Source organism: Lynx rufus, unplaced genomic scaffold (assembly GCF_022079265.1).
Source record: "Lynx rufus isolate CCGP_SWC_20201006 ecotype Redwood Valley unplaced genomic scaffold, mLynRuf1.p SCAF_14, whole genome shotgun sequence".
NCBI lineage: Eukaryota > Metazoa > Chordata > Mammalia > Carnivora > Felidae > Lynx > Lynx rufus.
Window position 1 is genome coordinate 13,830,897 of NW_025814828.1, and position 60,948 is coordinate 13,891,844.

The following is a 60,948-nucleotide window of genomic DNA, read 5'->3' on the forward strand; positions in this document are numbered from 1 at the left end:
AGCCACTGTCCATGGAGAGTGAGTCTCCCTGAGCATCACCGCAGACTCAGCTAGACTAAAGCTAATTGAGTCACAAGAGAACACATCTTTTCTGACTCCAGATTTGATATACCATGCATTAAGTGTTCCCCACTCAGAAATCATGCCTCGTGTTTTTTAAAATTTATTTTGAGGGACAGAGAGCGAGCGAGCATGCACACGTGCGAGCGCAAGTGGGGTAGGGACAGAGAGAGAATCCCAAGCAGGCTCCATGATTAGCAAGGAGCCCAGCATGGGGCTTGATGCCATAACCATGAGATCATGACCTGAGTCGGACGCTTAACCAATTGAGCCACTTTAGGCACCCCATGCCTTGTCTTTTATAGAGAGCACAGAACTCATTATAAATGTCTAGGCTTTTGGAGTGAAAAGGTCCTTGGAAAAGAATTCCTTTTGGCTGGCAGGCTGATGTATTCATAGCTTCTTTGTTGGCCCCTTAAAGGGCATTACTTCTCCTCTACCTACGAAGATACTAATTAGCAAATAATAATTCTAAGTAAGTGCAGTGGAGGTGGTATATGGGGTCTTTTGCAAGTATTTTTAAATTTTTCATTGTCACTGATGATCTCTAAGTAAATTTTAAGAGCCTAATCTCTACCTAGGAGAGGAGATTTATTAGCATATATAATTGGATGTCATGTGCTAATTACCTTATTGCTTCACAATTTAACCAAGCCAAGGGCATCCGTCCAAGAAAACAAGAGGCTCCATGTACCATACTGGAAACAGAACCCTTTCCTCTTACATCCAGTGGCTGTGTGCAATGTCTTCTGAAATAGGTGATTTTCACAGGCTTTCACTGACCTGTTTCTCCCATTCCAGCTCCACTTTCTTCTCTGGAATGTCACCGGTGCCCATGTGCATGACATCACATCTGTAGTTTGAGCAGAAATGAAGGGACTTTACAACACCATATTCATCTTAGTGGCCAGAGTGCCTTCTTTCCTCTCCATTTTCCTGCTTGAATTTAAAGGAAAGAAGAGGGGCACCTGGGTGGCTCAGTGGGTTAAGTGTCTGACTTCAGCTCAGGTCATGATCTCGCGGTTCGTGAGTTTGAGCCCCACGTCAGGCTCTGTGCTGACAGCTCAGTGCCTGGAGCCTGCTTTGGATTCTGTGTCTTCCTCTCTCTCTGCCCCTCCCCCACTCATGCTCTGTTCCTCTCTGTCTCTCAAAAAATGAATAAACATTTAAGAAAAAATTTTTAAAGGAAAGAAGAACACCAACCTCACCTGGTTGTTTGCAAATTGTGAAAACAGATTTGTGACATTCACCCTTTTCTAAATCTTGGAAGTATTTCTTTTTCTAATGTTTATTTTTTTATTTTGTGTGTGAGAGAGAGAGAGCACACATGCGAGAGTCAGAGAGAGCAGGGGATAAGAGGATCTGAAGCAGGCTCTGTTGCAATAGCACAGAGCCCAACGCGGGGCTGGAACTCACGAACCACGAGATCACGGTCTCAGCTCAAGTCGGACGCCTAACCTACCGAGCCACCCAGGCACCCCTTGGAAGTATTTCTTAACTACCCATTTGGTTCTCCTGAGAGATCAAATTCCTTATTTCTGATCATTGTTCTCCTTTCTCCACGGAACCTGTTTGCAAACCTATAAAACCGCCTGTGTCTCTTTAAGGGATGTGAGGCTGGTGAAGCAAGTGTTGAGCCGAGCCCCCATCCGTCCCTCTCTAGTTGAAGCTCCTGTACGCATGTCTTGAATACTGGAACAAATGTGTCACTTCTTGGTGATGGTCTGGTCATTTGCAGCAAGGTTGTTGGAAAGGAAGCACTCTACCACTAAGAACATGCTGTCCTCTCTGGCAAAGCTAACCTTGGGGTTGGCCTAATTACTACATTGAGCTATTTAGTTTTTTTGAGCAAAACAGTGGAATGTCACTAACTTAATATTTTTCACCCTAATGCCTACTTGTTGCCTTGGCCTCTCCTTCTTTAAACTCGTGCTACTTGAATGTGGTCTGCTTCCTGGCAGCACCAGCATCCCAGAGGAACCTGTTCTTGGCTCAGCTGGCTGAAGCGCTTCTGGAACCCTAAAATCCAGAGGACTGATTTCTTAGAGAACAGAGGAGAGGTTCTGGGTTTTTGTTTTGTTTTGGAAGTAGAACCTGATGGATGTGTCGAGTGGCAGATAGTGACTAAGCAAGCCGAAAGGCGCCACAGCCAGGCTCGACACTGGCATGGGAGGAAGATGTCGCCAAGGGAAGTGCATGGGTCAGGAGACCTGAGCTTGGGTTTTGCCTCTGCCAAAACTCAGTTCTGCGATCCCAGGCCAGATCTTTGAATGTTGATTTCCTCATCAGTACATGAGAGGGGTGGCCCAAACAGCAGCTTTCGGTGTGTTGACTGCTACCCGTTGCAAGAAACACATTTTTACCAGCATGCGCACCCGCGACAGAAACAATCGCTTCACCAAACAATACTTACTACGTGCGGTGCATTTTGGTATTTTCTATCCTATTCTCTTCTATTTCATTGTTTTAAAAATGCTAGTCTTGACCTGCTGAACGGATTTCACAATCCACTAATGTGTCATGCCCTATGGTTTGAAAAAACACAGAACTCTTTAATTTCCGAGGGCCCCTGTTAGATGCCTAAAGGAATTTTCTTAAAACAATAGCTGATCTGCGACAGATGGCTACATGCTTACATTCTGGAGGAAGTGCATGGTGTAGAACATGGCAGCAGAATGACCTGAAGATAAACAAGCAAATTATAAACCGCTTCCGAGAATGCATAGTGCTGCAGCTCTGACAGTGACTCAGAGAATTAGGATCTCCAAGTCCTTACAGTGAATGCTGCCCCAGTAAACCCACAGCAGAGACTGGGAACGTGCGACCTGTCAGAGAGGCCACGGGCTCCCTGACTGTGGGCAGCCTTCTTTCTAGTTTCCAGATTGTAAGACCCTCCTCCCCCAAAGAGTGATCTCTAGTGGCCTCATCTTTGTTTACACTTCATTCACCAAGAAGACAGGCAAATAAAAAAGAAACTTTGAGAGCTCCAGACTTTCCTCTTTTGAACTGTGACCCCAATCCTGGCTTCTTGGTCTTCTTTTGTTCCCAGTTCAGGAAGGGGAACAATATTTAGTGAGCAGGGATGAGGCAAGGACTTTGTCGTTTCATTGGCTCCTCTGAACGACGCCGGGAAGGCTCTAGGATTCCCCACTTTGCAGAGGAGGGTACAGAGGCCTAAAGAGTTGAGTAACTTGTGTTGGATCCACTGCTGCTGTGAAGAGTCCCCATCCTTCCATCCCAGAACTCAGGGTCTTTCCCCCAGCATGAACACAGTCCTTCTTGGGCATACTGCAGCCCCACTTATCTTGGTGACCAGCAGCAGAAAACGGGCATAAGCAGCACAGGACAGGACTCAGCGAGGAAAGAGTCCGAACCGCCATTTGTAAAGATGGGGAAGTGGACTCCTGGGAAGGTTCAGTGACTTGTATAAGGGCACAGAACTGCCAGTAGGACCCAGGCCTCTAGTGGTCTTTCCACAGGATGTCAGACACGAAGACAGCAACAACGGTGACAGCAATAACTAAACAGTACTCCTAGTATGCAGCCTCATTTTATTTTAGAGGTTGGGGAAATATTTTTAGGGGAAAAATCGTTCTAGATCCTTTTAGTGTATAAATAAATACACAAGACGTGTTCTTTTCTGTGAGTGCTGGAATGTTTCAGGACACTGGAACTTGTTAGGAAGCCTAGATTTTTCTGATGCTGAGGGGTCCATTGGATGCTTTGTCCACAGCGGGAAACAATTCTGAATTACTGTGGTTCTCCAGAAAAGTCCAGCAGGGACAGACTGGGAACCCGGCTCTGGTGTCAGGCTGCTCTAGAAGTGGCAGGAGCTCAATGCTCCCTATCTGGCTCCTTCCTCCACACCCCCAAGCAGAGTAGGCAAGGGGCTGGTTGCCAAGGAAGGAAGGGCAGGCAGGAATGAATGGTTGCACTTGGTGAGACCCTCCCTCCCTAGCTCCCCAACAGATCTGAGGACTCAGGCAGCAGTAATAGAGACCCGGAGTACATTTCTGTTTTGCTTACCAGGCTGACTATGGCTGAGGATTGGCTTCAGCATAGCAGGGACCTGGGGAGCAAATGGGTGACAGTGACGTATCTGTGACACTGACCCTCTCAGATGCTCCTTAATATATTCGTGTGCTAACACATTCCCTGCTGCTTTCTGTCACAGGGCATCAGAGTGGATGGGATTGTGGAGAAATGTGTTCCCGGCAAGAAATCCTTGTGATGGGTGGGAGGGAAGGAAGGTTAGTTAGGTGGACGTGGGTAGTTAGACCTGTAGGCACTCTAAGAATATTTAAAAATCCAAAAGTCAATTCCGTTTCTGGATCCCTTTGGACATCTCTCTGAAATTTTCACCACACACAGCATTCAGACTTTGATTTCGGCTGCCACCTTCCCCTTTTCAATTCTGGAGAGCTTGAGAGAAGGAAGGAGCAGCACGGGGAAAGAGTCAGCGGCAGGGGTGCAGAGGGGCTTGGAAGACAGGCCAGGGGTAAGCATTTTGCACTCCTCCTAGGGCTGATCAACCTGTAAGGGAATGAGGAGTTAGTGAGGCCAGAAAAAGCAGCAGTGAATGAGTACCAGCCCTTGCAGGACAGGAGAGGCCAAGGGCAAGATTCTATTTCCGCCTTATCTTTACCCCTTCGCAACCGTTCCTAAACGCGAGCCCCTTCCTGTCCTTAGAAATGGCCCTTCCAAGAGAGTGGCAGCCACTAGTTTTCCTCCACTTCCAAGTCACTTCATTTCAGATGAACCCAGTGACCAGATCCTGTGCTTTCAATACATCGCTATGCATCAGGTCTAGACAATTACATTATATTCAGAGTTTGACAGGGAAATGAACTAAGTTCAGTCTATAAAGACTTTTCACTGCCCTGTGGACATTTCCTACAATGGTATTCTCTTTCAGCAGTTTGGTTTTACGGTGTCTGTATTTCTGGAATATGACAGATCTTCTGGGCACTTTCTGGAAGATTCACTCAGCCCTTGGTTACACCTAATCCTATGCATGATATAGACAGTGGCAATTCAGAATCTTTGATTTTTATTTTGAGAAGCACTAGATACTTTTTATGTGGCAGACAGCCTACTCTACACCCGTCCCCAATCAGCCTTAGTTTAGGCAAACATTTCAGTACTTGTTTGGGAAAGAGCAGCAGCTTGGAAGCCAAACAGACAGAGTTTCTAGTCCCAGATCATCCACTGGCCAGGTGTGTGAGACTTTGGAAATTTACATACTCTCTCTGATTTCTTTTTCCTTATCTGTAAAATGGGAGTAGTACTTTAATCTTTAGGTTGTGTGAAAATCCCATGAGTGTAATACACCTGATGACCAGCTTGGCATGTAGCGGAGCTCCCAGTGAGAGCCTATAGTTTTGGACAGGAGAAATGAAACAGCCCAGAACCTTTTTTCTGCTGTAGGGGATAAAAATGAGACACATAGCCCTATTTCCCATTGTAATCCATGCCCTTATCTACCCCTTTTTTGGAGAGCAATAACAAAGGAAGGAGAGGACAAGTACCAGGCAAGGCAAGCAACTGGCTCTAGGAAAATAGATGCAATAGTGGGAGGGTGGATTAGTTTTCTATTGCGTAACAACATATTACAAATGTAGCAGCTTAAAACACTATCCATTTATTATCTTGAAGTTTCCATGGGTCTGGAGTCTGGGCACAGGTCCACTGGGGTCCTCTGCTCAGGGTCCCAGTTGTCTGCAGTCAAGGTTTTCGTTGGGGCTGAGTTCTCATCTGAGGCCTGGGGGCTTCCCCCAAGCGCAGTGGTTGTTGGCAAAACGCATTTCCTTGAACTTGTAGAACGTAGGCCGTCCGCTATTACTGTCTGCCATTATTTGCCACTCAGCCTTCTCTACAGTGTGGTGGTTTGTTTCTTCAAGGGCGACAAGAAAATTTCTCTGCTGCTGCTTGTCTTTTTTTTTTTTTTTTAAGGGCTCACCTGATTAGGCTAGATACACTCAAGAAAATTATCTTTTTGATTAACTCACAGTCACGGGAATAGGGATCTCAAAATCTCCATTGCCATATAATGTAACATAATTCCCAGGTTCCACCTACACTCAAGGGGGGTGGGGGACAACACAGGGTACACACACAAGAGGACAGGAATCTTGAAGGCTCTCCTAGAATTCCGCCTACCACAGACAGGCCCCTGATGTATCCAAATAAGCAGAGGAGAAACTCTTCTCTTTGTAGCATTTTTATGAGGAAGAACATTACTGGGAGTACTAATAAGCCCACTAGCTCTCATGGCTGAGCCATGGTGTAACTGTTAAACAGGGAAGAGAAGGGTGCAGAGTGCATGTGAAGATGTCTGACAACTTTGAAATGGCAGTGGTGCAATGAGCTTATGAATGAGTGTATTAAACTTTCATTGAACTGTTACTTACAGAAAGGAATACATTTTTTTTTAAGAAGGAAAATGGGAGTTTTCCCTTGAAGAGCTCCATTAGTGCCTGTATGTCTGCCTCCAGTGGACACATAATACTAGTTAATGCTCTGTAACCAAAGGACAAAACTGAAAGCAAAGGGATTAAAGAGTTTTCCTTCCCTTCCCCGTCTAAGAGATAAACACAATTGTAGCAACTGATGAGTAAAATGTTTACCTGCTAATGCGTGGCAGAAATCCATTATAGCTTCTCCACAGATAAAGAAACAGACTGGATGGGGAGAGGTAAGGATTCCCAGCCCTGAATGCTGTCATTGAGAGAGCTGGGTCTTCCTAGGAACTGTGACTTGGCTGACTGTGCTGGAACTTGTGTTAGTCTTTGCATCTATGAATCCACAACCCTGAGCAGCAGGCAGAGCGTTGCAGCCCAGAAACTCGGCGCTGCCTTGCCCAGTAGGCACAGCAAGAATGTGTTTATGGCATCAGCAAGTCAGGGGTACCTGAAAAATGCTTTTTTCCCCAAATAACTTTGTATTTAATATTTAATAACGAAGAAAGAGAATTTTACAGAACTTCTTTACATTTGTTTTGTGATTGCTAATTTATGCTTTAATTTGGGATTAACCTGTGCAGAAAGGTGGAGTTGGAGGAGTGGAGACTATGACCTTTTTGGTGTTAGGGCCTTTAGAAGTCTAGAGGTCTTAGACTATCCCTCGGGAATGGTAGAATAGTAGAACACAGGAGTCAGCCAGAGGTCTCTTCTCCCAACCTCCTGCCTCCAGGCAGGATTACATCTAAACCATTTTCCCACAAAACCAGAGAACAGATGCTCCAGGAGGGCAAGGATTCTTGTGGGTTTTGTTCTGTGCTGTATCCCAGCACCCAGCACTGTGCCTAGGACATAAGAGCTATTTGGAAAACATCCCAGGTGTGGATAGAGGTTTTCATTTGCAGCGGTCTCTTCCCTCCTACCTTGTTGCCCATCTCCTTTCACTCATAAGATCCCAAGGCATCATCACTTAACGTTCTGTGCTTCTCACATATGCCTCATGATAAAAACTAATCTGAGGCACTTTTCAAGTACAGAGATTACTAGGCCTCTGTTGGAAATTCTGGTTCAGGAAGTCTAGGCCGGAGCCCAGGAATCTGTGTTTCTGACAAGCACTTCTGGTTGAGTCTTTTCTTCAGATGAACGCTGAAATAAATAGCAGGAGCCCAGCTCTTCCCCACACTGAGGTTAAGGAGCCATGATCACTTGACCATGGTTTCTGAGGGGCTATCAAAAGTTAACATCCTGAGCTGCTCGTCAGTGGTGCTATGGGAATGAGGGGCTATATAGCCTTCTGATCTATCCCCAAGTCACCTGGACCCAGCCCTGAATCCTGGCTCCTACCTTCCTGAAAGGATGGGCCTGGGAGAGGAGGTGCTCAGGAGTCCCTCTATTCCTAGAACTGCCCACTGAGCTTCTTGGCCTCCTCTTTTCCCCAGACAAGCTCTCCGTTCAGTCCCTTCTTCCAGCTGTCATGAGCACATGAATTCCCACCTGCCTCTGTTAAGTCTGCTAATGACCTCTGCATGCAGGCAGGGGCTGACTTTTTAGTCAATCTTGGTCACTGAACCAGAGCATTTCTCCAAGGGTGGCTAAATAAAGCCTCTGTCTCAGCACTTCCCCTACTTTACATGGGAGAGGAGGGAGGCTCTGATCCAGATGTGGCCTGCCCTTTCTACCCACCTCATGTGAGGCCTGAAGAGGCTGGTCTCTCCCTCAGGGATTCCTCCCAGGGTTTCTTATCCCCAGGACTCAGTGACCCCTGATTGGTTCACCAAGCACTTACAGTTTACAAGGAAAGGGTTGAAGTTATAGAGTAACTCAAGAAAGAAAAGTTGCTGCCTTTATGCTTGGCCCCACAGAACTTTACCCTAAGAATACTCTCCCCTACCCAGGAAGATCATCCTGGGATCTCTAACCCTTGGGCCTGAATTTCTTCTTGGAGATTAAACACCAAGGAAGAAAACAATCTAGGTCAAAGGGAGTAATCTGCTCTGTAGTTGAAGGTGAGAGAATAGAACAGAGTATTTGTTTATGGTTGTCCAGTAGAATAGCTACCTATAGCTGTTTAAACTTAAATTTTTAAAAAATTAAAAATTGTTTAATAGCCAGTGTGGCTAGTGGCTACCACATTGGATGGCACAGCTAATAGGGCATTTAATCATCACAGAAACTTCTGTTGGATGGCACTGTTTTAGAGGTATGGCATTGTCCCTTTGACCCTGTCCATGTGATGTTTCTTTAGCATCTTGGGAAATATGTCTTTGTTTCTATTGGCAGTCTTTGTGGTTATGATGCATTATTCTAGGGAAAAAAACCCCACTATTGAAGACTGCATTAGAAAACAAAACCAAAACCAAAAATAACTGCCATAAATGTAGTACTGGGTGGGAGGGATTAATTATCCAAAGGTTGTATTTTCCCCAGTTTTTTTCTATTTTCCTTCTACAAAACTATCGTTCCTCCTTTTCCATTTGCCTTTCTGCTTTATCTGTAGATTATCTGGTTCTGTGCAAGGTTTCCCAGACAAGTGAAATGATAAACCAGACTTCAAAAAGAAAAGGATCAGAGAAGAACCAAAAATTTGTTTGGGGCACGGGAATAAATGGTTGGGCAGAACACCCCCAAATCACACACTGGGGGAAAGAGGGAAAGCAGTGGAAGGAGACGAGACTGGGAGGAACAGGGGTCTGGTCTGGATAGCAGGCCTGGCAGGTGAAGCACTGGGGGCCAGTTCTCACCATTCCTGAGGCTGGCAAGCTGCCCAGGCGCTCCGGAATTGCTCTGTGCAGTAATTTCCTAACCAAAATCTTCCTGCTTAGAACCATTTCCTCCCATAAGAATTTGTCTTCAATTCATAGTGGATCTCCATCCTAGACTCAGTGTGTGCATGAAGACGACCTTGAGCTTAAATGCTGTGTTTGGGGGAAAGAGGCCTCCTTCCCTACAAGTTGCAAGGACGGTACACCTCTTCTCACCAGCGCTGTCTGGTTTCCTCACTGAACCCCTGGGACCTCTGTAATGGGCTCTTCAGTGCATGTCCTCTCCCCTGCATGAAACTAGGGAAGCTGAGCAATGCTTCCAAAGACAGCAGGCAATGGAGTCGGCAGGTGATAGGCAGGGTAAGGTGAAACAGTGAGGGTTGGGGGCCCAGGGTCACAGGAGACAACAAAACAGGGGAGAAGCAAAGTTCAGGTGGGCATCAGGAGCAGGTGTACAGAAGTATAGTTCCAGGCCCTGTGGCCAGAAGACTGGAGCTGGGGTGACCTTTTTGACTCATTCCTGAGGCTTTTGTCTGCATACTTTCTAAAAAACGTTCATTTATTTATTTGGGGGAGGGGAGGGGCAGAGAGGGAAGAGAGAAAGAATCCCAAGCAGGCTCGATGTGGGGCTCAAACTCACGAACCATGAGGTCATGGCCTGAGCCGAAATCAAGAGTCAGACACTTAACCGACTGAGCCACGCAGGCGCCCCTCTGCGTTCTTGGAAGGCAGGACCTCCCGTGCCACCCCCTAAGCAAGGCTGGCCAGGAGTTTGTCCAGGTTGATGAGTGACTGTGTCAGAGAGCATAAAATGAAAGGTGTGGAGAGGATGTTAGCTGGTCACAGGCAGATGGTTGGTGTCCTGGGGTCTCCCATCCCTTAGCTCGGGGGCAAAGGGTGTCTTTTTCCATACTGTAAGCCACAAACCTTTCCCCAGCCTTGCGTGAGTTCCTGATGTGAATGCAGCAGTCTGGACTTCCACTCCACACAGATTCCCCGCCCCTGCCCCCCTCCCCACCCAGAGTCTGCCAGATGCACAATTTAAAGCTTGTGATGTATAACACCCCATTTCTCTCTCTGTCTCACAGCCGTCTCCAACCTGGACATTGAGAGTAAGCTGAGCGTATACTACCGCGCCCCGTGGCACCAGCAGAGAAACATCTTCCTCCCGGCCACGAGGCCGCCCTGCGTGGAGGAGCTGCACCGCCGTGCCCGGCAGAGCCCGCAAGCCCTGCGCAGAGGTGACTGATTCCGGGATTGGGGGTGTTGATTTTCAGGGAGAGGGCATGGAGCTTGTCCATCTGAGGGGGGGGGGGTTCTTTCTCTGTGCCATCAGTTCCGGCACCATCCCTTGTTACACAGCAAGTACTTCGAAATGATCCCTTTTCTACCCTGAAATGAAATTCGTGGGTAATTATATACATAATTAAAAATAGCATGATCTTAATATGATAATAAAAAGAATTTCAAAGGAAAATTATTTCTGATATTTGCAGTATACAATGCCTGGGCACGACTGCACTAGAAGACATAATGAAGCAGTCAGATGTCTGTGCCTATCAAAAGTAGGTTTGGATTAAGTCAAGACAATCAGAAGCCATTCTGAACAAAAAGTAGAGGGAAATGAAAGGGCAGAGGACACAACCATAAAAACTGGTATGTTCTGCATATATTAAGCATGAGCAAAAAAAGACTAGAAAAAAAACCTTTGGATTATAATTTAAAGAGAATTAGATTTGACTCAGAAATAGGTTCTAGGCTTTTCTGTTACAGGAAATTCTGATAGGACATTTGTGGGACCTAGAGCACTATTTCATTGTTTAGGAACATCCTGTGCATTGTAGGAGGGCTGTCGTCCTTGGCTCCTGCCTAAACCTGCCCCCCTACCCCCTGCCCCAGGGGATCCCGCTCCTGTTGAGAACCATTCTACAGCGGAGTGAGTGGCAGCTTGGAGAAGTCCGAAACCTCGCTTAGGGTCACACACAGCCCATTTAGGTAGAGTGCCAAGACTCAGAGCCAGGCCTCCAGACCCCCGGCCAGAGCTCTTTTCCTCCTCACCATACACTGTGTCCTAGGAAAATAAATATTTCTCTTTCTCTTTCATTCTGAGAAAGCCAGAGACAGGCACAGAACAAAGTAGAAGATAACAGCCTTCTCTTACCTTCCAGGGGCTCAAAACCATTCTAATTAGGACAAGGAGATTAAAAACTGGCATCACCCTTTTAGAGACCCCTAAATTGGGTATGAGAAGTTGGCACGTGAGCTTTTTCGGCCTTTAGATTTTCGCTGTGGAGACAGATGGTATCTGTACATTCAATGTCTTTTTTCCAAATTCCCTATGTTCCTTTAAGGAATGGTATTTTCCAAAAGCATTACAATTCAAATAAAATAAATAATGTCACTAGCAGGATGGAGAAATGACAAATTTGTTTTCAGCTTATTTTCTTCCACATGTGTATGACTTCTCCCTTTTCCCATATCCTTGTGTTCTCCCCCTTTAATGAAAGAATTAACCTACTAATATCCCTAACGCAACTGTTGCTAAAAATGCCCCTTGGTTATTAGTAGCAGATACTGTGACACTTAGGATGAGGAGTGATGATGGGTATCCTCTAGAGGTATCTCTGGCCTTCTTACTATTGACTTTGATTTTTAAAGTTGAGTCACTTCGATTTTATGGTTGGCTGAAAAGTCCTTCTTTACCAAATTTTTAGTGCAGGCCACCTTCTGGAAATCTTCCTTAACATACTCCCCATTCCTCTGCAGCCTCGATTAGGCCCCTTTCCCCTAATACTATCCTTTGACTCCTCCCAATCGTGCCACTTACAAGCTTATAACTAACCTCTTACAAGCCTATCTCCACTCTTAATCCATGAGCAACTGAAGAGCTAGGATGAGATCTTATTCATTTTTATTCAAAGCACTTAGCATGAACCTGACACAAAGTAGGTCCTCAATGAACGTGTAAGTAAATCAAATTCTGTAAAAAACTGGTTGAGCATAGAGGGCATAGAATGATGACAGGGGAGTCTGATCATTCTCACTAAATACTTTCTCTGATCCCATCATCAGAGAGCTTGAGTTGTGGTAGCCCTTTAGACACAATTATTTTTATCCCTTTATTATTATTCATAAGTCATCCCTGATTAGATTTTCCCAGATTCAACCAGATAACATCAAGCTGCTTGTACACTATCCCATTTCACTGTGTTGTCAGCTTTAGACTCAATGACAGAACTGAGGAACAGCCAGTGCCAATATCAGTTTTCTCAGAACTTCCTCCTGGGGACTGAGAGGGATACAGGGCCTCCTGGGGTTTTGGAAGACCTCAGAGCTGTGTCTCGCCCTCCCAGACTGGCTTTCTTTGAGGTTGTCTCAACAGCAAATCTTGGGTGTAGTAGTTTTAATAGCACTGCAGAGAGCCATAAACAGGAATTATAGGCATCATAGAATTAAAAACATGCAGTGTGGAATTAAAATTAGAAAGTGACTTTTTTTTTTAACCTTGTCCCGGAAACATAGTAGCTTAGCACTGCATTCATCAGAATACCACTTCTGCCATCTGGTGGCCGTGACTAATAGCCGACAAGGGCCTTGCTCCGCAGACGCCGGAGTAAGCTCCCTGTAGGTTCTCTATTTTGGACAGCCCAAAGGTCCTGGCTTCCACCAGCAGTGAGTGGATAATGAAGCAGAGACAAGTGAAGCTGTGGTGGCGGCAGCACTGTGCTCCTTTTGGAGATGAGGCTGTAAGGAGGGAGCTGATGGGACTGAGATCAGAACCTTAGAAATTGGCTGCTTTTGAGATCTGCTCAATAGCAGTCCCTTCAACAAAGTCTACTGAGCTCCAAGCATTGTGCTAAACCTAGGATTCAGAGGGTAATAACTAACATTTGGGCCCTGTCCACGAGGAATGCCTGTCTAGTGAGGTAGTAAACAGGGAATTCAACAGGGATGTGGGTGCTCAGAGGAAAGGACTGATCATGCCATGGAGCTTCAGAGAAGGCTTCCCAGAGCAAGTTGCACCTCAATGCATTTCAAATTATTTAGAACCCGATTCCTCTCCCCCCCCACTTTTTTCTTGGCAGTTCTTTATGCTCAGAGCCAAATGGCTTAAAGTAATGCCACTGTTTGTTTCTAAGAAGAGAGAGGGAGAAATTACTAAGTGGCTATAAAGAGAGATTTATATTTTATATTTCCTTCCTTTCAAGGTTCAGGGCTGAGGTCTAAGTTCCATTAGCCTAAGGGAATAACGACCAAGAGTCTACTGCAGTTTCAGACTCCAGTAGATGAATGTTCTCCCCACCCCACCGCCAGAAAAAAAAGTATTATTAGGGAGTCATTAATCTAGCCTGCCTCTTCCCAGCCTCGGGCAAATGAAAGAGAGAGATTTAAGAAAGTGTAGGAAGGGAGCAACTGAATGGGAAATTGAGTTGATGTGTCCCTCCTGACTCCCTTCCTCTGACCTTTTCCTAACCAGTGACACCTGTATTCTACTCGTTATGAATTTTAAAATGTACCTTTTTCTTTGTGCTGCCCGTTTAGAAAAGCCCACTGCTTGCTTGCAGAGAAAAACAGGTGGTGGCAGTGGAAAGACGTTTATTTCAAAAGGTCTTTCCGATGAATACTGGCTGTGGCGGCAGTTTAGCAAAGACTACCTACCAGTATGTGACTTTGTACCTTGGACTTGTGAGGGGTCATAAGATTTCAGGCCCTGGGCAGGAGTGTAGGCTGGATTGGGCAGGCAGGGTGGCTGTTAGTGTGGTGTGTTGGGCAGGGTGTGCTTTGGAGCTCGCTGAGACACCCAGAGAACAAAACTGTGCTCTTGATGCCTCAGTGATTCTTGTTAAGAAGCCAGGAGCACTTCATCCCACGCATGGAAATTTCTTGGCTTTCCCCAGAGGTAGCTTTACTCCTAAATCGGCCAAGTGTCCTCATTGGGATTCCTATACTTTCTCTAGGAGCCCAGGATTTCAAAGCCCTTTGAGTGTTATACATGATGGGGTTTAGACGGCTGCAATGGTGTGGTCACAGGTTTTCTAGAAAAGAAAATGTAGATAAATAAATAATTGCATGATAGAAAGATAAAAGTCCTGATGTGTAGTACCCACTAATTTCTGTGATGTAAATACTCCCACCGTGGCCCACTTCTAAGCCACCAGTAGTTTCAAAACTGGTTTGCAAAATTCCTGAACACCTAGCAATCAGCACTCCTGAGCCAGCGTGAGCTGGCTCCACCACCTACTGGATGGCTGGGAGTGTGTGTTTCTGGCACTCCCCAGGAGACTCTGGCACGTCTGTGCCTACTGTCCACTCCAGCATCAATGTCACCAAATCTTCCCCCGTTGTCCTAGACTTTTTTTGTTTTGCTCATGTTGTTTTGAAATGAGGCATGTTGAAAAATGTACTGCTTTTTCCAGACTCAGAGTGAGCCATCTTGTAGAAAGATTACAAGATGGACCCACTAAAATGTAAGCGCCAGTCTTCATATTAATGTGAAGTGAACGTTTAGTTTGGAACCATTCTAAAAATCTTACTTGGTATACAGATGAGCTAGATTAGCAAAAACTTTTTTCTAGCCTTTTGCTCATCCTCCCAAAGGGGAAAGAGAAATGGAAAATGCCAAGGATGTTTCTGTATCGTTGCTTTTTCTGCCCCTAGAACACCGCAGCCGGAGCGATCGCCGGGAGCAGAGAGCCGCTGTCCCCCTTTCTGTAGTGGCTCCTCCACTGCCAGCCTACCCCCCAGCTCACAGCCAGAGGAGGCGCGAAGTAAAGGACCGGCACTTCTTAACGGTGAGCTTGGCGGCCAGCCAGCAGCCCTGTCCTTGCTCATCAGAAAGCATGAGTGGGTCTTGGGAGTCACAGTGGATGAAGCTGGGCCACGTGAGAGAGCAAATCATGGGCATTTGAGAGCAACTGGAGTTTCTTCTCCCCTCTTTCATTCATGTGTCTTTTGGAGAATAGAGTGGGGATTCAGAAGTATTTTTTTAGGTAACTGGTTGCACAATGCAGCAAAGCAATAATTAAGGACTCTAACGTCGGAGGGAAAAACTTGCTTCAAACACCAGATTTCCTGCATACAAGCTAAAAGACGTAGGGCAGGTTCCTTCTTAGCCCTCAGTTCCCTCCTAAGATGGGGATATTAACAGCATCTACCTCATAAAGTTTGAGGGTGAAATGAGATAAGACATGGAAAGAATGTAGCACAGTGCCAGGCACGGAGTAAGACCTCGATATATGTTAACTGTTACTGTTGAATGTTAAGCGCTAACTGGCAGGCGATCGTGTGGATGACTCGGTGGGGGTGGGCTGAGAAAAAAATGATGTGAAAACTTAACATATGAAGATGAACCATTTCATCATTTTATGCTTCCCCATTCTGTAAGGGAGGCTAGTTCTGCAGGGTAACCAGTTACCAGAGGGCCCCCCTCACTCCTAGTGATTTCAGCTTTGCCTGGGTGGGTGTGGCTGTAATGCAGCCCAAGCCCCAAGGATGGACCACAGATGAGCCCAGAACACCTACAAAGCCCATCACCCTGGGTGTGCTTTCTAAGGCCTCGGTGGGGATAAGTGCTCACCTATAGAATTGATCTTCCATTCAAGTTCTACCCCTCAGACCTGGAGGGGACGCAGAACACAGATCTATGCATTAGGCTCACAAGGGCTGCACATTGCTGCAAGAGAAAAGGCTGCAGGGACTGGGACCGGACCCTCTGAGGAGGGGCGATGACTTCTGTGACCCAGTCAGCCCACATGGCTGCCAGAGTGGGTGGATCCCTGCTCCTTTGTCATTCTGGTTTGAGGCCAAAATCTAAAGAAGTTACAAGTGTGGGTCCAAGTTGAGGTTTTCACATGAAATGAAGTTTGTATGTAGGATAATACACCCTGCACCTTTATGGTTTTTACACTATGCAAAATAGATGCGAAATATTTGGACCACATGACACCAAACATGCAGCTGAGAAGAGACTTCATCTAAATGAATCTGCATGATGTACCATATCCGGATAAAACAGTGAGTGATAGTGAACAACACACAGACATTAGGCTTCACAGACTTCAGGTTCACCGAGTCTACTCTGTGCCATAGCACACTCAACTACACTGCTGCGGTGCAGCCCAGGGGTAAGAAAGGAAGGTGACAGACTCTTAGGGCTTTCTAGGTCTTAATATAGAGCAGTTACACATGCTAGTGATTTGTCACAAAAGCCCCTGCTCGACAAAAGTTCTTATTAAGCTCAAATCTGCTTGCTAAAGCATTTGCTTTTAATGAGGCATTTTCTGCATAAAAATGCTAAAAATATTTTTCCATTCATTATAACATGTTTTGTGGCTCATTAAGTTGTTTTTTCCAGGGGGGCGGGTGAGAGAGAAGAATGTTGAACATTTACAGAAATGACATAAAAATATCACCATTTGTCATAATCTGCATAATTTTTAATAAAGTCTAAATACCAAAGTAAGGCTCTAGGAAAAGGCCTAAAATCATGAATAACAATGAAGGTGCTTCATTGACCCAACAAACATCAAGAAGAGAAGAGGTCTAGATCATACTTATGTAAACCAGAAAGTGTACCCACCTCAAATGATAATACTTAGTATTTCCAAGTAATTGGGGAAATTTTAACTGTTTCATTTCTCTGAGTTTGGGTCACCAAGTTCACTGGAAGATCTTCCATTCAAGTTCTACCCCTCAGACCTGGAGGGGACGCAGAATACAGAACACAGATCTATGCATTAGGCTCACAAGGGCTGCACATTGCTGCAAGAGAAAAGGCTGCGGGGACAGGGACCAGACATTTGCAGCCAAACTGCTAGATAGACCTTTTCTTACACAGCAAATTGCTGGATACACGTTTTCTTAGACAGTAACTCTCCTTTCATCTATGAGACTTTAGTTGAGCCATTTTTTTTCTTCCTTTAAAAAAGCATTCCTAATGAGATTCTGATACATGATCTTCCACAACCCTGCACCCTACACACTGTAGTTTGCTCATTAATGGTATAGACTGTGAAGTCAAACTGCCTGGATGTGAGCACCAGCTCTACCGTTTGTTAGCTAGCTGTGTGACCCTGGACAAGTTAATCATTTCAGTGTCTCAGGGTTAATAGTACACAGTACCTCACAGGTGTGAAACAAAGATTGAATGTGTTAGTACACGCGAATAGTACCTGATGCACAATAAGTACTCAATATGTATTGGACATCACCATCATTAATAGCCAATCAAGTTCGTGAAGTATTAGTGATATACAGTAATAAGATTATGGGTCTAACTAGATTTAAATCCCAGCCCTACCATTTTCTCAGTTGTGTGATTTTGAAAAAGTTACATCTTTCTGAGTCCCAGTTTCTTGTCTGTAAAATGGGGATAATAACTTCAATTTTAGAGGGTTGTTAAGAAGACTTAATACAATGTTATATAAATACAATTAAATTGTATATGAAAAAGTTCCCAGCATAGTGCCTAAAACAAACAAATATCTGAAACTATATTCATAATCAGGATAAACTCTAACATATAGTCACATATAAGACTGGAGGGAGTATAAGTTGTTACACTTTTTCTAGAGGGCAATTTCCCAATAATTGTCAAAACTATAAGATACTAAATTATGCTAAGTGAAGTCAGACAAATACCATATGATTTTACTTCTATGTGGAATCTAAAAACCAAAACAAATGAATTAACAGAAAACAGACCCATAAATACAGAGAACAAACTGATGGTTGCCAGGGATGGGTGAAGGGCAGTGGGAGGCACAGGCTTCCAGATATAGAATAACTCATGAGGATAAAAGATACAGTACAGGGAATAAAATCAATGGTATTATAACAGTGTTGTATGATGTCAGATGGTAGCTACACTTGGGGTGAGCATAGCATAATGCAGCATAGACTTGTCACGTCACTGTTGTACCCCTGAAACTAATGTAACATTGTGTCTCAATTATACTTCAATAAAAAGTAAATAAAAGTGGCCAAAAAAAAAACAACCTGTAAGATGGGGCAGCTGGCTGGCTCAGTCAGTGGAGCATGCAACTCTCGATTTTGGGGTTGTGGGTTCAGGCTCTACGTTGGGTATAGAGATTAGTTAAAAAAATAAAATCTTTAAAAAAATACTCTTTGATTCAGCAATTCTATGTGTAGGAATTTATCCCCAGGCAATAATGGGACTGTATGCAAAGATGTATTCACTAAGGTGTTCATCAAAGCACTGTTTTGAACAGGAAAAATAGTTATGTTAAATGTCCACGGAAGATACTTAATTCTGATATATTCTAGGATAGAATACAATATCAAAAATAGTGTTATAAAAGAACACTCAATGGGGCGCCTGGGTGGCTCAGTCAGTTAAGCATCCGACTTCGGCCCAGGTCATGATCTCACGGTTTGTGAGTTCGAGCCCCGCATCAGGCTCTGTGCTGATAGCTTGGAGCCTGGAGCCTGCTTCGGAGTCTGTATCTCCCTCTCTCTCTCTGCCCCTCCCCAGCTCATGCTCGCTCTCTGTCCCTGTTAAAAATAAATAAACTTAAAAAAAATTAAAAAAAAAAAAGAACACTCAATGAAATGGAAAATGTATATATTTTATCAGAGATTTTTAAACAGTGTATAAAACTGTGTATAGTATGAGCTCAAAAAATATGAGTGTATATGTGAGTATATATATATACACACACACACACACGTGTAGGAAAAAGACGGGAAGGCTTACATACCTGTGGTTCCCAAACTGTGTGCTGAGGTACTCCAGGGCACTGTACTGAGCTCCTAAGGGTGCACTGGGATATTGTAAATTTTCAAGAGCTACAGTGTCCTCTGTTTTTATCTGGTGATGGCTCCAAAGCAGCCTCATAGCTCTTACAAGTGGAAAGAGGGGGTGCTTGGTTTCTTGACATGTGATTTAAATAAAAGTTCTCCAAGGGGAATGCACAGGAAACTGACCACACAATTTAGCTTTTTAAAAAAACCCTCTGTCAGCTGAAGAGTCAAGGTTTGTTTCCCAACTTTAAAGTCCATCTGGGACTCCTCCTTCTTCAAGGGTGGCAAAGGAGATAATCTCAGGCCGCCAGATGGTTTTCCAGAGGAATTCTACTAAACCTTCAAAGTTTAGATAATCCCAATGCCCTACAAATTGTTTCAGAGCACTTAAAATAAAGTAGAACTTCCCCATTTCTTTTATAAATCTTTTATGAAGGTTTGATACCTAAACCTGGTAAAGACTGGGAGGAAGGGAGGGGGAGGGAACCATAGACCAATATCACTCATGATTATTAATGCGGAAATACTAAACTAAATGTTGGCAAACAGAATACCACATTAAGAAATTAATATACCATGACCAAATGGGATTTATTCTAGGAATGGAAGGTTGGTTTAATATTAAGAAATCTATTAGTATCATATACCATATTAATTGATCTAAAGGAAAAAAAAACCCATATGATTATCTCCATAGATTCTGGAGAGGCCTTAAATAAAATTTAACACCTATTTTTATAAAAAGACTTGAGAAAATAGGAATTGAGTGGTACTTCATTAACACAATAAAATATGTACACCTTAGTCCTAAAGCCAGTATCTTAATGGGGAAACACTACAGGCATTTCCACTAAAATCAGGAACAAGGCAAAGATGCTCACTATCTCTGCTACTAATTAGCATTTTACTAGAGAGATTAATCAATGAATTAGACAAAATAAATCAATTACAGGCATAAGAATTAGGAAGGAAGAAGTAAAGCTATATCTAGTTGCAGATGATATGATACTATAGGATTTTCCTGGTAGACAATCAATGATAAAACTCAAACAGTAAAAGAATTCAGTAAGGTAGTAGGATACAAACACACAAAAATCAATACCCTTCATTTACACAAATGATAGCCAATTAAAAGACCTAATAGTAGAGAAAACTCCGTGTATAGCAATAACAAAGACTAAACACTTAGGAATTAATTTACCAGAAATGTGCAAAACCTGTATAAGAAAAACTATAAAGCATTCCTAAAAGACACAAAATTAGACTTTCTCAAATGGAAGGATGTCCCTTGTCCTTGGATAGAACGATTCAGCATTATAAGCAAGTCAGTTCTAAGTTAATTCATAAATTTAATCCAATCCCAATAAAAATACCAATAAGCTTCCTTTTAAATGGAGTTAGACCCATTGATACTAAAGTTCTCATGGAAAAACAAACATACAAGAATAGCCAGGAAAACAGTGACAAAGGAAACCAATAAGGGTGAGTAGCTCTACCAGGCATTAAAATATCTTTAAAGCCTTTATAATTATGATAGTGTGGTACTGATACATGAGTAGAAAAACATACCAGTAGAAAAGAATACAAAATCCAGAAATCAACCCAAGTATATATGAAAATATAATCTACGATAAAGGCAGTATCTCAAAACACTGAGGCAAAAGATGGGAGCTTTTTTTTAATGATGGTAGAACTGGTAGAAAAATTTCACCAGAGTTTCTCAGTCTTGGCACTACTGATGTTTCAAGTCAGATAATTCTTTGCTGTGGGGGCTGTCCTGTGCATTGTGATGTTTAGCAGCATGCTGGGCCCCTACCCAAAAGATGCCAGGAGCACTCTTCCCCCTCGTTGTGACAACCCACAATGTCTCCAGACAGTGCCACCAAACGTCCCCTGGGAAGACAAAATTGCCCCTGGTTGAGAGCCATGTAATGAGATCCATACCTCACACCATACACAAGATTAAGTTCCTAATGGATGAGGGACCTAAACATAAAAAATGAAACCATACAAGTACTGGAGCAAAATAGGGGTGAGTTATTCTTTTTTTTTAAGGTTTTATTTTTAAGTAACCTCTACACCCAACATGGGGCTCAAACTTACAACCCCAAGGTCAACAGTTGCATGTTCGATGGACTGAGCCACCCAAGCACCTTGAGGTGAATTATTCTCTAACCTCAGTCTAGGAAAAGGCTTTCTAACTCTGACTCAAAATACAGGGGCAGTAAAAGATTGATGAACAGTAAATATTTTTGCATGCTCAAACACCAGAAACAAAAGATAAGCAAAAACTGGTAGAAAATATATGCACTTTGTACCACAGATAAAAGATTATTATCACTAATAGATAAATACCTCTTCAAAATTGAGGGACAAAGAAAGGAACAAAAACCTCGTAGAAAAATGGGGGAAAGCCTTGAACAGACAATTCAAAAAACACAAAAATGTTGCTTAAACTTAAGAAAAACTGTTCAAACTCACAATGAGAGAAATGCAAACACTGACAATTTATCGCCTAATTAGATCGGCAAAAATTAAACAATATGACAACATATATATTTTATTGGTGAAACTGGGGGCGGGTAGGTGCAGACAGGCACTCACAAACAGTGCTGGTGGAAATGCAAACTTGGTACAACCTATCTGGAGGGGAATAAAACTACACCTCTGATAATACAAAAAGATCAATCACTGTAGTGTTGTTTAAAATCACAAGCTATCGGAAATGACCAAGATGTCTATACATAGATGGATGTATTTAAGAAGTATTTATTTATTAGTGATATTAGCCCTTCTTCTGAGGCTCATGTACCTGTAGTGATGGAATAAACTACAGGACATCCACACAGTGGAGGAGCACTGTGCAGGTGTTAAAAAAAAAAAAAAAAAAAAAGAGGAAGATCTTTCTGAACTAATAAGGAGTGACTTCCAGGACATATTCTTAAGTGAAAAAGGCAAAGCCCAAGGTTCCAGGCACAAGATGACCAATGTAGGAAGGCCCTGAACTAACCTCCTCCATGGAACACACACCGATTTGCACCTTAATAGAACAATTCCTCCTGAAGAAGAAGTGAGAGCTGACTGGACAGCTTCTGAACAACCAAAGATGGAGAGAACAGCAAGACAGAGAAGAGTCACAGTAACAAAGGGAACCCCTGTACCCACGCTGGGAACAGCAGTGGGGAGGGACAGTACTGAGGAACCAAGAACAGATCCCTCTGTCCTTGGGCAAAGAAAAAAAACAGCCACAGCTTTAAAGAGCAACTAGCATATAAAAGACACAACACTAGAACTCTGCTAAGCAGTGCAGGAGCTGTGGGAATGTTCTCCAGGTCAGAGGGACTGGAGAATGCACAGTTGATGTTTCCACACCACCTTAAAAGCCTAGAATGGAGCAGGGTCCAGACACGGGAACAGGTTGGTCTGGTCCTCACAGTGGGCTTGCAGCTTCAGTGAGCCCAGGGTCTGCAAGCCCACACCAGCCTCAGTTGCACTGAAGCACAGAAAAACAGCCAGGTTTAAAAGGGCTAAGTAGCTGCGGGTGCACTCTCTCCCCCACTACCTTAAAAGCCCAGACAGGAATGGCATACCTGGTAGGTCTGGATGCTGTAACTGGCATGTATGGTTATCACCAGGAGCTTTTGACCTCAGCAAGCCCAGGGTATGTAAGACCACACCAACCCTGGTCACAATGGGACACAGAAAAAAAGTCATGGTTTCAAAGGGTCAGAGAACAGCTGGGATGCTCTCTCCCACTCTACCTTTTTTAAAAGCCCAGACCAGAACAGGGCTTGGCTCACAGTGAGCTTGTGACCTCAGCTAACCCAGGGCTACACAACCACCTTGTGTGCTGGAGCACAGAAATTAAGCCACATTTTTGTTTTTAATTGAAAAAATTATTTTATTTTTTTTAATTTGTCTTGTTTGATTTTTATTTGTGTTATTTTTTTTTTTTTCTTTTCCTCTTAGTTCTTTAAAATTTTTAATTTTATTATTTTTTCTTCTTTCTATAAAAAGCCATGGTTTAAAAGAGTAACTAACATATGCAGCCACAGCTCCAGCCAGCCAGCAAAAGTAACCAAGCACACACACAGTCTACAGAGGGGACAACATATACAAGACCACTCCTTCAAGTTTAGGCGAACTAACCTTTCTGCTTAATCCATAGAAACACCAAAAGTCAAGCAAAATGGGGAGAGAGAGGAATATGTTCCAAAAGAAAGAACAAGAAAAAAACCTCAGAAAAAGAACTAAATGAAAGAGATAAGCAATATGCCTGATAAACAATTTAAAATAATGATCATAAAGATACTGGGCTGGAGAAAAGAAGGGAAGAATTCAGTAAGTCCTTCAATAAAGGAATAGAAAATATTTTCAAAAACCAGAGTTGCAGAATACAGTAACTGAAATAAAAACCACACTAGAGAGAGTGGACAGCAGATCAGCAGATGCAGAAGAACGTATCAGCAATCTGGAAGACAGGGCGATGGAAAGCACACAAACTGAACAGCAAAAAGAGAAAAGAATTTTTAAAAATGAGGATAGATTAAGAAATCTCTTGGACAACATCAGGAGAACAAACGTTCACATCATAAGGGACCTAGAAGAAAAGAGAGAGAAAGGTGTAGAAAACGTACTCAAAGAAATCATAACTGAAAACTTTCCTGACCTAGGGAAGGAAACAGACATCCAAATCCAAAGGACACAGAATTCCAAACAAGATGAACCCAAGGAGGTCCACACCACGGGCACACAATATTTAAAATGTAAACGTTAAAGAGAGAATCTTAAAGCAGCAAGAGAAACAAAAAGTTACCTACAAGGGAAAAGCCTATAGGCTATCAGCTCATTTCTCAGCAGATACTTTGCAGGCCAGAAGGGAGTGCATGATATTTTAAAGTGCTTAGGAAAAAACCTGCAACCAAGAATACTTTACTGGCAAGGTTGTCATTTAGATTTGAAGGAGAGATAAAGTTTCCCAGACAAATGAAAGATAAAGGAGTTTATCACCACTAAACCACTTTCACAAGCAATGTTAAAGAGACTTCGAGTGGGAAAGAAATGGCTATAATTAGACATAAAAAATTATGAATAAAAAGAGGTAAAATGTGACAACATATACATTAAGTGTGGAGAAGGGAGTAAAAAAGGGAAAAGAATGGAAAAAAAAGTTTTTTTTCTTTTCCTCTTTTTTTAGAATGTATTTGAACTGAAATGACCAAACCTCATAACCACAAACCCAAAACTGATGATATATAAAAAATAAAAAGAAAGCCAAACACAACACTGTAGAAACTCATCAAACACAAAAAAGGAGAACAAGGGATGCATGGCTTGTTCAGTCAGTGGGGCATTCGACTCTTGATCTCAGGGTTGTTGGTTTGAGCCCTACATTGGGTGTAGAGATTACTTAAAAATAAAATCTTGGGGCCCCTGGGTGGCTCAGTCACTTGAGCGTCAGACTTTGGCTCAGGTCATGATCTCGCAGTTCATGAGTTCCAGCCTCACGTTGGGCTCACTGCACAGCCCACTTCAGATCCTCTGTCCCCCCTCTCTCTGTCCCTCCCCTGCTTGTGCTCTGTCACAAAAATAAACATTAAAAAAAATAAAAAGTAAAATCTTAAAAAAGAGAGCAAGAGAAGAAGGAACAATGAAGAACTAAAAAAAGAAACACAGGAAACAAATTTAAAAATGGCAATAAGTACATACCTATCACTAATTTCTTTAAATCTAAATGGCCTAACTGCTGCAATCGAGAGAGGCAGGGTAGCAGAATGGATGAAAAAATAAAAAGGACCCATCTAGACTTCAGGAAAGATGGTGGAGGAGGAGGATCCTGGGCTCATCTGTCCCACGGACACAACTAGAAAACACCCGCATCAGTGTAAATAATCCAGAAAACAACTAGAAGACTGGCAGAACAGACTATCACAGCTAAATGTAGAAAAGAGGCCATATCAAAGAGAAGAAGAAGGGCTGAGACTTGGTGGGGAGCCAAACAGACTGGCAGGACTGTCCACAGGAGGGACCTGCAAGCCAAAGAGGGGAGAGAAGAGGACCCTGCACCGGGCACCCCACCCACAGGGACCGCACTGTAAAAAAGAATCCCCATAACATTTGGCTTTGAAGGCTAGAGGATCCTGGCTTCACACATTTTTATGATCAGTAAGACTTTAAAAATCAGCAGGCTCAGCTCTGCAGGAGCTGGGAACACAACAGGAAACTGAGTCCCCGCCCTTAAAGAGACAGTATAAAGAACAGCCCCACAGAGGTACAACATAGAAGGAACAGTTTGAAAACCACGTGCGGTATTCTGAAAGGAGATGGATTTGGTCATTTCAGAGCAGGTACTGGAGGGGCAAGGAACTTTGGAAGACTTGTCCAAGAACAAAAGAGCTGGTAGGCCCATTTCCCTCCCCAATCCCTCATCCCTGGCTTGGACACACAGGCACCTGCAGGAACCACAGCATGCAGCACTCTCCACCCAGCTTGCTAACAGCTTGCCACCCACCCCCTGCACTCTTTTGTGGATCTGGCCCCTCCGACCCAGCAGGATTCCACAGAAGTTTTCCAGGGCACCTGCAGCTCCCCACCCACAGCACTGGCTCAAATCTTGTTGGCGCTACATGCCCAGCCCCTGCATTCTCCTACGGACCTGCCCCCTCCAATATACCCTTGGCTGGAGCACATCCAAGGCAGTGCCAAAGCCTGGGTGTGTGCAAGCAGCCCAGAGAAGGGCCAGCACCACTCCAAAGTGACTCCTGGGGAAGATAACCACACACACCGGTCTGACTGCAGCCCCAGCAGCGGGCTGGGGACAGACAATGCATCTCACTACAAGCCCCACCCACTAATGAAAGCTCAGGGCGCAACATTGGGAAAATGCCCCACACTTTGGTGCTCCTGCAGCCCTGACAAAAGCCTGATCTAACTTAACTAAAACCCGAAGTGGCCCCAGACTGGCCCACTAACAACACAGGAACCAAACCCTGCTCAGCCACAACAGTAGGGCACATACAACACTCATAGGAGATACCCCTGAAGTGCCAGGTTCTGGTGAACAGGGGATTTTGCACTGCAGGGCACTACAGAACCTCTGCATCATAAGGACACTACTTTCAAAAGCAGGAGACATAGCTGACTTTCCTGACACAGAGAAACAAACACAGAGAGTCAGACAAAATGGGAAGACCCAGGAAAATGTCCTGAATGAAAGAACAGGACAAAATCACAGCAAGAGAGCTAGATAAAATGGAGATAAGTAGTATCCAGAATAGAGCATATATTAGGCCACATAACAAGTGTCAACAAATTCAAAAAGATTGAAGTCATTCCATGCATCTTTTCCAACCACAGCACTATGAAACTAGAAATCAACCAAAAGAAAAAATCTGGAACTAGCACAAATACATGGAGGTTAAATAACATGCTACTAACCAATGATTGGGTCAACCACAAGTCAAAGAGGAACTCAAAAAGTACATGGAGACAAATGAAAATGAAAACACAACAGTCCAAAATCTACGGGATGCAGAAAAAGCTGTTCTAAGAGGGAAATGTATAGCAATTCAGGCCTACATACAGAAGAAAAATCTCAAATTAACAACCTAAACTTACACCTAAAAGAGCTAGAAAAAGAACAAACAAAACCCAAAACCAGGAGAAGGAAGGAAATAATAAAGACCAGAGCAAAAATAAATAGAAACTAAAAGAACAATAGGGCAGATTGATGAAACCAGGAGCTAGTTCTTTGAAAAGATAAACAAAATTAATAAACGTTTAGTCAGACTCATCAAAAAGAAAAAAAGAGTGAAAGAGAGAGAAACAGAGGACTCAAACAAAATCAGAAATGAAAAGGAGGAAATAACAACCAACACCACAGAAATACAAAGGATTATAAGAGAATATTATGAAAAAGTATATGACAACAAACTGGACAACCTGTAAGTAATAGATAAATTCCTAGAAACATATAACCTACCAAAACTGAATCAGGAAGAAATAGAAAGTTTGAACAGACTGATCACCAGCAATGAAATTGAATCCATAATAAAAAAAAAATCTGAACAAACCAAGGTCCGGCATCAGATGGCTTCATAGGTAAATTCTACCCTTTATTTAAAAAACAGTTAATACTTATACTCCTCAAACTATTCCAAAAAATAGAAGAGGAAGGAACGTTTCCTAATTCATTCTATGAGGCCAGCATTACCCTGATACCAAAACCAGATAAAGAAACCACAAAAAAAGAGAACTATAGGCCAACATCTCCGATGAACATAGATGCAACAATACCTGACAAAAAAATTAGGAAACTGAATCCAACAATACATTAAAAAATCATTCACCATGATCAAGTGGGATTTATTCTAGGGATGCATAGATAGCTCAATATGCACAAAATCAATATGACACATCAAAAAGGAAAAAAAAACCTTATGATCATTTGAATAAATGCAGAAAAAGCATCTGACAAACTACAATATTCATTCATTCAACAAAATAGGTTTAGAGGAAATACTTCAATATAATAAAGGCTATATGAAAAACCCACAGCTAACATCATATGCAATGGGGAAAATTTAGAGCTTTTCCCCTAAGGTCAAGAACAAGACAAGAATGTCCACTCTCTGCCACTATTATTCAACACAGTACTGGAAGTCCTAGCCATAGCAATCAGGCAACAAAAAGAAATAAAAGGGATCCAAACTGGTAAGAAAGAAATGAAACTTGCACTATTTACAGATGACATGATACTACATACAGAAAAGCCTAAAGACTCCATCAAAAAAACTACTAGAACTGATGAGTGAATTCAGTAAGGTTTCAGGATGCAAAATCAATATACAGAAATCCATTGCATTTCTATACACTGATAAGAAAGTAAGAGAAATAGAAATTAAGAACTCACTTGGATGTAAATTTAAAAATTAAATTATATTAAATTTAAAAAATTAAGAAAACAATCCCATTTACAGTGACACAAAAAATAATAAAATACCTAGGAATAAAGTTAACTAAGGAGGTGAAAGAGCTCTACTCTGAAAACTATAAAGTATTAATGTAAGAAATTAAAGATGACACAAATGGCAAGATATTCCATTCCCATGGACTGGAAGAACAAACATTATTAAAATGTCTATACTACTCAAAGCACTCTACAGATTTAATACAAATCCCTATCAAACTACCAACAGCATTTTTTCACAAAGCTAGAACAAACAATCCTAAAATGTGTATGGAACCACAAAAGACCCCAAATAGTCAAAAGCAATCCTGAAAAGAACAGAACCAGAGGTATCACAATCCCAGATTTCAAGATATGCTGTAACGCTATAGTAATCAAAAGAGCATGGTACTGGCAAAAAAAAAAAAAAAAAAAAAAAAAAAAAGACACGTGGATCAACAGAACAGAACAGAGAGCCCAGCAATAAACCCACAATTATATGGTCAATTAATCTTCCAACAAAATAGGAAAGAAAATGCAATTGGAAAAAGTCTCTTCAACAAATGGTGTTAGGAAAACTGGACAGCTATATGCAAAAAGATGAAACTGGACCATACACAAAAATAAACTGAAATGGATTAAGGACCTAAATATGAGACTTAGAACCATAACCATAAAAATCCTAGAAGACAGCACAAGCAGTAACTTCTCTGACACTGGCCATAGCAACATTTTCCTAGATTTGTCTCTTGAGGAAAGGGAAACAAAGGAAAAATAAACTATTGGGATTATAAAAATAAAAATCTTCTGCACAGCAAAAGAAACAATCATCAAAACTAAAAGACAATCTACTGAACATATTTGTAAATGGCATATCCAATAAAGGGCTAGTATCCAAAATACATAAAGAACTTACACAGTTCAATACCAAAAAACAAATAATCCAATTAAAAATGGGCAGAAGACATGAACAAACATTTCTCCAAAGAAGACATACAGATGGCTGGCACAGGAAAAGATGTGCAACATCACTAATCATCAGGGAAATTCAAATCAAAAAACCACAATGTGATATCACATCATACCTTTCAGAATGTCTTAAAGCACAAAAGACAAGTGGAGAAAAAGGAACCCTCATGCACTGTTGGGAATACAAACTGATGCAGCCACTGTGGAAAAAAGTATGGAGGTTCCTCAAAACATTAAAATAGAATTACCATATAATCCAGTAATGCCACTACTGGATATTTACCCAAAGAATATGAAAACACTAATATGAAGAGATACATGCACCCTATGTTTGCTGCAGCATTACATACGATACCAAATTATGTAAGCAACCAATTGTCCATCGATAGATGAATGGATAGAGATGGTGTATGTGTGTGTGTGTGTGTATGTGTGTATTACTCAGCCATAAAAAAGAGTGAAATTGCCATTTGCAACAACATAGATAGACTGAGAGGGTATAATGTCAAATGAAATAAATGAGAGAAAGACAAATACCATATGATTTCACTCATATGTAGAATTTAAGAAATGAAACAAACAAAGAAAAAAAGAGACAAACCAAAAAATAGACTCTTCACTATAGGGAACTGATGGTTACCAGAGGGGAGGTGGGTGGGGATGGGTAAAACAGGTGATGGGGATTAAAGAGTATCCTTATGATGAGCAGTGAGTAGTGTACACCTGAAACTAATACGACACTGTATGTTAATTATACTGGAATTAAAATAAATTTAAAAATAAACTTAAAAAATAAGAGCATGCATATTTTTAAAAAAGGACACATCTGTATGGAATATTACACAGCCACAAAAAAGGATGACATCATGCCATTTGAGACATGGACCTACAGGATCCGTGTATTACACTTATGCTAAGTGTAATAAGACAAAGAAAGACAACTACCATAAGTGGAATCTTAAAAAAAAAAGTCAATAAATGAAGAAAGAAACAAAAAGCAGAATCAGACCTATAAATACAGAGAACAAACTGATGGTTGCCAGAGGGGAGGGCTGTGGGGGGTTGGGCAAAATGGGTGAAGAGGCGAGGAAAAAAACAGGCTTCCAGTTATGGAATGAATAAGTCATTGGAATCAAAGGAACAGCCGAGGAATACAGTCAATGATGTTGCAATGGCAGCATAACAACATGACAGATAGTAGCTACACTTGTAGTGAACACAGCATAATGAATATACTGATCAAATCACTAAATTGTATGCCCAAAACCAATGTAACATTTTGTGTCAACTATATGCAAATAAATAATTAAAAACTAAAGTTAAGTATCTTTAAAAAAAAAAGCCAAAGCCCCAAAAAAGTGGCTACAGTATGCTATCCTTCATGTTAGAAAGAAGAATATGTAAGAAAATATACAGGTATCCACTTACTTGTGTAAAAGAAATAGTCAATTCTGCTATAACACCATATACTCATCCCTAAAAACTTCCCCACTATGCAAAATTGCATGATAAAAACCAGTTTATGGGGCACATAGGGCACAACACTCAACTTCCTCTATGATACACATACACAAAAAGTTAGGAACCTAATAAGAAAAAGCAGTAGCACAATTTTACAGGTTAAATACTTAAGAACTATAATATGATAAACGTGTCACTTTACCTAGAAAAAGCCCTGAAGTCTGCTTATGGAATGAACATTGGGAGGGCTGTAGCTCTGTGCGCTGGTGCAAAAGGGGCAGAAGGCTGTAGCCCCAGGCATGGATAAGTGTGGCTTCTAACACACAGGGTAAAGCAGGGAAACTCAGAGATGTCTGAGGTATGTGCATTTTATGTATTCTTATCCAGCTCAGGTCAGCTGGGTGCAGTTTCTGGGTTGACCTAGAATTTCTCATGCATGAAACTGTCCATAAGCAAACACAAAATTCGCATGAAGCTCAGACCGTTCTCCAAGATATATCAATCATGTTGGAGCAAACTCACTTTTTCACAACAAGCATTACTGCGAAACTAACTACACAGAAAGGACAAATCAGAAACTCATGAGATTGGTTTACCAACAGTAAGCAGAAACAGGCTAGAAAGAATGGGGGGCGGGAAGGAGGCAGTCGAGTCTAGGGAGAGTGCCACTTCTGAGTAGATTTTTGGGTAGGTCTAACTCTTGGAACCCAGGTAATGTTTTATGTACCAGCCCGCCCAATAAATAAAATCAACCAGAATGTGAGCAGAACCCAAAATGGAAAACAAAGAGTAACAAATAAACCTAACTATATTTCAAATGAATATCACACTGAAGGAGGTGGGGAAGAAAGTAGCTAAACCTAAGTAACTTTGGAAAGAAGTATTTTTGCTTTGTTTCATTTTAACCACAAATATTTATTGATGGATTGATATAATTTTAAATAGGATAATAAGGCATAACCATGGATTCAAACAGTTCAAACACCAAAAGAGAGAAAAGCCATTAACTTAGGAACTTTAAACATTCAAGTCAAAGACCTTCTGAGATACTGAATAGATGAGTATCAGACAGCTCTTCCCTTTTGTACGATTCCTATATTACATCACATGATCACAAAGCCAAAATGATTACTTCTTACGGAATTCCTCATTTATTTATACTTGAGCCATCCCACCCGGCTGCTCCTCTGTTCCCCAGTCCTCTCTCCTTCCTTTGCAGTGATGTTCTACAGCCATTCCCTTCCTAAGGAACTGTGTGCACATCTTCCTTCCAAAGCAAGAAAGCAAACAAGCAAGCTAGGAGTCACAGAAAGTTAGCCACAGGCAGATACATAAAGGAACAGACTTGGACATCAGGATGGCAACTGCCTAATTCAGTGAGGCCTAAACTCAGCTGACTTGGGCAAATAAGCTGCTGTGGCTTGCAGAAATGTCTAAAATGCCACACCATATCATGCCACCAATGTCAGATCCCACGTTTCCAGGGGATTAACAGTGGTCTACACAGGGAGGGAGGTAGTCAACGTAACCAGGCAGCTAATGTGACAATACAGTCAATGCTTTGGACTTCCACTGGGAGTGGACTACGGCTTCCAGCATGATCATTTGCCAAGTGCAAAAACCTTTAGGACACTAGGATGATCTTTAAATCTCTTGGACAGATAAATTAGGCACCTCTGTAACTCTAACCCTTCTACTTGGAAATGTGAAGTGAAAAACATCTCAGGGCATGCAACACTGAGGCATAAACCATGCAGCACAGGTGGGAATAAAGGAGGCTTTTAGGGTGCCCTGCCTCCTTTCTAAAAAGCCATGAGAAGGTCCCCAAGCATATTGTGAGAGCAGCCATTCTGGTGGCGACAGTGGCCCAAAGCTGAGCAAACCTGCAGGCATATGGCTATTTTCTGAAGAACAAGAGTAGCCACATATAGGTACTCTCTGTGTGAAGAATCAGAGGCCATTGAGTGACCTGGGCAAGCCACCTAGAAGATTGGGCTCGACATCTTTCACCTTTTAAGAAGAACATCTCCATCCAGCAGCCCTTTGATGACGGAGCAGAGTGCAGAGGATCACGAGATGGTCAAATCTTCTGAGAGAAGTGCTGATTCCCAAAAAGCTCCTGAGGATACAACATCCCAGAGGCTCATTTGCGAGCAAAGGCAGATAAAGCCGCCAGACCACGGAACCGCCTTGTCAAGTTAGATCTACATTTAACAGGCATGACTTGCGGTGCCAGGTAAAACAGAGGGAACTTGGAAGCATAATAAAAAGCAGGAAGACTGAAAGATCAAGTGAATGGCATGTTGGGCGACAGAGAAGCAGGAAGCAAAGGACATATGGAAAAGGTTGCAGGAGCATGCTGAAACCCAGGTGAAGGGAAGGCTACATCCAGTGAAAGCTTGCTTGGCCAGTTCTTGGCATGAGTCCCTCTCTCACTTTCTCAGACAGGAGGGGCCTGTGGCATTTGGCTGCGTAACTGGGGGGAGATGATATTTATAAATGGGGAACAGGTGAATGGATACTGAAGAGAAACAGGGTGGGTGGGCCGTTTTGTAATGCCCTATTTACACCAAAAGCAGGTTTGTGTTAACAGAGCACACGTGGGGTTGTCACACAACAGCTGTGGCATCTTGGGAGAAAAGAGATGATAGGGGAGAGGTGGGGCTGGGAGATAGGAGGACTCTCAAGTTCCAGTATTTAAATACTAGAAGGCAAGGAACAGTTTGGTCTCAGCCTTTTAGTCAAGAAATCGGATGCTCACTTTCTGTTACATGTTCACCTTCTCCAAAACCTTAACAAATTTTGCGAAAGATATGGCACCATCTGCACCCTGACCAGCCTCCTGGACGGTCCTGTGATGCTGCTCAGTTGCTCATGTGAGATAACCATTCCAACCATCATGCATAGCACCTGGGACAGCTTATTGCAGGTGATCTTGTCATCTTTATCCAAATCATAGAGCTGGAAAGCAAAGTATAATACGTTGCTTCAGCTGTTCTGTGGTTCTGGTTCATTCTTACCTTCGCTCCTTGCACTATATTCAGTGGATTGGAAATGAGCCAAAGTTTTTATGAATCAGTGGAAGTTGACCTGGTCTTCCCCCTCTGAAAAGAAGGCACCAGTGAGCCAGTCCCCTGGTGGGTGGATGACAAGTTCTGGAGTCAGCTGGGAAAATTTCCAGGGCCCCATTTTCGCCTTTGTCCAGGCTGGTGAGCCTGCTATAGAGGTGGGTGGTCTGACTGTGGGAAAAGCTGGTTTACTTGATCTCCTCTAGTTCTTTCCTTCACAGTAACGTGGAGGCCTGAGGCCCCATTCCCATATGGGAGTTTCTCTAGGAGCAGCCGCACCTGAAGCAACAGCGTAAAGATAAAGACAAGAGGAACTGTACACAAATATTGTACTCTAGTTGGTAAATTTGTTCTTCACAAGAGAATGAACTAGAAAATTCTGAAACTATGTGGATAATAGGACTGAGCAAATATGTTGTGGATAATGATAATCAGTTGGTCACTGTTAGGGAAAGTAGTTACAAATAGGAAAGGGGAAGTCTAGAATGGATCCTTTGGTATTGGATTACATCTAAAATATCAGTATAAAGTCATACATATGTTTTCAAACAGAGATATAGACATGTATAAGCAGATGGATAGGCATAAAATAAGTATGTGTATATGTGCATGTAGGTGTATACAAACATATTTCTTAGCTCTCTCATCTGAGACAGCCTTAGAAGCAATGATACTCTGGCAACATTGAGCACATCTACTGCCCAGTTCTTCTTTGTAAATACCATTCTCTAAAAAAGAAAAATAAGCCAGGGATCCTTGGAGAAATTATTTATTCTAGGGCTGGGCCAGGGGAGATATATGAGTCTAGACTATCTTGAGATGTTGGAAAGAGAGTCCTCAAAAAATTAATAGGAGGCCTGTCAAAAGGGCACAGAAGCCAACTTGAAGGAGCTCCCAATGTCTAACTATGGGACACCTGGAGCACTAAAATAATGATAGTAATGGATTATAACACAGAATAAAATGAAAAAGCCGTGAGTCTATACTGACATAAGTAAATTGGGATAAATATAAACATACATACATGGGAGTAAGGTATCTCTTCCTTACCGAAGAATTCTAATTAATAAATGTAGAAGTATTGAGATAAATTTTAAAAATCACCATTAGCCAAATATGAAAGTAACAATTTTACAGGGAAAAATCACTGATGAATGCTAAAATTAGTTGGGTGACATTATGTTGAGAAATAGGATGTGTGCATAGTCTCAAAGTTTCTCCCCACAATATATTTGTTGATTACAAACAGAAAACAGTAACTTTAGCTGCAGAAAGCTGACAGACACCATCTTAACCAAATGATCAAAATTAACATCACCAGTAAAAGGGCACAGCTATATATGAACCTCCTGATATAATACAGTGAGATGGCACTTCTGTGGGATTCTTGACAAGAATGTGTAACTACAATCTAATCAGAAGAAAATGTCAGACAATCCTAAATTGAGGAACATTCTAGAAAATAGTTGGCCAGTACCCTCTGAAGGTGTCAAGATCATGAAAGACAAAGATTAAGGGATTACCACAAACTGAAGGACACTAAGGAGATCTGACAACTAAATGCAATATGGGATCTTGGACCAGAAAAAGGACAGTAGTGGAAAAACTGGAAAAAGCCAAATAAAGAGATTAGTAAATAATATTTACCAATGTTAATTTCCTGCTTTCAATACATGTAGTATGGTTATGTAAGATTGTAACATTAGGAAAAGCTGCATAAAGAACATATGGAAGGGGTGCCAGGGTGTCCCAATCAGTTAAGCATCTGAATTCGGCTCAGGTCATGATCTCACAGTTTGTGAGTACAAGCCCCATGTTGGGCTCTGTACTGACAACTCGGAGCCCGGAGCCTGCTTCAGAATCTGTGTCTCCCTCTCTCTCTGTCCCTCCCCTGCTCACGCTCTGTCCCTCTGTCTCTCTGTCTCTCAAAAATAAACGTTAAAAAATTGTTTTAATTAAAAAAAAGAGTATATGGGAATCCTCTCTATTAATTTTTGCAACTTCTCTGTATTCGATTATTTCAAAATAAAAAATATATATCTATATGTATACACATGTATGTATATACACATACACTCAGCCATAAATATTATGCAGTTACTGGGTTGGGACTTATGCCCCAGTACCTATGACAGATATATGGCTTCTCAAGAAAGTAAGTTCAACCAGGACATGCTTAGTTCATAATTTCTTTAAATAGAAAAATTCAGGGGTGCCTGGGTGGCTCAGAGCACCCAACTCTTGATTTTGGCTCAGGTCATGATCCCAGGGTTATTGGATCAAGCCCTGCACCAGGCAGAAGATTCTCTCTCTCTCCCCCCCTCTGCCCCTCTCCCCGGCTCATTCTCTCTCGCTCTCAATTAAATACATACATACATACATACATACATACATACATACATACATAGCAAAATTCAGAAGACCAAAGAGAATCAAATCTAAGATGAATAGACGCTGCTATGATATATGACACCCTGGCCCCTAGGGCACCCTCAGGGCACAGATTCCCATTTCAGAGTGTGGAGACAGTCTGTCATAGCAGTGCACCCTTGTCCTCTGCTGAATGAGATGTCCAGCTCATCTGTTGTCATCAGTAAGGTCCCTCGGTCCAGGCCTAGATGTGCCAGTACTTGAGATATTGGTCTGCTCTTCCCCTGTGCAAGCTGAAGCCAGGCATTACCAATAGATCACAGCACTTTCCTGAGTAGGCCAGACAGCCGCTACTGATCAGAGTCATTGGCACTTGAGCTGAAACATCTCCTATTGCTGCATTCAACTTGCAGTCAGGTCCATGGGGACCCTTGGAGTCTAAGTCCCTGCTTAGATTCTGATGTCTAGACATATAGGCATGGAAATCATCCTTCCTCAAATGTGGTAAGAGACTCCAGCAATCTCACCAAGTGTCCCTCTCCAAGCTTCATCAGCGATCCAGGGGTAGAATATCTAATGGTCTCTGTGGTAGCAGATGACAGAGCTTGACATGAGATGGAGCCCTATGGCAAAAGCTGATCAGGTCCCTGGGGAACACTGAGGCCTAAATCCTTATCAACAGGATTGACAGTTAACTCTTCCAACATATCGTGTTCACAGTTAGACTCTTTGTCAGACTTCATACAATTAGCCTGGGAAGAATATCAGGGATTCTTTGTCATTTCATAGCATGATAGTACTTTTCTAACTTATTACACTGTGGCATCCAGGGATTTTAACAGAAAATTGTGTCAAATCATACTTTTCTTCTTACCAAGGAGGTGCATCTTAAGGATAGGGGACATTCCAACAGCTTTGCTGGGATGTAAATGAAGGAAATTACTCAAACTAGGACTCAGACCTCCTTGGTCATAGCCCAGATATAAACAATGACCATGTTCACTCTCATTTTCTATCAAGAAGAAGAAAATAGGTCTTAGGAGAAAGCAGCTTCTGAGAAAAACTAAACTGGCTTACAGAAGAATTAGAAGACTGGGAGTGGAGATCCAAGCCAAGGGAGGGCTTCAAGACTAGAGCTGGTAGGAGGGGCATTTCAACAGTATTTGACCCACCCTGGGATAAAGACCTTCTCACGGTCTCACTCTCTCTCCCATCCCCAGCTATGTCTCCTCTCATCCAGCCTCTCCCTTCCTTCCCTTTTTCCATGAGTTCTTGTTAGAGATTTCTGATATTCTCTTGGTTTACAAGATTGGGACTGAGAAATGCTGACCAAGCCATTCCTTTGTTATAAAAGAATTACACCTACCGGGGCGCCTGGGTGGCTCAGTCGGTTAAGCGTACAACTTCAGCTCAGGTCATGATCTCACAGATCATGAGTTCAAACCCCACAATGGGCTGTCTGCTGTCAGCACGGAGCCCGCTTCAGATCCTCCGTCCCCCCGCCCGCCCCTCCCCTACTCACGTGCACTCTCTCTCTCAAAAATAAACATTAAAAAAAAAAAAAGAATTACACATACCACAATGTCCTAGACAGGTGTTCTGCTTTTATAAAACATCTTCATAGTTTTCTCTCAGAAATATTCTGTTGTTTTATGACCTGTCTCAAAATGGTTCTGTCCACCTAAATTAAATCCCTCTTGCTGCAGTTTAAGTGTTTTCCATTATCTCACCCAGTTTGCTCCTTTAAGCCAATTAAGAAAAATTCTAATGTTGGTATGAGAATCTTTGACATAAAAATTCTTCCCTAATCCTAAACCTTCAATTCCTCCATTCTGCCTAGAGAAATAAGTTCAAATCTTTCACCCAACTCTCCATCCTCTGTACAATCTGGTCCTAACTTGCCTTTCCAGACGGATTTCTCGAAAGTCCTTTGTACAGGCCTTAGACCTCAGCCAAACCAAACCACATGTGCTTCTTGAGATAATATCCTGCACTCTCAAAGCAGTATCCCCACTTGGAATGCCCTCTCTCCCATCACGGCCTCTTTCTTATTCCTTCATTTTGAAAAAATTAATGGATATAAAAATGAGACATAATCTCTGCCATGCAGAGTGCCTGGATATTATCAAGTATAAGGTGTTAACACCTAACACCTGTGGTGTGGTGTTAGCATGGGGTTGGGTGTTAGGATTAAACTCCATGATAAAGGAACTGAAAAGGCCCTGAAGGATGGGGTAGAATTTGGATATGAATGCTGGCAGGAGAAGGATTATAGGCTGAGGAAACCATGAGAGCAAGCTCACACAGGCAGGAGAAGATGAAGTGCGTATACATAAATTCAAATACTTTGGTTTGGCTGCAATGCTTCAGTTGACCAGATCTTGAAGGATCTTGAATGTCAGACTAAAAAGTATAACTCTATTCCATAGACATAGGAAATTATTGAAGAGTTCTGAGCACAGAAATAACATGATCAGAAAGAGCGGTGCTTTATAAAGATACCAGACTGTGCATGTATAGGATTAACTTCCTCAATTTCTAGAGGTTCCTTCTTGGTATAGTAGGGAGAGAGGAGCCTGAAGTTAGTTTCAAATCTAAGATCACAGGAGTGGTGATGCCTATCACACTCTCCATTTAATTCAGGTGTCTGGTCTTGCAAAAGGTAGACAGATCTAGGAGACTGGCTAAAAGTAGCTTGTGACTTTACTTGTAGCCGTTGTTGTGATACAGGATTTTTCTTGGAGCAAATCAGCACAGCACCTAGGACGTGGAACTATACAGCTACTGACACCAGTAAATACTTTTTCCCTCTATACCCATGTTCGAGAATCACCAGAAGCAGTTTGCTTTTGAGACATTAGTTCTCCTGTTCTCTGCCATAAGTTGCAGAGATTATTATCATGCTGACACCCCACGGACGATCACACCGGTTCCTATTTTCCTCATGGACTAAGGAACCAGAATTAGCCCACTACTTTAGATGCCTTAGACATTAAGTAAGCCAGGGGTGAAAGCCTGGTACCACATACTTGATCAGTCAGGGTCCAGCCAGGAAAAAAGAATCCACACCAGTTGTTTTAACAGAGAGAATTCAGCATAGGGAAGGTACCATAAAGCAGACACAGCACATGGGAAACTGAGGTGACACAGAGATAGTAACTGCAGAAAGGAGCTCACACTCCTAGGGCAGAACCTAACAGGGAGCAGCTGGTGAAGAAGGGTTATTTGCAGGGTCCCAGCATAACAGAGCATGGAAGAAGAGATTTGCAGCTGACAGACGACAGCTTAATAGGCAGCACAATAGCTAATGAAAGCATTAGCCAATAAGTGCAGTTAACAACAAATATTATGAGAAATAAAGAAAATTCCTTGTTGCAGGTTTTAGCGTTGGAATTCTTTCTTTTTAAAACATTAGCCTGGCTGTGGAACAGCGAATAAAATTACTTGTTTGTACACATCATCACAGAATATTCTCAGGTTCCCATTTTCTTGCATGCCTGAGACATTTCACTGTTCAGAGTCTAAGCAGATAATGGAATACTACTCACAATAAAAAGGAATGAATTGCTGATACGCACAACAACTTGGATGGATCTCAAAGGCATTATGCTGATTGAAAGAAGCCAGGCTCAAAAGGTAGGGTTCCATTTATATGACACTTTCAAAATGACAAAACCATAGCGAAGGAGAACGGACTCTTGGTTGCCAGGGGCTAAGAGCTGGGGGAGACTGCGACTCTAAAGGGACAGCACAAGGGACCTTTTTGAAGTAATGGACATGCTCTGACTCCTGATTGTGGGAGGGTTATGTGAGTCTGTGCACATGATAACACAGAGCTATACTAAAAAAAAGAGTCAATTTAAAGAAGGGGGAAAAACAGGGAAAAAAGTAAAGGCGGGACATGCATGGCACGTGCATAAGAAAGTTTTATCTTTTTTATTTTGTTTAATTTGCTGGGATAAGGTCAAGTAGGACCCTATCGAGTTCTCGCCACATTTGGCGTGAGTTAGAAGGGAAAAGTGTCAGTTGGAGTGAGACCAAATACACAACATGTCTTCAGTTACCGCACACCTCAGAGCCCCCAGGCGACGGCAAGGCAGGAGGGTGAGGGAAGAATTCTCCCCGCACCTCTGGGCCATTGTGGGTGAGGGTATTTGCGCTGTTTGCAGGAGTTCAAAGCCTCCTTCTTCCCTCCACTTCAAAGCCTGGCCTGCCTTTTCCCCACTCATGTCTTTTATTTGGTGCTAGCAACCTTTGAGGACTGATGCTGAATGGCCCTTGGCAGTGACCCCACTAACTGGCAAAGCTGGCCACAGGGGATGAATAAGACACTCACTGGCGTCAACATCACAGTGGTCGTGGCCCAGTAGGCCTTGTTTTGTGTTCTCCCTGACAGTCCAGAGCAACTCCCATGAATAAGTGACTGAGCAGCAGCAGGAAGTGCTCTCCGTCCCGGCCTCCCTGGAGCCCTCTTTTCCATTCACATGGGGACTACCTTCCACACAGGCTTCAAAGTAGAATTTTGTTATGCTCGGCACATTTAAATCGCTTCATTCATAGAACACCATTAAACAAAGTGTTCCTGAACTTTAAAATACATAAAATCATTTTGCATTCCATCACCCTAAGAATTTGCATTCAGTTCCAGCTGAGATCAAAAGGAGAGAGAGATTCTTTGTGGTTACCTGCTATCTTTCAAAAAACCTCTCTTTGGGTAAAAACTGCACCGTTGCCATTGCGTTCGTGTTCTGCTCTCTAGACACGGATCTCATACCTGAGACGTCTATCAACAAGATGGGATTCAAAAGTGAATGAGCACATACTCTTTGGTGTCTGGCTTTTTTCACTCCACATACTTTTTTGAGGGCAATGTTGTATGTAGCAATACTGTATTCTTCTTTATTACCGGGTAGTACTGCATTGCATGAATACAGTAGTCCCCAATTTGTTTACCCATTCTGTTGTTGGTAGATATTTGAGGTGTTTCTAGTTGTGAGGGTTTTGGGGGAGGGACTTTGTGAATAAAGTTGCTGTAAATATTTTTGTGCAAGGCTTTCTGTGGACATACTCATTCTTCTTACCTCCATTTACCTAAGAAGGAATTAAAGGGTAGACATATGTCAGGTTTGTTAGATATTGCCAGTCTCTGAAATGACTATACCATTTTACCCTCCCCTCATCAATTTATGAGAGCTCTACTTGCTTTTCATCTTTGTCAACACTTGGTGTATTAATATTTTTAATTTTAGCCCCTCTAACACATAGCAGTATTTGCTTGTGGTTTTCATTTGAATTTTCCTGATGAGAAATGATGTTGAGGGCCCTTGCGTATGCTTATTGGCCTTTTGTATATTTCCTTTTGCAAAGTGTTTCTCAGGAGAAGTGAGGAAGTGGTGGTGGCAATATCCACCAGAGAAGAGAAAAAAAGTTATGATTTGGAAAAGCAGATTTATCAATGATTAAGGCCGTTTTCCCCAGTCCTGCACATTTATGAGTTGTGCTGTTTTAAATAGATAGTAATGTGTAAAGCGGTTAAAGAACCTAGTAGGCACTTGTTCCCAAATATCTCCCTCCTGGCCTATAACCACTGTCCAGAATTCTGCTTCAGAGACGTGCTCCTTTGGGCTTTTCACTAGGAGTTCTCAGCACATTAACATGAATGCACCTGTGGGCTCCTGTCTACCCTCACAGCTGGCTGGGAACGTGGCGTGAAGGGTTTGGGCACTTGGGGGTGCTGCATTCAGCAGCTTCCTTAGGGGAAGCATGAAGGCTCCTGCTGCCTGGGAGAGAGTGGTGACAAAGGAAACACCAGTAAAGGGAAGAAAGGCTTAGGACAGAGAAAGCACAGGATGCGCCCTAAGCTTTTACTTAACTTCATTTTGTTTTCCCAAGGTTGTTCCCTATGGTAAATGTTGGAGTTGAGGAGAGAGGAAAGGGAGGAGCACAGCATGAGTCAGAAATGATGTCATTAAACATGTCTGGAAGAGCACAATGCCAGCCATGAGGAGACTGTGGGACACCATCATGGAATAAAAGTGCCATGTAACTGTGGCACTAAGGGTGCTATGTGAAGAAGGTGTTCCTTTAAGCCCTCCAGAAAGACCAAACACTTCATGTTTATGTGCAACACATACACACACTCCAGTAAAGAAAAATCTGAGGCAGACAAGGTCTCCTCCATCTCACAAATGGGCTATAAGCTGTGCATAAATGCAGGGACCAGGTCTAAGGACAAGTAAGTCTCAGAGTAGGGTGACAATAAGAGCCCAGATCACCTCACCGGGAACCCACTTGGCTTGCAATGAACATCTTTACTCTAAGGTTTTATTCCCCTACCAAAGTGTAGCACAACATCCATTCTCTAGTAAATATTTCTCATGTTTAAGACAGCACGACAGTAATAAATCAGCCCTCAAAGTCAGCTGCTATAAATGCCATGTGTTATCAGTTAGATCACACACCAGAGCCAAATTTTCAAAACATTTCCTTTTGAAATACTCACAACATTTTAACAGATGTCTTTTGGAGAGTTTTGAAGCACAATAAGCTCCCATCAACATATAAAATAAAACCAAAAAGAAAGTAAAATGTGGAGAGATTATATTTTTCTTTTGGCAGTAAGACAAAGGTGGGGGCAAATCTTGAGATCTTTGGAGAAATGCTTGTTCACAGCCACAAAAGTGAAGAAATTAATAATGTCTGTTATTTCCTGCTCTGAACACTGACCAAAAATATATAACTCTAGCTTTCGTGGAAGCAGTTTCCTGGGCAGGTAGAGAAAGGATGTGAGGGTGTAAATTATGGGGCCATCAGGGACAGAAATGGGATGCAAGCATCCAAAAAGCATCTTTTGTCAGGGACAAGATGGGCAAGACCAGCGGTGGCTGATTCTAAAATGGTGCATCTTGGAGTCTAAGCCCTCTCAAAATCAGTGGTAGGAGGGCCAGAATGGGAACCTAGAAAAGGAAGGAGAAAGTTTTATGTGTGTGTTTTTCTTCAACATTTGTTTATGAGAAAATTTGGAAGTACAGAAAAGTCAAAAGAATTGTGCAGTGAGCATGCCTATACCCATGAGAGGGATATCATTTTTCATGTGACAGTTTGTTTCCACTGGGGCTGATTTTGACCTTCAAAGAAATGCTCTTGAATAAATGAATGAATGAATGAATGAATGGTCTAACAATCTTCCCACCCATGTATTCTGGGGAAGCCTAGGTTGTTCACTGCTACTCCTGCACGCAGTGGTAATTTCAAGAGCAGGAGGCCCTATGGGTCTGCTTCTATCAACTATTGTTTTGGATGCTCCTTGCTCATGCTGTCTGGTCTCCTGCTCTTGCCTTGTTATCTTTGACTTTGTGCTGAATGTTATACTGAAAAATTCTATGTGGAAATAATTTGATCTTCTCTCTTTTGAGAGGATTTCTCTGTTTGCTTATGCTAGGCACACGGGGGTGCTAGCTGGCAGTACAACACATTTTGTTTAAGCAGTACCAAGGCAGTAGGAATATGGTTATGAACAAGAAATGGTTTCTGCCCTTACAAGTCTTACTAAGAATAAGCAATAGCATTCATTCAAATAGAGCCTATACAGAATAATGTAACTCATGCAAGCTTGACCAGCATGCGGCTTTTCCTCACCTTACCCATCTGCACCCATTAAGGAGAGGCATGCTGGGCCGTGCAGAGATGTGCTGAGGTAACAGTTTTCTTTCAGTTTTATTTCTTAAATAATTGAGAAGAAAATTCTATGAACTGATTACTGCATTCACCATGTAAAAATCTAATCAGAAATAATCAGAACGCTCTCGCTTCCTTTGACCAAACACCTAGGAGAGAGAATGCTTTAAAACACTACCCTCAAGCAGTTACTAATTTCATGGCAGAAATAAAACGAAAGTCCATTTGAATATTATAAGCTTAAATACTCTAAATCAACAGACCATCTGCAGGAACTTGAGTGCTTTAGTCGGGCGGTGGAACCAAAGAACACAGTCCTTTCACACACAAGCTCAAGAGTACCTAGTTTCAGCCCTCACAAGCTGGAGGTTGGAGCTACTATTGAAATAGCTGAGAGACCGATTATCTGAGAAGCAATCTTCTGTGAAAGATTACAGACAGACCTTGACTTCATGATGGTGACCAAAACAGAACGGACTGAGCTCTCTCTGGACTTGCCATCCTTAGTCACTTCCAGATGTTACCTCATGATTGTTTAATGGAATGGAGGGGCTTCTAAAACTGATGAAAAAATAAAAACCACTCCTCATCCCTCACTCCTGGCAAAAATACTCAACAGGAGAGATGACTTGGAAGATTTAAGGCAAATGACCAAACATACTAATATTAATATCATTAATATGTTATGCCCTGCAGTTTCCTGCTGTGTAGTTTTTTGAAATCCTTTCATGAGACACTGGAGCCTTTGGTTTCTTGGAAACAGGTTCCTTTACCACGTGGGCTTTGTTTTCTGGCTCCCTTTTTCCTACTTCCGTGAGTTTGCTATTTTGCATACCCAAGCGTCTTGAGATCTGCACATCACTATCTGTGACTGATTCTTAGGAGAGACCCAGGTTAATGCTTGAACTCAGGCCACATACAGCACATCTGTCAAAATAATCATTTTTCCTTTTTTTTATTTAAAAAATTTTTTTATGTTTATTCATTTTTTTTTAAATTTTTTTTTCAACGTTTATTTATTTTTGGGACAGAGAGAGACAGAGCATGAACGGGGGAGGGGCAGAGAGAGAGGGAGACACAGAATCGGAAACGGGCTCCAGGCTCTGAGCTGTCAGCCCAGAGCCCGACGCGGGGCTCGAACTCACGGACCGTGAGATCGTGACCTGGCTGAAGTCGGACGCTTAACCGACTGCGCCACCCAGGCGCCCCTATGTTTATTCATTTTTGAAAGACAGAGAGAGGGCACAAGCAGGGGTGGGGGTGAGGCGAGAGAAGGGGACACAGAATCTGAAGCAGGCTCCAGGCTCTGAGCTGTCAGCACAGAGCCCGACGCGGGGCTCGAATTCACGAACCGCAAGATCATGACCTGAGCCAAAGCTGGATGTTCAACTGACTGAGCCACCCAGGCACCCCAAAATAATCATTTTCAATGAGGGAGCCATAGACCCTACAAAAATCATTTATCTTAAATAACATTGAGATCAAAGTTAACCGGGCCTGAGGAGATGGCATTTGCTTTGCTTAAAAATTAATGAGCAACCCTGTCAGTTAAAATTTAGAAGCTTAGAAGAGAATTAGACCTTGAGCGTTCCACCTCCAAAACATATGTCTGCCATAGGCTTAAGAACAGGTTAGAACTGGAATACATTAATACTGAGCCTCTGATGGAACCAAACGCTGTTTGTGGTTTCCTCTATTTGCTTCCACCTATCGGCACTAAGATGCTGAGTACCCGTGGGTTCTGTGGTGTCTGCTTTCTCCTGATATCTTGAACACAATCCTTACTGTATTTGGGTTTTCCATCAGTGTTAGAACACACAGGGCTCATATCATTCAAAGGCACAAAATAATTTGTTGAGCCCTTACAATGAGGAGGCATTTTGCTGGTGTCATGGAAGACTGAAAAGAAAATCAAATATGGCTCCTGACCCCTAGGAACTCATAATCTAACAGAAGAAAAAGACACATCCAGGGATAGTTCAGGTTATGTTAAAGCAATGCTATATGGAAAGTGCTGTAATAGAGGCCTAATTGAATCCAGAGCTGACATGGTTTAGAGTTTAAAAGAGTTTCAACGTCCTTCTCAGTAGATCCTGAAAAGGGGATTCTAGTTACCTGATTATTCTCTAAATAGGACCAGCTATGTAATTTGTGGGGCCCGGTGCAAAATGAAAAGGTAGGGCCCCTTACTCAAAAAAGCTTGGTGTCCTGAGTGCAGGGCCTTGTCACATGCCCTTGAACCCGGTCTTGTCTTCAAATACAGTCTATGAATATGAGGAAGAGGCAAATTTTAAGCAACCTGGAGGAAGACATTGCACACAGGGAATTTTCTTTCAAGGAGCTCACAGGAAAATGAATTCACTGTAAGGAAGGAAAATAATTCAGTATTTCCCAAATTAACAAATTGGGATTGGGAGCTAAAGGAAAGTCACTATTTTGCAAAAACAGTGTCACAGATATGCCACGGCTACAAGGTAAGGACAATAATAATAGTAGCAGTAGTGGTGGTAGTAGCTGACAGGGACTTAGAGAGCTTATTGAGTGCCAACATTCTTCTCAGTCTGTTCTGTATATTTACTCATTTAATCCTCAAAAGAATCCTGAAGGGATTCTGTTCAAGACACTTCAAGCCCTGAAGATGCTGTTATCTCCCTATCTTCCAAATGAGGAAATTGACCTTAGAAAGGTTGAATACTTGTCCCTGGCCACAAAGCAAAGAAGTGGTAGAACCAGGATCTGAACTCAGACAGTCTAGCTCCAAAGTCTGTGCTCTTAACCGCTATTTATGCTACTTCTCATAAAATAGGGACGTATTCAGAAGGAAGGAAGGGGAGAGGGAGGGAGGGAGGGAGGAAGGGGGAGAGAGGGAGAGAGGGAGAGAGGGAGAGAGAGAGAGAGAGAGAGAGAGAGAGAGGGAGGGAGGGAGGGAGCTATCCCAGTATATATTCATTCACTGATATTACAGACTTGGCTTAACCAGGGTGTACTGTATGTTGTGTGCATGTTTTTAATTTTTTCTTTTTTTGCATTTCATGTTCATAGTTTAACAGCACCCGTTCGCCCTCCCCCACTGAGTGTTGCCACATGACCCCATGGAGTAGAAAGGTACTGGTTCTGAGAACATTCCATCACAGCCCTATCCCACTCTCTCCAGACACTTTCTTCTGTCTTTTAACTATGGCAAACTGTTGTTTCTAACTAACAGGTACTCTTTTAACTCCACTTTAAGAGTGATATTTTCCTAACTTGAATTAAATAAAATATGATTTAGACAGCAGTGTCCTTGGCTGTCTTTCCCACTTACTTTTCCCCCCTAAATTGCAATTAAGGCTCTGTTCAAGACACGCATCACCTAATGCCACTCCTGGACTTTATAGTTCGAAGGGAAGAAATTCCGACTTGCCCTATATTTATCAGAACTGTGAAACTTCTCAAATCAAAAAAAGAGAAGAGGACAAAAGGATTCTCGGGCAGCCAGTTATCCCTGTTGCCGTTAAATAAAACGTGCTTTTGGCTGCTGGTCAGAGCCTGTAGTCAGGTCACTATTCTTTCTTTGTTTCCCAGCCCATTGTTATTCAAGGAAGGAATCGCCTAGGAAATGTGGCCTCTGGTGGTGGGGGTTTCTTTCCAGCTCTGGCTCGCTCGCTCTCCCTCTTTTTCTGTCTCTCGTTTTGCATGCACCAAACTTTTTTTTTTTTCTTTTTGGAAGTTACCTAGGAAACAAAGTCTTTTGTGCTCCAACTTTATTTGAGCTATTCGCTTCGCTGGGAATCTGCACAAAAGCTGAAGAGAGAAAGAAGGTTGCGATGTTTTACTAAAATGTTCATGGCGAACATATTTTTCTGGGGGGGGGGCAATCATATCCTGTTGGGTGTGTTGGGGGGGTTTCGCAGATACCTCTGATAAGGTAAGCAAATGCTGCGGGGTTAACTTAAACAAGTGGCTCTGGAATCTTCTCTTTAAGAGGACCCGAGAACAATTTGACAATATGTGAAATCCTGAGTCAACAGGACACAATGCTTCCAAATATGATGAGAAAAACAATTTTTTTGTGATTTTAGGACAGAATATTATTAAAACTTAACTGGAATAAGAGGAAAAAGTATTTATTTTATACACTCACCTTCCTCCAAATTATGTAAAGAAAGAAAACTAGGTTCAGTGGTAAAAACTGGGTCTTTTAAGATAATCTGGTTTAGAAACCCAACCCTGAAATCAAAATTGGAATGGAGCCTTTTTAATAATCTGGGTTAGGACCCCAGCCCTGAAGTAAAAGGTAGACGATATTAATATCTATCAAGGGTTTGGATGGAGAATTTTCAAATGTCATACAGAAGTCAAGGCCTCTAACTAAACAGCTAGAAGAAAAGCTTCACACTGCAAAGCGGAAAGAAACTCAGCTAAGGCCCTTTATATTCTGAATTTGAAAAAGAAGCCCTCTCGACCCTTTCTCCCCATTAACTGCTTTTGTATTTTCCACTGTAGTAAGTGGGGGGATTTGTTTTTCCATGTGCACGCAGCGTTGGTGAAACTACATTTTTCAAATGTTATTCACAAATGCCATTGTCGTGCAGTAAAATTAACTCCTTATGTTTTAATCCAGCCTCTCAGATTAAGATAGGCTTTGTCCTTCCAGGTGATGTGTTCTGGAATGTCTCCTGACTCCAGGTTTTCTGGGACGTTTTCTGAACCTTTTCGTAGGCATCTATATCATCTTCTCCCTTTGATCCCAGTCATTTTGAGCTCTCAAGACTTTCAGTAGCAATATACAGCGAGATAGATATCCAGGATCTACCTCTCACTAGATTAGAGACTCAGATTTTTCTTCAGTTTGAAGTTTGGGGATTTATGGCTACCTGTCTCTCCTCTTAATTCCATTTGACCTGAAAAGCATGTTCATGTAGCCCATTTTTTCTTCTGTGTCTCTTGACTATTGAAATCATAACTTTCGATTAGTTGTGCTTACTATTTCTAGGAATTCTTCCTTTGATCTAAAAGTTTATTTCTGACCTCACTGTTCTTAACTGGGAAATTCCTTAATATGTGTGCTTACATATAAACCATGATGGCGAAGTCTGAATGTACTTCATTTGCAGTCCCATCCCCCAGAAGATGAAGACACAGATGTCACGTTAGGGCAGAGGCCGAAAAACCCGGTACACAATATCCCCTCGACACTGGACAAGCAGACCAACTGGAGCAAAGCACTGCCTCTCCCAACACCAGAGGAGAAAATGAAACAAGATGCCCAAGTGATCTCTTCTTGCATTATTCCCATCAATGTCACTGGTAACGTTCTGTTCTTTTCTTAGGGGCAGTCGGGTCAGAATATTCTGTGTTTTAAATATGTTCAAAACCTGTGCTTCTGGGTGTACCAGTTAAGAACACCGCTCTGTAAACAAGCAATACCTTTTTCATCAGAATACAACCCAGAAGATGTTCAATATGCTTTTGTCAGGTTTTGAACATCAATTTGCATATGTTCTGCTGGGCCGCTTGTTATGTAAATGATGGACAGTTTCTTTTTGAAAAAAGTCACCAAACAGCTCTTTGGTCATAGCTGACTGAAATAATGGAGAAAGCGGCAGTGATTAATCATATGATAATGATGCATGGCCCAGCAAGAGAGAAAACAGCAAACCCCAGGTCCCTCAAACGGCAAGTAATGATCCTGTAGACCAACTATAAAATCTGTTTTCAGGCTTCCTTGGATGAAGGTAGGCTTGTTTAAAAGATCGTTTAGACTTCTGCATCGATTTTGGTGATTTCTGACCTAAAAATATATGTATTCAGAGATGAAGGCTGAATTCTATTCTAATCCAGCAAGCCTGTCTTCCATTCCTCTCTGCTTTCCTCCTCTTGTGTATTGAGAGTGTATTAGTCTAAGTCAAATGTAAACCTGTACAGACTTTTCTTGAAAAGTTTGCCTGCAGCAATTGTAAATTCCAGGTAATCTCAGCTTTAAGTAAAATAATGTTATGACATATTCTAACTTTCAAAGATAGACATAAAACGATCTATCCACTGGGCTTTCTTTAAACATCTGTAATAGTTATATTTTAACTTATTTGCATATTGAAATTTTCCAAATGGCCATATAATTACTGACTTTTTTCCTGGTACCATGTGACTAAAAATTGCATGTCGCTTGAGATGCATTTTGGACATGGCTATTATTAACCCCACTGAGATTTCTCTCCCATAAAGTGGAGAGCAAAGGATGAACAGGTATCTGGGATAGACCTTATTTCCTTCCTGAAAAACAAGAATTCTGGTTGATCAGCTGGTTATGAGGTGGGAGTAATTTTCCCGATGATCTACTCAACTTGTAGGATAAATTATTCTAAGGATGTGTACTTTATCTGATGTCCACAATCTAAATGGGTTGGATTAGGTAGATGTCAAAATGTATCATTTTGGCATCCTCTTAAACTAACTTTCCATTCTGGGAACATTCGATTTGAGCACCACCTGCTTTCTTCATAACACTGTAAGTAAATCTTGTTTTCAAATTTAGTTCTTTGATTATGGGTCTTGTGATTCAGGAAAAAGGAAGATCTTTCCTTCTGCTTTATTTCAGGAACTCTCAGACTAAAGCCTAGATTATATGCTGATTTCAAGAGCTTTAATGAGAAAGCTGCTAATTATGTCCATATAACATAAAGTGTGTCTGTATGCCAGACGTCCTGTAATTAGTATAAGTAGAATGAAGGATCTTAATTTTTGGTTGGAGCTAAGAAAGGAAAATTCCGTTAGTACAGATTCTCCAATAATATTGTAATTATTCATCATGTGATATCTCAGACTTTTTTCAAAGTGAGTTCTAGAAACTGTTGTCACTGTGATGCTAAGCAGAACTCAGAGTGCTTCATTATATAGCTGAGCCGAAGTTTAACATGCCATCCTGCTCTATGCTTAACAGTCAGGATAAATGATGAGGTAACCAGATTCCAAAGCACTTTTGGCATCATGACTTTCTGAGGCAAAGCTCACGCTGACAAATCCATGGCGCATGCCTATGCCAGACAGGAGTTTGAGTTCCTCACCACCTCCTTCACCATTCTAGATTTGATAAGACTGCCTGTAGCATAGCAATGATGTGATTATGGAAAGAGAAACAAATAGGCATCAAGGTCTGGCCCCTGTATTTATAAAAGCAAACAGAGACTCACTGTAAAGACTGGGACTCCCAGCTTCATTTCCACCTGATGGAGAAGGCAGACCCACTCAAGGACAGAACTGGGGACTGCCTTGTACTTTCCTCTCCTATTGATAAGACCCTGGTACCAAACCAAAAAGTGTCCAACTGGGTCAGTAGAAGAAAGTAGAGTTACATGAGAATTTAAAAACAAATCTTTAGGCTACTTTCTCGTCACAGAAAGAGTGTGCGTGCGTGCGTGTGTGTGTGTAGGGTTGCAGTGTAGTGGGTAGAGAGGGAAAAGATACCTCACAAAGATGCTTTTAGTGAAGAGATGGGTCAGGAAATGTTAGCTGAACTAATTTGGGTTAGCATCTTAGCTCTGGATCTACTCTGCAAAGACAGCATCAGAGAGCCCAGTAAATAGTAACTAAAGGTTGTGAGTCCTTAAGGAGCTGTTTCTGTGTGAGAGTGATTCTTTGATGTTATTTTTCTCTCCTCTTTCTTTTGATTTTCCTTCTTTGCTTGTTGCTCTTGGCAGTGCAAGCTGTTGTGCAGAGCCGCATTTAGAAGTAAAGCTTAATGTACCGCAGAGTAATTTAAATAAGAGCTGAATAAGGGCTCCCTTATATTTATTCACGGGCTTAATCCAAACTCTTCCTTTACTTCCAATCAATAAATATCACTGTGTTCCAAGCAAATGAAAATTTGTTTGCCATTTCTAAAGGCTAATGAGACCTATTTGTGGGTTGCAGGAGTTGGTTTTGACAGAGAGGCTAGTATACGCTGCTCTCTTGTTCATTCACAATCCGTACTACAGCGGAGACGAAAACTGAGGAGGAGGAAAACCATCTCGGGTATCCCCAGAAGAGTCCAACAAGAAATAGGTGTGGTATAAAACTGTTAATGGTTAACATTCTGTTGGGTGCGATTATAAGGAGGGGAAATGGAAGCCGGCCTTTTAATCAGCTTCCTTAAAAATAGTCAGTGCGGTAACTTGTAGAGGCTTTGAAATGGTGTGTACTTGTTTTGTGTTCAGCAAGCTGGTGGTATTACTTTTTGAATCTCTGTCCTTGACCATGAAGATTTTAACCTTATGGATTTAGGTATATATGTTCAGGTCTTACGGCTGAAATGTAATATTTTGGTAATTTTTTAAAAGTTTTATTAAGATGGAAATAATAAAAACTAACAAGATTCTGTGAAAAATTATTTTTAAAAAATTATACCTTTATTTGAAGAGAGATATGCTTTTATGGCATTAACTATTTTAAAAAGGTAAATTTCAAGCATATTCAATTAAATATTGAATACTGATAACATGTTACGCTTTATGACTTTTTTTTCTATTTTTTTTCTGTTCCATGTATTTAGGAATCTCTTCCTACATTTTATTATTGTTGTTGTTATTATTATTATTAGGGTAGCATCTCTATTATTACATATAATGAGTTATAAGAGTTTTACTTTGTTGAGTATATATTACAAAATAAAAAAGAATAGTGGCCAAGAAGACTAAATGCACTTTAGTTTAAAAAAAAATAGTCATCACTTACTGGGGCAAATAATTTGACAGTGAAGAGAGAGAATTCACAAAAGATCTAAGAACATGTTCTCTTAGTATACACTAAGAAAATGTGTGCGTGTGTAGAGAGGGAGAGGGAGAGGGACAGAGACACAGAGAGGCAAATGGGCAGATTCCCCAAAGCCTTTTAACTTTCTCCTAATTTTACGTGCTGCTTGTTTTTTCTCAAAGAGAAAGATCCAGTATGCCACACCCAGATTTGTGGGCATCTCTCAGAATGTGTGTTAGCCTGCTGAGGTATACAATATCTCACTGTGCTGTCCATGTGCCCTAGATTCTGATGAATCCCCTGTGGCCAGGGAGAGGAATGTGATCGTGCACACACATCCAGACCCTTCCAGCACTGTCAACAGGAGGTCTGGAACCAGGGACTCGGAGTGCCAAACCGAAGATATTCTGATTGCTGCTCCATCCAGAAGGAGAATCAGAGCTCAAAGGGGTCAGAGCATCGCAGCTTCCCTTTCTCATTCTGCCGGCAACATCTCCGCGTTGGCAGACAAAGGCGACGCCATGTTTACTACAGCAGTGAGCAGCCGCACAAGATCTCGGAGCCTTCCCCGGGAGGGCAACAGAGGTGGGGATGCTGAGCCCAAAGTTGGTGCTAAACCCTCGGCATATGAAGAGGGGGAGCCTTTCGTGAGTGACCGAGAAAGAAACACTAATGATTGCAGTGACGCCCCCAGCAGCCCGAGTGCACAGGAATGCCAGCCTGCTCTGGGCCTGGCTTGCTCTCAACATCTTCACAGCCCCCAGCACAAGTTAAATGAGAGAGGGAGGTCGCGTCTATCCCGAATGGCTGCCGATTCTGGCAGCTGTGACATCTCCTCCAACTCGGACACCTTTGGGAGCCCCATCCACTGCATCTCCACGGCTGGCGTCCTCCTCAGCAGCCACATGGACCAGAAGGACGAGCACCAGTCATCCAGTGGCAACTGGAGTGGGAGCAGCTCCACATGCCCCTCACAGACCTCAGAGACGATTCCTCCTGCAGCTTCTCCTCCCCTCACTGGCTCTTCACACTGTGACTCGGAGTTGTCCCTAAACACGGCCCCTCATGCTAATGAGGATGCCACTGTCTTCGTGACCGAGCAGTACAACGACCACCTGGATAAAGTGAGAGGCCACCGGGCAAACTCCTTTACCTCCACGGTGGCCGACCTGCTGGATGACCCCAACAACAGCAACACAAGTGACAGTGAGTGGAACTACCTGCATCACCATCACGATGCCTCCTGCCGCCAGGATTTTAGTCCTGAACGCCCCAAGGCAGACAGCCTGGGCTGCCCGAGCTTCACAAGCATGGCCACCTACGACAGCTTTCTGGAAAAGTCTCCATCAGACAAAGCAGACACTAGCTCTCACTTTTCAGTGGACACAGAAGGATACTACACTTCCATGCACTTTGACTGTGGCCTCAAAGGTAACAAGAGTTATGTCTGTCACTATGCAGCCCTGGGCCCAGAGAATGGCCAGGGCATGGGGGTTCCTCCTACTCTCCCGGACTGTGCCTGGCAGGACTACTTAGACCACAGGAGGCAGGGAAGACCAAGCATCTCTTTCAGGAAACCAAAGGCAAAGCCGACCCCACCTAAACGGAGCTCATCACTGAGGAAGTCCGATGGAAATGCAGACGTTTCTGAGAAGAAAGAACCAAAGATAAACACTGGCCAGCTCCTGCCTCACAGTTCCAGGGAAATGAAGCTGCCTCTTGATTTCTCCAACACGCCTTCTCGAATGGAAAATGCCAACCTTCCCACCAAGCAGGAATCTTCTTGGATGAATCAGAGTGAACATGGTATTAAGGAACCTCAGTTAGACACTTCAGATATTCCACCATTCAAAGATGAAGGTGCTGACTCAACTCACTATGCAGATCTCTGGCTTCTGAATGACTTGAAAACAAACGATCCTTACAGATCTTTATCTAATTCAAGCACTGCTACGGGTACCACAGTTATCGAATGCATCAAATCTCCAGAGAGCTCTGAGTCCCAAACATCCCAGTCAGAATCAAGAGCCACCACCCCATCCCTTCCTTCTGTTGACAATGAGTTTAAACTGGCTTCACCAGAAAAGCTGGCCGGCTTGGCATCCCCATCAAGTGGCTACTCGAGCCAGTCTGAAACACCAACCTCCTCTTTCCCTACAGCTTTCTTTTCTGGTCCACTGTCTCCTGGAGGTAGCAAAAGAAAACCGAAAGTCCCAGAAAGGAAATCCTCACTACAGCAACCCTCTTTAAAAGATGGAGCTCTGTCACTGAGTAAAGACCTTGAACTTCCAATTATACCTCCCACCCATCTTGACCTAAGTGCTCTTCATAGTGTCTTGAATAAACCATTCCACCACCGTCACCCACTGCATGTGTTTAGTCATAATAAGCAGAACCCAGTAGGAGAAACACTCAAGTCCAATCCTCCACCATCCCTTGCAATTACACCGACAGTCCTGAAATCTGTGAACCTTAGGTCCATCAGTAAGTCTGAAGAAGCTAAACAAAAAGAAGGCAACAATACAGATCTCCCCTACTTAGAGGACAATGCTCTCGCAATGGCTGCCCTGTCGCCAGGCAAGATGAAGCCACATTTGGCTAAGAAATCAGTATCACGTCAGTACTCCACTGAAGACACCATACTGTCCTTTTTAGACTCCTCTGCACTTGAGATGGGACCAGATAAACTACAGCTAGAGAAAAAACGTACTTTTGATGTAAAGAATCATTGTGACCCAGAAACAGTTACCGCAGCTGGTAGCAATCTTCTAGAGTCAAGTGTCACAAGAGACCCAATACCTATGGAGAGTGAGCCCATTCCAGAAAACACACCAAGTAAAACTTGTGACTTTCCCACAGAAGGATTTCAGAGGGTCTCTGTCGCCCGCCTAAGTGATGTGGATGGTAAAACACTCCAATATGGAGCTGGTGCAGATGAAGCCCCGGCACAGGCGCAGAAGGCATCCTCTGCAGGTGGAGAGGAAGCTGCTCACCTGGAGTCTGCAGATGTGCTCACATCTCAGTCGGACGCACCAACCAGACCCACAGACATAAGCAATCCACTTAAGCATCAACTGGGGACGAGCCGCCACCATGACCAAGTGCCTGGGAATATCAGCTACGAAGCAGAGGTATCAACTGCAAATCCATGCCCTGAAAAACGTTCCGAGCAGGAAAATATTGCTTCAGGTATTTCAGCCAAAAGTGCCTCTGGTAACAGCGGAGCAGAGGAGACCCAAGGAAGTATGGAGGAGGTTTCACTGAAAGGTCAGTCGTTGATACCTTTGTCACAATGGAAAGGTGTCTCGTGGCACTTCCTTAAGTTTTTCCTTTCTTATGTTCCCTGTAACATAGCACCAACCTGGGGGTTGGTTTCCCTCCACTTTTTTTTTTTTTTTTTTTTTTTTTACTTATTACAACAATTGAGATAAAAAGTTTTTGTTATTGAGGGACTGAGCTGTGACAGACATCTTTTTAAAAACAGCAGTAGGGTAACTGTTGTTCATTTATTCCACAAGTCACTGAAACACAGCAGCATGCCTGGTACATTCCTCCTAAAGATGCGGTTTTTTTTCTTAATTTAAGAATCGTCACCGAGTGATGACTCTATGATTTCGCCACTCAGTGAAGACTCTCAGGCTGAAGCAGAGGGTGTGTTCGTGTCTCCAAACAAACCTCGTACAACTGAGGATTTATTTGCAGTCATTCACAGGTGAGGCAACAATACCAAAAGTTTTCCTTTTTTCACAGGTGAGACAACAATACCGAAAGTTTTCCTTTTTATAGTGCATCTCATGAAATGCAAATATGGGAAAGCCTTGTGTACTTGTGATACATTCAGCAAAAAAGCAAAGAAAAATTGTTTTTCCAAGTCAAAGTGACAGACTGACATTTGTGCGGGACAATGCAAGCCTTTATATATAGCTTGACCTCAACTGAGAGACTTTCATAAGAACTGCTGAAGGGAGATGTTTTTTCCATAGGAAAGACATTCTAGAACAAGTTCTCATTTGAAAACAGTTTATGGTTAAGTAACTCAGAGTGAAAGCTCAAACGCTACTGTCATCTTGGACTGAAAATAATTTCTTGAGCCAAAAAAAAAAAAAATATGCTCACAGCTGTAATCCTATACTAGCAGAGATCAATGCAAGTTGATTCACTAGGCAGAACCCAAGTTGGAGACAAGAGAGTGTATAAACTTGCCCATTTCATAGCTCAGAACTAATCACTGCTCCCTTTTTTCCCTATCTTCCTAAAACTTAAATGTCTTTAATAACACTGGCCTTCTCTAAAATTAGTGCTCCAAATCCCACGAACAGAGAATGTCCTCTGGGCTGTTTTTCTAAGACACTGTTGTGTCCATGTTGCCCATTCACATTCTCTCACCTGCCACCTGCGATCAAGAGCCATGTGTGCAAGAATATATACTCCTTACAACTTGTGGCTGATGAACAGAGCAGGAACTAGTGCTTGGAAAGCGATCCCACATCAGACTGAGCTATCCAATCCTGATGTGCCTACTCCTTTCACAACCACGACCGCTGTCTTCCACTAGGCCTCCATGACCTAGATGGGACTCCCAAAGGACAAAACTTGGGGACTGTCTCTTGTACCTTATGAAATTGTATTTTTTGAAGCAAGTTTTTTTGCAAGCAGCTTACCATCATTTCCCCTGGAATTCTAGTTTTTAAGGGAACTTGAGTTTTCCGTTGATGTGGTTTTCTCATAAAGAAGGAGCATCACTCTTCAACTTTTTTTAAAGGAGTCAGTCAGAAATGCCTTCTGTGTGGCTATTCCTTTAGCAGGCACACCTTTCCACTCAGAGAGTGAAGAATCATCAGTTTATGTTTTCTTTGCTCCATGTGTAGACTAAGCTCCAATTATATTTCCCTTCCCCACTTTATCTTAGGACCAGTTAATAAAATGCCATATAAGTTACAGAGCCGAGTTCTTACCCCACAGGACCAAATGTTAGTATCTGGAATAGTGGACAGAATGTAAGTAGTGGAGTCAAAAGCATCTGGAATGGAGTCTAAGCGCCGCTACTTCCTGACCAGTCTTGTCAGTTAAAACCTCTCTACCTATTCCTTACTGTTGGTGGAGATACCTATAGCTCGCATGTTCAGTTTTGACGCTAACATTTTAGCGTCTAGAATACGGTAGATGCTACAAACAAGTGTTAGTTTGAAACCCCTCCCCTGTTGGCAGTGCTGGACACTGGCATGTGCAACATAACAACCAGGAAGATTTGGGCGAACCAAAATGAAGCTGGTCTCCAACTGTAAAGTTGACATTTTCTCTATCCTATGGATTTTTAGGCTGGCGAAAGAGCATGTTGCCACTATTTATCAGTGAACTGAATCGTGCTGAAGATTCGCTAAATTTACACTATTATCAAGAGAAATAATATGATGATGGATGCCTAGGTTTGGTAGACTTTCTGAGCTTGGTAATCTTAAGATTTGCATTTGTGTAGGGTTTAATTATTTATGTACAGCACAGTGAGAGGAATAACCTCGTTTTTGTGAGAGTTTGTAGAGCTCCAGAGGTGGTCTAGGTTTTCAGCTGTGCACAGAAAGTTGGCTTACTGACTTATACAGTGCTGATGTTACCAAGCAGCTATGGAAAATTGTATTTACAGCCCAAACCGGATTGATTTATTTTAAAAGTCACGTAAGAAATTTCTTTGTACAGAAAATGTAAAAAGGAGACAGAATGGTGTGATTCATCTCCTCCACCCCACTCACACCCATCACCCAAGCCTACCAACCATCAACCTCTAGCTAATCCTGTCCCATCCACACCTCCACCCGCTTTGCTCTCCTGGTATTTCCCTGGAAACCAACCCCAGACCTCTGATCATTTTGTCTGTGGTGAAGAGACAGATTTAACAAGAGAAAGCCAGAGTCCTTCACTGCCTACCCTCTAACCGGAAGTCAGGCAGCAGTATTTTCTCACACTCGTGCAAAACATCCCAATAGGTCCTCCTCTACATCCCCTAGTCTCCACAGTAGTCATTATGTGAAATGGTCATTTCTAGAACCAGTTCACGTCCACTGGCTATCGGAAAGTCTCCCTCAGGCTGTGAGTGCTATCGGGGCAAGGACCACATCTCCGTCCTCATGTCCACTCCCCTAACGCTTGCTACCCGGTCAGCTTGGGTGCACCGAGGCACTCTTCAAGGAGGGGCACGAATATGCCTTAATGATTTTAGTTTCGTACAAAGCCACACGGACTGAGATTTTCCCTTTTCTCGAAAGGTCCAAGAGGAAAGTCCTTGGAAGAAAAGATTCTGGGGATATGTCTGCTCGAAGCAAATCGAGAGCTGCTCTTGGCAGCGGCAGCGCCGGAGCCGGTTCTGTCACTTCGCCCAACAGCAGCGTGACCACGCCAAACAGCCAGAGGTCTCCCGGCCTCATCTACCGAAACGCCAAAAAGTCCAACACATCGAACGAAGAGTTTAAGCTGCTGCTGCTCAAGAAAGGAAGCCGCTCGGATTCCAGTTACCGCATGTCTGCTACTGAGATCCTGAAGAGCCCCATCCTGCCCAAACCCCCGGGGGAGCTCCCGGCGGAGTCCCTGCAGAGCGCCCATGAGGCCCATCAGGGGGGCCCTGGAGCCGAGGTGTTGTCCCCGCTGTCTCCATGCTCCCCAAGAGTGAACGCAGAAGGCTTCTCCTCCAAGAACTTTGCCACCTCAGCATCCGCAAGGGTCGGGCGCTCCCGAGCGCCCCCCGCGGCCAGCAGCAGCCGCTACAGCGTCCGCTGCAGGCTCTACAACGCGCCCATGCAGGCCATCTCCGAGGGGGAGACAGAAAATTCTGACGGGAGTCCCCACGACGACCGGTCCTCCCAGAGCTCCACCTAGGTGGCCCGGGCCAGGCTGGCTGGCAGAGGCCAGAGCCCTTGGTCCTAAGAGGACGCAGGACCGGTGCGGAGGACTGGGGGGCGGGAGGGGGGATGGATGTCGGCACACCACGGGGCACCATCGGGCACCATTGCTGCTTCCCAACGAATTCCTAAACATTCGCTGGGGAAATGGAAGCTGGTTTGGTCTTTCTTGATTATTTTCCATGTTTTTAAGTAGCTGCACCGTCTTTCATATTTTTCTTTAGTATAGTTTGATTTACCCAATCTCATTCCTTTTATAATACAGAATTTGAAGATGTCTGCTTTTCATGAAACCTAGAAAAAGTTTTCCCAGAGCTGCCTATTCAAAAAACAAAGCCCTCACTGTCATAATTCTTAAGAAGATGAAATTACTCTGGAGGTTTGGTATTTTTTTACATTAAAATGAACTACAGCAAAATTTAGAAGAAAGAACTACACACATGTAAATACCATATTTTTGATAAAAATGTGTAAATAGATTTATCAATGACGAGTGGACATGTGGCCAATTATCTACTACACACCAACTGTTTAAAAAACACAAGAAATAAACTGTAATAATTGTATTCTGTGAATACCATTTTCATATCAAATACCATATTTAAATGTCCACCAATATGATTTTCTGAGTGATAAACCTCAGTTATGAATTTTAAACTGGCGAAATAAAGGAAATCTTGAGGTCATATACTGAAACGTGATTAATTTAAATTAATGAATTCAGACCTAACCATTTTTGTGACAAATTGCAGCACCAAACAAGCAAATAGTAACACATGGCTATGATTTACCATGTGGTAATTTGGACAGAATGGAAAGCATGCTTTTGATTTTTTTTTTAATCAATGACAAGAATCATTCTCAACACAAAGCCCCAAAGAACAGCATCTGACAGTGTCTTTTAGACTTTTAGTTTTTCAATGGATTGCTTTCAAGAGAATGAATAGGGAAAACAATACTTAATTTTAGGTTATGTTTTATATTAGGCTACTGGGGGCATAAACAGTCATAATCTAATGACTATAAACTCCTTAAACAGTGTAGCAATTAGCTCCAGGTTCTTTAACAAAAATACAACATAAGCATGCCACAGAGCTATTGACTTATCAGTAAGTACCTGCAATGAGTTTTCAGTGAAGCTTTCTCTCTGTGCTGATGAGATTCACGCTACCTAAAAAGTAACAGAAATGACACTGTGAACAATATAGTTGGGAAATAGGTATGTGTATATGCATTATTTATATTCGCTGTTAAACTGGGAATGGGGAACAGCTCTGGTTCACAACACTACATACAAATGAGTTTTTGTCTGATTTTACTGTATCTGCTTGATGGCGAAAGGGGAGGGGTGGTGGGTGGGAAAGGAAATGTCAGGGCGAGTGCTCTGATAAAATGAAGGCAGGGAAACAAGCTGAATTACTTGAAATTACTTGAATTTTCTTGTCTTAAAGCTGAAAAAAAAGTAGTTACAAGTTGAAATCTGCAAATGGTTCTTACACCTCTGATTTTAACATGAAATGATACTAATGTTTGAAATGCTTTGTCAGAAATATAAGCAGCTATGTACTTAGAATATGTTTTGATTGGGACAAGGTAGAATGTAGAGAGAACTAAGAAGGGATATGGCCTATAAATGAATAGAATGTAATTAGAATGATAGAACAGACCAGAGTTATGAAGAAATTGATAAGCAGCTGGCTTTAAGTTTATGCAAGTGGTATTTGGGAAAGTAGGATGTGTGACAGGGGGTTTGTGGCTTTGGTTTAATTCATACAATATGAAGGAGAAAGCCTGGTCTAAGAAGATGCTGTC

General features: G+C 42.4%; 1 protein-coding gene and 1 pseudogene across 1 annotated transcript; one reads left to right on the forward strand and one right to left on the reverse strand.

Annotated features, from left to right (window-relative positions):
• Positions 1-33,156: 33,156 nt before the first annotated feature.
• On the reverse strand, positions 33,157-33,732 carry LOC124509621 (calcineurin B homologous protein 1-like; annotated as a pseudogene).
• A 21,461-nt stretch (positions 33,733-55,193) lies between these two features.
• On the forward strand, positions 55,194-59,158 carry NHS (NHS actin remodeling regulator). The gene is made up of 3 exons (XM_047075957.1): positions 55,194-55,513; positions 55,832-55,958; positions 58,507-59,158. Exons 1-3 carry the CDS (start codon positions 55,492-55,494, stop codon positions 59,111-59,113), a joined length of 756 nt encoding a protein of 251 aa, XP_046931913.1. The 5' UTR covers positions 55,194-55,491; the 3' UTR covers positions 59,114-59,158.
• The last annotated feature ends 1,790 nt before the right edge of the window (positions 59,159-60,948 follow it).

Bases quoted from the DNA above. Each gene is read 5' to 3' on its own strand.
- NHS (XM_047075957.1), top strand. From the start codon at position 55,492: ATGGAGGAGGTTTCACTGAAAG. The intron at 55,514-55,831 runs GTCAGTCGTTGA...TCTTAATTTAAG, and splicing joins GGAGGAGGTTTCACTGAAAG to AATCGTCACCGAGTGATGAC. The intron at 55,959-58,506 runs GTGAGGCAACAA...TTTTCTCGAAAG, and splicing joins TTATTTGCAGTCATTCACAG to GTCCAAGAGGAAAGTCCTTG.